This window comes from Anser brachyrhynchus (assembly GCF_964034855.1).
Source record: "Anser brachyrhynchus genome assembly, chromosome: 2".
NCBI lineage: Eukaryota > Metazoa > Chordata > Aves > Anseriformes > Anatidae > Anser > Anser brachyrhynchus.
In genome coordinates, this window is record NC_137695.1 from 98,598,006 (window position 1) to 98,667,964 (window position 69,959).

The 69,959-nt window shown below is 36.9% G+C and overlaps 1 protein-coding gene across 2 annotated transcripts; it reads right to left on the minus strand.

Moving 5' to 3' along the window:
• Window positions 1–30,341: 30,341 nt before the first annotated feature.
• On the minus strand, window positions 30,342–44,342 carry GALR1 (galanin receptor 1). Of its 2 annotated transcripts, XM_080577999.1 has the most exons (4): window positions 43,589–44,342; window positions 36,430–36,495; window positions 32,921–33,043; window positions 30,342–32,843 (listed from the first exon to the last, which is right to left on the minus strand). In XM_080577999.1, the coding sequence occupies exons 1-4, from the start codon at window positions 44,276–44,278 to the stop codon at window positions 32,805–32,807; spliced, it is 918 nt and encodes a 305-aa protein (XP_080434125.1). In that variant the 5' UTR covers window positions 44,279–44,342; the 3' UTR covers window positions 30,342–32,804. The 2 variants fall into 2 exon arrangements, with proteins under 2 accessions (XP_080434125.1, XP_080434124.1); XM_080577998.1 differs by having other exon boundaries at window positions 30,342–33,043; window positions 43,589–44,340.
• Window positions 44,343–69,959: the final 25,617 nt, after the last annotated feature.

Here is a 69,959-nt window from a genome sequence, read left to right on the forward strand (position 1 = left end):
AATCTGTACCAGTATGTGTGGAGTTGCTATTATGCTGATAGTGCTTTGCCTTTATTTCATTACCACATTATATACTATTGTTTCCATCAGGGCAATGTCATACATTTCAGATGTGGTGTTTTCTACAGTCAGTTATCTCATTTAGTTTTCTGAAGGATCTGTCTAGAAACTCACCATCATGTTTTCAAAACTTGAATTCCTTTGGGGATTTTGTTTCTGAAAGAGTAACATTGGTAATCTGCATCAGCATTTCATATTATTTACCTTCATATTCTGCTATTTGCTAGTTCACAGTTAGTTTTATGCAGTAATAATTAAAGTATTAGCAGGGCTTAAAGGCTTCAAATGGAAGCAGAACTTTATTATGGTGGTCACTATGTATACACAGAGGGAGAGACAGCTACAACCATAAATAACTTGCATTTCTTGAGTAATACAACTAAGCATGTAAAAAGTATTTTTATGGAAAGGCAAAAGTCATCCACAATAAGAAAAAAAGTTTATTTTTCAACCAAGATCTGATCTCTTAAATTGGACAATTGGACTATTTTTTTTTTTTCCAAAATATGAGGTCAGACAAAGGGTAACTAAAGAGATCTCCAAGAAACCCAAGAGCTGAGTAAAGTAATATTTGCAGTTCAAAGTAAAAAAAAAAAAAATCAAATTAAAAATTATTGTTTGCTGAGTCATTTGCTGATTACTGGTCTAACATCTTGCTAGTATTTAATTTGGGAGAAAAACAAGATGAAGAAAAAAAGATCCAGTATGAAGTCACCGACCTTGAAGGGTCAACTGTCTGAAGTAGGTTTTACAACCAGTATTTTTTTGTTTCTAAATACTCATCTGATATACAAAAATGCAGCATAACAACACCCAGCATATTGCTCTGCAGTGTTTTTAAGTGAATAACTTTTACTAATTTAACACAAAAGAAAATTCTCATTAGAAGATAATATATTATATTATATATATAATATTATATATTATAATATATAATATAAAATAAATATAATATTAAATAATACATTATAATATATAAGATATATTATTATTATATATAATATAATATAGGTTATAATGTTAAAGAATAAACCTCACAGAATTTGACTGTTTTTCTAATTCATCTAAAACAATTAGGATTGCAGAAAAATCTTAATATACTATCTACTCAATGTTCAAATAATCCATAGTTATACTAAACGACTGACCTCACTAGCCACTTCTAATATCTTTTATTTTTTTGAAAAGAGACTCCCTTTCAACTTTTTTTTTTTTTTTTGTACTTAGTAATATTTTTAATACTTGTCAGGACATTGAATTTTGAGTTTGGTTATTCAGTTTCTTTATAGCACTTTCTAAGGTACATATTCAAGACTTTTCAGAAAAAAAAGCAACAAATATAAATTACTAATCGTAATGCATTAGTTAATCCATTGCACGAGCAGAAGCTAGTTAAGGCACATGTCTTTTACATAGTCAAGCCTTCAAGACTTCACCTGTAAAGGTAACATTTAAGTACTTGTTTAATAGATTAGTATTAAAATTGAGGTTTGTGTTGCAGTTCTCACACCTTGTCCAGCTTCTGCAGTATCTGTTATTTCTTATGTCTGAAACAGACAAAAAAAAAAAAAAGAGAGAGAGAGAGATCATTAAAATCCTGCCTGAAATAACTAATAACTCACAGAATTAGTCTATGTACTCAGATGAAGTCAGCCTAGCAACACCAACTAATATTCAAAAGGAAACACTGCCAGCATATTTTATAACATTGTCACCCATTTTTTTCACTGATATCAATCATCTATCACATAACCACTACATGCTGCAACACCGCTGTTAATTCTATGTGTTAAGGGTTTCCCAAGCACTGTTCCTCAGACACAATTAGATCCTCAAGTCCAACTTGTTGGTGTCCATCCTCACCTGGAGACAAGAAAAGCCTGCTGCACTTTTGGCTTGGGTGTCATCTGTCAGGTCTGAAAAAGCAATTGTGAGCTGCTCTGGGGAACAACATTTCTATGAGATATATTGATTTATTTGACTAAAATTGTACAGCATTCTGTATTAAAAAATAAGTATTATTTAAAATATAACATGTAAGCTAAATCAAATATACCAGCATCAAAACTGCCCAAGTTCAAATTGTCAGTGTTTGCACTAATCCTTGTATAGACAGGAGAAGAAAAACCTTTCACCAGTACATGGTAAGATAAACACTTTGATGAAACCATTAATAAGATTAGCCCATGTAGTCATACACAAGCAGGGAAACTTAAAGGTCTCTGGAGCTACCAAAAAACATAAGATACAATCCACAGTATTCTTTCCACAGTATGAGCAGTTTCCAGGTGTGGATTATTTGTTTGTTCCTTTATTTGCTTCAAGAGATGCTAGAAATAAAGATTTTGAGTAAAGTAACAGAAATGCATCAGCTTGTCTGTGAAGAAAAAAGTTAAAAACTCATTTTTTCCAGCTTGTCCTGGCATACACAGGCGTTTCATTACCAGGCTTATGGTCTAGCTTTCATTAGAAACTCCATTTGCCTATCCAAGCAAACTCAAATAAGTGCACAAGTTTAAACAGAAATTTAAAGAAAACCCAACAGAAAACCAATCTTTAAAGCACAATCCTTTAAAACAAAACAAAACAAACAAACAAAAAAACCCTACACTACAACCACCAACAAAACACTGTTTGGATAAACAAATTTGAAAATAAATGTCACATTTCCAATTACGTTCTTGTGTTCTTGTCATTCAAATACTATTATAAAGGTCACTTTATTGAAATTTCATGCCTGAAAAATCTATATGCATTTATTCTTGCTAGGTTTTAGAGATGGCCTTCCAGCCACCAAAATTGAGTTATGTTAAGGTCCCATGCAATATGAGCAGTGCAACAAATCAAACTAACTGGAAATGTGTTTTGAGCTATGGTAAAATAAAACAAATATATAATAAATACAAACAGCTGATAACAAATTCAAGCTTTTTGAGTGAATATACTAAAACGGGTCCACACTTACTGATAGAACAAATTATTCACATCAAACGTTCTGCTTCAGAAGAAAAATATTTCAATAAAAAGTAGAAGACTACGTAGAAGATTGTGCTTAAAGAAAGGTCTGAAAATCCACAGACTTGGATAAAATGTGTGGTGGGCAGGATCTTACTTCTGTTCCTTTTTCAGGAAGCTTATCTTTAAGGCATATTCTTAGCTGTACAGTAGAAAAGAAGGAACATCATGAATCCTAGAGAGTAAAATGCTCACAGGGATAAAAATACAGTTTCCATCTTTCATAGTGATGCAGCTCAGACAAAAACCAAATGACAAAGCTAATAGAGTCTGAAGAAATCCTTAGCTGAACAGTATTTTTCTCTATGAGAGGAAGAATTAAATGCATGCAACACTACTCATATAGGAAAAGTACATTCAACAGAAGAGTAAACACATCAGGATATTCATTGAATGTATTCATCACTTGTATGATGTTGTAGCCTAGACACTGAACTGCAGATCTATGTTGAAATATGGTACCTGGTGCAGGACATTTGTGCACAGTAGGGCTTTCATAAGCCTAATGAGTCTTGCAGTTTAAAACAGATGCCATGCACACTCTTTGAGGAGCACTGAAGAATGGGGCACTATCTAATGAACGTGATACTAAAGAGGCTGACAAATAACCTGAAGAGAGGCTGAATACTTACTGACAGCAACAGCTGTAATAATGGAGAAGAGGAAATCTCCTCCATGAATACTCTCATACTTTAACTTACTTAGGAGTGAAGGGGCCATTCATATCACTTGTGATGATAGGTGCCTGCATTCTGAAGGACCCCTAAGAGAGCCACAGTTACTTATCTTCAGCAAAACCACCTGTCCAGCTTTTCTATTCCCCCCTCCTACCCATATGCACATACAAAAAAAACAAACAAACAAACAAAAAAACATCCACAGTCTGGAATGTGAGGTATGGGAGAACTCTTAAGTGCTGCCACGATTTTAAAAAATCACTGATGGACTTAGCCCTTTTTCTGTTGCTAAATAGTCTTCTGAGAAAGCCCGAGGATATCTAAAATGGGTATCTGAAATCAGTTAACTTCAGAGTAAAATATGCTTAGAGTACACAACCCTAGGCAGAGAAACTCTCCTATTCAAAGTGTTTTATATCTGTCTATCATGGCTTCAGTATCTTTTGGGATCCTCTGGTGCTTCTATAGCGAAAGTTAAGCATCTGCCAAAGCAGGGCTGTATTCTGTAGGGAGGGAGAAGGCTCTCTAAATATCAGGAGCTAATCATGTCTCTAAGCCCAAGATTTGAGTATCTTCTTGTAGTTATGCAATGATGCAGTAGTATTTTTTGTTATTCTGTCAAAATGTGGCATCATTTACTCTCTCAAGCTTCATGTATTTGCAAGGCTCCTATTTTCACCAGTCTTAGTACGCAGTAAACTCTTATTTTCCTTCATACTGATTTTTATTTTCTGCTTATATGACTGGAACAAAAGGCAGGCACTGAAATACCTTCTGCGTAGCTTCATGTCTTTGATTCAAGGGGTATTTTGACATTATTGCTGGAGCAATAAAGGGCCTCCTAAACTGATTGTTGAAATATATAGGAATAAAGAGGAAATAAAGTTTTAATTAAAGGATATGAATCCCAAAGTCTGTGCTTTTTATTGTTACCAGAAAGTATATCCCAGTGTTTGATACTATAGATCAGACATTACTATATCAATACAAAGATAAAACAAGTAAGTAGGTAGCTATGGATATTATACAGATAAAAAAAAACAACACAGATTATGAAGGTTGTATACATAATATTTCCAGATAGGATGAGGAAAATCTATCTGGTCAACAGCTAAAAAATATAGAGAGGTTTATAACCGATATTGATCTTGATCAATTAAATAATAATAAATTGATAAAAAGTATATATTACCTCATAGTAAGCCAAAAGAGCTAGACAAATGGAATTTTTCCTGAAAACAGAGGTGTCTGTTAGAAGTGTTACTGTAGATTATTGATAGTTGAATTGTTTTTCTCATGCACTGCAGGGAATCCTGCCTGGTTTTACAGAGCAGTAAGGAGCTGTTTAACATGTACTGCAGATTCTCCACTGGTTTTGATAAGGATGCTGAGATGGAAATGTAACAAATTATTCCCCTTAGAACTAATCAAAGCAATTTCATCTCCCCCACCTTTTGTCTTCCTCTCTCCTTGTTACCTTTTTCCCTTAAGACTTTCAGTTCAGCAAGAAGTTGCCAAAAATCCATTACAAACTATGGCAGAAAAAAATGTAATATAATGAAAAAGAAATTTTTTATACAGAAGTGTAGGTAACACAAATTAATTTTTCCAATATATACGTAAAATTCAGTAGTTCCAGTGTAGTAGAAATGTGGTGTCTCAGAGACAACACCAGGAAACAAACGTAAAGTATTCCTGGGAGCTCTTTTATAGCAGAGCTTCCTAGGCTCTCCCCATTGTTACACTATGGCAAATAATCATATTTGTCATAATTGTTGTGTAACTGTTGCCATAAAAATATAATCATTTTATCATTGAGCTCACCAGCTTCTTATCCAAAGGGGAGGAGCTGAGCAAAAATAGGTAGTTGCAATGCATAGCATCTTTCAGATATTATGTTCTGTTCACCATTAATACGTACATTAATATCCACTTCAAATAATCACATAAATCAGCACACAGTGAAATCCATTTCTATATACAAATGCTTACAATTAGGGTTAGTTTCTGAACTGAATGACACTGAGAAAAAAACAAACACAATCTTCCAGACAAGTCCTCTGAGCATAAAAAGATTTTAAATTGCATGTCGCTTAGTTTTGAATATAATTCCACATGTTCTACTAAAAAAAAGAGAGTTCTACGCCAAAAGAGCAGCTCTGAAATTCATTAATGAGTCTTTAGAAACTTCAAAGAGTTTATGGAGGGGAAAAAAAAAATGTAAAGAAAAAAAAGCCACACTTAAAAACTAATAAAACAGAGTGCAAATTAAAAATAAGTGAATAAATAAATAACACCTCTTGTAAAGCAAACTTAGTCATTTTTTTATTTTCAGGCTTTATACAGTCTATGAAATAAAATGTGATGTCAGAATGCCCAGAGATATAGAAACAGACATAATTTCCCTGATGAAATACTTCATTGTCTAGTTTATAAGGAAATACATTTACAGCTGAGGCAATACATCCATAAATACCCAAGGTAATCGTATACTTGATCATTAGCAGTGGCAAAGTTCAGTTTCAGACAAGCAAGCATTCCATTAGATTGAGTTTTCTTTTTCAAAATCTGATTAGAGGAACAAGCAGAAATAAAACTGTGGTTGCCCACCCTTTGAAATACTGCATTTAAACAGATGGTGAATAATGTTCCTATTTCTGGGTGAAAAACAAATACTGATAAATTTGACTTCCTCTACAGTGAAACTTCCCAAAGAGATAAACACAGACACATTGCTGAGAGAAACAATGGGACTGTTCCCAAAGTAGGAGATAGAGGTTGATGTGCACCCGACAGCCTGCCAAGTGGAGAAGACATGACCAGGAGTGTTCTGTTTTGCAATGCTCTGATTTTACTCTCAGCTGCACTAACTGCATCAGTACAAGTCATTTCCCACTGAGTGCTTCTGTGTCAGTCGGATGTAAGCTTCAGGATCCTATCTAGGGTCCTCTTGAGGCAGTCAGCACAAAAGGGCTGGGAAAAGGAAGGCGTGCTCACTGTTACAGAGAAAAATATCTTGTCTTGCCTCCCAACAGCTACAATCTGTTTGTCTCATTGCTGCCCCAAAATGATGACCCCATCCTCTTTTTGTACTGAGGAGGATGAATGCACATGAAGTTTGACAGTCTGATGGCTGATAGATTTGTCACTTGTCATGAGGGTTTCCTCTTTTATATCCATTTCCAGCTTCCTCATTTTATTTCCAGACCTCACAAAGGAAATCCAGCTGGACCACTGGCTTTTCATAACAACTAACTTGCATTAGCTTGCCATGCACCAGACTCGAATGAAACCTCACTATTGTGGCAATATATATCATTTAAATTATTTGTCTCAGTCTGAGTGTATTTTCTTTGTAGTAATGATATACTATTTAACCCTGTGAAGTAGATTCAGCATTGAATATATATTTCATATCGTTAAAAATTAAATGCAAATATATATGTATTACAAAGAACTCCCACCAAGTGATTTTTTTCCAATCAAAAACTTCACATTTCAGCACTAAATAGATTATTTTGGATACACAGTGCAGAAAGATGATGGGGGAGAGAGCAGGCAGTGCTAGCTCTGAGAACTCTGCAGCTGATTGAAACAAACAGCAGCTTTGCATATACCTTGCCAGGAGAGGTAAAATATCTCATATTTAACAGAGGTGTCTTTTTCTATCTGGCACAGGTACCTACGTACACATCAGAGTTTCAGAGAGAAACCCTTTCCAATGGATAACATAAAGATTTCTTCGCAGCCCTTCTGTTATTATTTTTAAGCAAGCACTTTTCTTCCAGATCACACAGATAAGCAGCCTGTTCAGGGGAAAAATCTCGGACAGAGAAATTACTGATGTATCTTCAGCCTCTGTCCTGCATCTTCCTGTCATTCATACAGTCACAATTTCTCTTAGCCCACCTCTGCAGCATGAAGAAGAGTGACAGACTAGCAGCCCCTTATGTCTGGCAGTCCTGCTGTCTGTGTATTTGCCATTTCCAGATTACAAAGGAGCTGATAGCACAAAAGCACTCAGCATAAAACCCACTTATGATCTCTATGGTCTCTCAGTACAAAGATGGCTTGTCAAAACAAGAGAGAAAAAGCCTGAAGTCTTTGGTGCCATGGAAACGGAACAATTAACAAACGTACTTTTTCTTACTTCATCTGGAACTGAGCTTGAGCCAGTCTTTTAGCAGAAAACTGTCAAAAACCTCCCTGTGACTTAGGTGGTGATGGGGTGGAGTGGACAGAAAATACCACAAAGAGCTATTTGGGAAGCACAGAGCAACTGGCAGAAGAAGCAAGGGCAAATGACTCAGGAAAGGAGGGAGCTGGAGGGGGAATTTAAAGGTGAGAAAGAAGAGCAAGCTGACACCTTGAGGTTTTTACATAATGAAGCAACATTTTATACTATTCAGCAGTGTATAGAAAAGGCAGGGACATGGAGGAAGACGCCAGGGACTGTAAATAGCCTTTTCTGCATGGTGTTTTGTAGCAAAGGTCACTCGCTGTCTTTTCCTTTGGCACAGTACAACACCTCCAAGCAGCTCCTGTTCCACAGACCTCTGAAATAACAAGAGAATGGTTTCTTTCCACCAACACTCCTCAGCTCAGGACTCACTGACAGCAGCTTCTGGGATTGCCTCTTTAAGCTAAACTTAACCAGGGGCCTTCTGCTTTATTTTTCCAGCCCCAGCCAAGGCACCATATTACTTAAAGATGAAGAAAGCCTGCAGCAATACACAGGTCTGTGATACAGGACCACACCTGCAGCTTTTGAGCATCTTTTCATTCCAGTTCTGGGCCACGCTGTACAAGAGAGACATGGAAATATTGGAAAAAGTCCAAAGGAGGGCCAGAAAGATGAAGGGATTGGAACATCTCTCCTATGAAGAAAGGCTGACTGGGACTGTTCAGCCTGGAGAAGAGAAGAAGGGGATCTGGTCAAGGTGTATAAAACCCTGAAGGGAGAGTGCAAAGAAGACAGAGCCAGGTTCTTTTCAGCGGTGCCCAATGCCACAAGAGGAACTCAAGAGGAGGGATAGCACAGCAGGGCATAGGCCTGCTTTGTCCCATGGGACAAAGACCTGGAGGGAAGAGGGGCCCAAGAAAGCTGGTTAATATTCAAGGATCACCTCCTTCCAACTCAGGAGCGAGGCATCCTAACAAAGAGAAAGTTGGGCAAAATCACCAGGATGCCTGTGTGGATGCCTGTGTGGATGAGCAATGAGCTCCTGGTCAAACTGAAACAGAAAAAGGAGGCCTATAGAGAGAGGGAGCAAGGACAGATAGCCTGGGAGGTATACAGAGACATTGTCCAAGCAGCCAGGGATTGGGTTAGGGAATCCAAAGCCCTGACAGAATTAAATTGGATCAGGGACACCAAGGGCAACAAGAAAGGCTTCTATAAATATGTCAGTGATAAAAGAAAGTCTAGGGAAACCGTGGGCCCTCTCTGGAAGGAAATGGGAGACCTGGTCACATGGGATATGGAGGAGGCTGAAGTACTCAATGACTTTTTTCCCTCAGTCTTCACCAGCAAAAGTTCTAGGCACATAGCCTGGGCCCCAGAAAGGAATGGCAGGTACTGGAAGAATATTGAACCACTCACTATAGGAGAAGATCAGGTATGAGACCAGCTAAGGAACTTAAAGGTGCACAGGTTGGAATTAGATGATCTTTAAGGTCCCTTCCAACCCAAACCATTCTATGATTCTACTGAGGTTTGTGCTTTCCTTAATGCTTTGGCGAGTAAGAGGACAATGCATCTGTTTGACCATCTCTGTTTCTGGCAGTCTGCAATTTAAACATCTCCAGACGGCCAAGGATTGAATTGAAGATCTGGTAGCTTTTGCTGCAGTTTTGGACAAACACATTTAAGAAAAACTAATTACATATAACAAAGTCACAGAAACCACCTCCAACTCTCAAGTCCCTGAGCTGAAAACTGGGTGAGGATGGGAGCCTGTCTGAAGGAATTACCATATAATCTGCCCTGATATTTATATTATTTATTAAGCATTCACCTTTGGCCACTGTCAAAAATAGGATACTAGATTAAAGTTGGTCTCACTAAGTACAGTCAGTCTTCCAACCTCACATTAGCTGCTGGTTCTGCTGGGCCATCTGTTTGTTAGGCCAGCCCACAAGGCAAAAAGCTCTCCAAACCCAGATCATTTGCACTGGTCAGGACATGTCTAAGCAAAAGTTTCATCTTCAGGCAACAGTTTGACAATTGCTTTGCCTAGTTAGGAAGCTTATAGGTAGTCAGGTAGGACTCATGAAAATTTGTATGCTTCTCCCTAGGTCCCACAGTTACTAGTAATTCAGGTTGTTTTCCACAGTATACCATAGGGAAAAAATCTATAATCAAGAATTTAATTAAGTGTTAGTCTTTAGAATCTCAGATTCTTCACACACAAACTTTATCACTGCCCAGATTTTTGCCTTCTCTAATCACTAGCTAAAATCTAAGTACTTGCCTTTCTAAAACGTATTTTTTTCCCTTAGCTGTGAAATATGAAAGAACTGATATTGTATATTTTTCTTCCTCCTTTTATTTTCTAGGTTTTCTTTATCATGGATGTCAGACAAGCTGATAAACTCAATATCTTTTCTGCCTCCTCTGCTATCATAAGGGCAACATATATCTTGAGATCTGTCTTGTAAAACTGTTTTCTAGGAAAGCAGGATATTGACAAATTCCAATTTATCTCTGCACAATAATACCACTTTGCTGCTATTCAGATACTCTATATCTTTAAACCTATGTGCATGTTCAAACTAACAGGCAATGCTTACTACTTCAGAAGGACCTTTCCCATTTTCAGGAAGCATTGGACTTGCTAACTGCTATTACTAGGTTTTCACTGTGGTCTAGCCCTACCGAATTCACGGAAACATCCATTACTACTAGAAAGTTCAGTGCTCACTGCATTGACAATGAAAAGTACATCTGTATCTATAGATATCTTTCATATCTATACTATACAATAAAGCACTATTTTAGATTTTCGTCTTAGCTAAAACAATTATATGCTTACATAGCATAGCAGTCTTCAGCCTTAGCCAAGCTATTTAAGCGGCACATATGGCTGTGCTGACTCCATTTTCTAGAAGTATCTCATCTGAAATTCATTCTGATCTTATTCTGAGCTTTGCAATAGATAGTGAAGACATGCTCTGACTGTATTTTTATATAGCTCTAAGTCTGTCAGTATGCAACAACATACACACACTTAACTCCTGCTAAATGCTTTATGAGCAGGGACTTAAGTCAGTAAATTTACAAGATTAAACTTCAGGTTTATGTTTGATTGCATTCCACAGGAGCCAGTTAAAATTACTGCCTTTACATATACAGTTATGAGTGCAACTAGGCAAGATTGTGTTGTCCTGTTAGATAAGAAATGCAGTTACTTGCAAGTTAATATCATTTTATTGTCTCATACTAGTGAAATAGCAATGACATCTATATTTTTCACAGCCAAGCTTCTCATAAACACATCTGTCACAATCTCAGAACACACTGAAGATCTCTTTTGCTTCATGTGTGACTTTTCTCAGTTCTTCCTTCCCAAGCTTTGCCTCCCCTAGTGACATTCAAGGGCTCACTTCCCTCCCCCAAATGTATGTCTGAGAAGCAATCGACTCGTCTTCCAGGAGTCAGAAACATGCTGTCTTGTACTAGCTGTTAATTTTAAGGAAGCTGTGGTTTACAATTGCACTGACATTTACTCTAGAGGATTTGTGCTCCTGAATACATTTATGTAATTTATTTATTCTCAGCCCTTTAGAAACCCAAATAAAGGTAAATCTTGATCATTACAAGGTATTGGCCTTGAGTGTTTGTTATCTACTTTGAGGATCCCTATGCTTCTTGCACTTCTTCCACAGCTACTGTGGCACTTCAGCCATCCCTGAATGCTTAATAATCTAATTTAGTATGTCTTCAATTATTTTAGATAAATAGATAGAAATAAATATATTTCTTATGTATCTCTGTGTGTATAAAATGCATCAATTTACATGCCTATTCACTTAGCACATATCTAATATGCTCTAAGACACTTGAAGCATAATATAATGAATTTAAACAAGAGAATTTAAAAGAAACAACAACAACAACAAAATACTACCCAAGCACAATGACAGCTAGAGGAACATATTTCAGACACCAACGTTATATTGGATAACAAAAAAAAAAAAACACCTTCAACATTATGCAAACAGGCAAACAATCAAAAAATCATGAGAGGGAGGTGGGGAAAGGGGAAGAGGGAGATAGATCCAGACAGAAAGAGCAAGTGAAAAACTGAAAAGATTTTAAGCTTGCTCTTGGCAAAGCAGGATGTCAAACCAATGGAGTACACAAAAGATGCACTTCAGGACACAATTATTTAAATCTACACAGAGCCCAACTCAATTTAAATAATTACTCTGATATGATCTTATACTTCTACACATAAATCCCTAAAACGTCTGTACTTGAATAATGTTAAAATACTATTTGAGCAACCTAAAGATGATGTTAAATTTCTGTTAAAGTGTTAGTTGCCTAAATACAGGAAGAGAAAACAAACAAACAAACAAAAAAACTTTAAAGAGTTAAAAATGAAAAAAATGCTTTGATTTACTACCATTTCTCTATATATTTATATGAATGTTCAATTTTCATGAGAATTGGGATCCATTAAAGGGCATATTAATATTTAAAATTTCTTCAGTTGTCATGTAAAACTATTGCTATGGCACAAAACAGAAAAATATAAATTATCAATAGTATGTGTTTTAATCTAGTTAAAATCAGGTTACACTGATGCAATTAATAAACTGCATTAGGAATTTACACTTCTAGTCCTACACTTTAGAACTTCAATGCAGTTTGGTTTCAACAATCTAAACAATGACAGTCCCAATTTCAGCACTTTGACTCTTATTAAAACTTTAGCATTAGTTAATTTATTGCTAAGAAATACCTTAAAAATTAGCAAGAAATTCAGCTTTTTTCAGCTTAATTGTAAGACTCTTAAGGCTTAGTAAACTGACATTTCAATTTTACCTTTTAATGAGCTGTGAAAACACAATTTAAAATAAATTCCAGTATAAATAAAATAAATATTTTTGTATTTCACTGTATAGATATTTCTCAAAATGAAGACTGTGACAGGAAAGAGACAGAGGATTGGAATGTCCTGGTGGTGTTTCTTTGGAAATGTAAAGTCAAATACAGTGGTATTTGTATGTTGTTGGTGGTGGTGTTTGGGTTTTTGTTGTTGTTTCTGTATTGCACTATGTGACTGACATCTCTAGAAATCTTGTGTGAAATTAGGAGACTACTTAGTACATACATTGTGCTTACATTTTTGTTTGGATTTATAATATGGATTGTGACAAAATGTGAGCTGGATTTGGGATTATCAGAAAACTACGTTAGTGAACTTTCCATGCTGAGTGAAAATATGGCTACACACTTCTGGTGCATTCTAAGAAAAGACTTCGCAGAAGATAAGTTAAGTTCTTGTTGGAGTACCTCTTCGCTAGCCATAGCAAGTCTCTTTGTGGCTCGATCCACAAAGTGTACTCCATCTTCACACTTGCACACACTTTTAGTGTATGTTTTTCATGTTTCAAACTTATTCCTTTGAGGACGATAGTAAAAGTATTTTGTGTTTTTGTCCTTGTTTTTCAAAGTTAACGCTTCCAGTAGTCAGTTATTTCAAAAGCTCTGTTACTTTGGTGTTCAAAGCCTAAATAAAGGGCAGACAGAAAGAAGAGGGAAAATAAGGCCTTTTCCAACAGAGTAAAAAATAATGGAAAAATACATTTCCATTATCAGAAAAAATATCTCCATGAAGTATTCCCCCTCAGCTGTGATTAACTTCAAATGCCAATATAAACAACATACTAATTATTGCATATGCAGTATAATTGATGCCAGTACTTTTTCCTCATCTGATCTAGGAGCCACATATGATTATTTACAGTCAGAATAACCTGACAAACCAAACCATAGACTAAGATCACTGGTGTACTGACAGCTTACTCTCATTTAGAAAAAAAAAAAAGATTGTGTTAGACCCTTACATCCTTTTGCAGACAGATACATGCAAAAACAGGCTGGAGATGCTGTTGCTGAATGCTAAGGAACCCTTGCTCTGAGTATAGCAGAAGGCACTGAATTGCCTAGATAGAAATGGATTGGAAATGGATGGAAATTGCTCTTCCTGCAGCACAGAGAACAGAGAAGTGAGGTAGCACAGGACTGATTGTTACTTGAGTTAAATGGGAATGAGATGGGCTGTTTTCTTTCAGAAGTTTTATGGGTTTGGGATAGAAGCAAAGTAATCCCTTAGGATGAATAAAAGAGAGACATTTTATATCTAGTTTAGACAAGGAAGGTAAGAAAAAAAATGTCAGGAGCTAGGAAGATTTAATGTTAATCATTGCCCTTTCTAGTGGACTGTTCTAAGACATCTCTGAAATCTAACGAAAAGCTGTAATTTCACAACCACGTGAGAATGACATAAAGCAGGTTCTGCTGACAAAGGAGCCAGTCCCTATCTGCTCTCTTCAAGCATTCGCTCTGTCTAGTGGCACCCCGCATTTCTACTGGCACAAGTGGCATTCGTGCAGCTACATGCCAAAGCTCATGAAGGTTATACCAGTTTAAGGCACTGTGGTTTAAGCCCAGCAGGCAGCTCAGCGTCACATAGCTGCTCACTCACTCTCCTCAGGTGGGATGGGGGGAGAGAATCAGAAAGGTAAAAGAGCGAGAACTCATGGGCTGAGATAAAGACAGCTTATTATGTAAAGAAAAAGCTGCATGCACAAGCAAGGCAGGAATTCGTTCTCTACTTCCCATCAGCAGGCAGGTGTTCAGCCATTCCAGGAAAGCAGTACTCATCACATGTAATGGTTTCTTGAAGAAAAATGTCATCACCCCTAATATGTCCCCCCTTTTTTCCTTCTTTCTCTCAGCTGTTATTGCTGCCACATGGTGTGGGACATCCCTTTGGCCAGCCTGGGGCAGCTGTCCTGGCTGTGTCCCCTCCCAGCTCCTGATGCACCCCCAGCCTCATTACTGCCTGGGCAACATGGGGAGCAGGAAAGGCCTTGGTTTTGTGTAAGCACTGCTCTTCGGTGACTAAAACAGCGGTGTGTTATCACCACTATTTTCATCAAAAATCTGAAACACAGCATCATAGAAGCCTCTGAGAAGAAAATTAACTCTGTCCCAGCCAAAACCATGACAGGTGGCCATGAAACTCATGTTACAGTTTGAATGAGTGAGAGTAGAGTCTGGCTGACAAATAATAAAATGAAATTCATACATGTCTACAGCAAGATGTGAAAAAAAAATCCTCTTGCTCTGTCATATATTAGTGATCACAAGCACACATCTACCATTTTTTTGGTGTGTCTGTAAATCCATCTGTTCCTCTCTGAAAGGCTCATTTTTTATTCTCTTGTGCTGTTGGTATATCTATGTGTACACTTACCACTCTTTTCTGCAGTTGCCAACACTTGCAATTCAAAAAAGGAAAAGCCCTGAGACAGGGCTTTTGAAAAAAAGGTTTGATTTTTATAGGTAGTACAAGATACTTTCTCTGCAGTATATCTTCTTTCTCTACTTTATATCTTTTCCTGGTAAAAGGTATTTAATTTTTTTTTTTCTTTCCTAGGTTCTCATTGTCTTTGTTCAAACAAGCAATCCCCGGAGAAGATTTACAAGAGGTCTAAGCTGGAGAGATGCTCTCAACATCAGTGATAGGAAGATTTACAGCAGCTGTGAGTCTCATCATCACTACATATATTTGAGGTAGAATCTGATATAGAATATGTTTCTATTTTAAATTTTCTAAACCGATTTTCTAAACAGCAGCAGTCACTTTTACCTACAATCTGTCTGAGATTTCAAGATCACTTGATCACAGCCAAAAGACTTCTTGTGCTTGCTTCAGAGTGGGAATCACTGGTGTTTTCATAGTAGTTCTTCAGCTGGCAGAGAAAGGCAAAAAAGGAGTCAAGAGATGGAAGCAGCAGCTAAAGAGTTAGACTAGAAATACACAGACTGAAAAGGAAGAGTTGGCTGGTATATATTTTTTTTATTTATTCAGACAAAGGTTGGTCTTCTGATTTGATTTCTTCAGATCAGGGTTGGATGCCCTTTCTTGAAGATCGATTTTACTCAAATACAAAGTTATTGACCTCAGCAAAACAATATGTGGATGCAAACCTAGCTTAAACGAGCAGCATACAGCTGCAATCACCTCACATAAGCAACAAGAGTAACTACACCCATCAGGTCTAACATATAAGCTTTCTGCCCTTCTCCTATTCTGACCTTTCTTGAGAAACCTGAACTGAGGTGCTACTGAATGAATGAAAGACTTTATGTCTAGTGCTTATGACTGATGTCATAAATGAAATCTGTCAAAAAAAATAGTTTCCCTCCAAACTTAAAATTTAACCATCTATAATTATCATTAACTTTTCTAACTGTTCAGAGAAGCAAATATTCCATTCAATCAAAACAATACTATGTGCTTCATCTAATATGAAATGCACAACTTTAGTCATGTTTAAAATGCTGGAACACTCCTGCCTATTAATAACTGTAGACTGATATTAACAGTTTAATACTAAACAAAGATGCTCATTTCTTTCCAAAAACCTCCCACTACCACACAATAGAATAATTAAGAATGCTTGGTTCTAATAGCATCCTGGCAAGAAAAATGGGGGAAAAAAAAGAGCTCTATCAAAGCAAACACAGTTTCAAATATCAATGCTACAACAACAGCTTGGGAATGAACCACCTACTCAGACTTTTCAGTAAATAAACTTCAAAACCTGACTTGTCTAATCAGAATTTACTATTGTTTTAAAATTAGTTCTGTAGTGGTATTTTTATTTCTCTTCTTCTGTTGTTTGTCAAGGTAATCTCTCTGTAACAGTTGGATAGAGGCATGAAAACATTCAATGCAAAAAAATCACAGAACACAAGTGGGCTATCTAACTGAGGATCCACCATTTTGTCCTTTCATACATTTACCCACAGAGCATTTGGAGTTACTGGAAAGCAAAGTGTAAAGTTAAGCAAATATAAAGCTTAGGGCAAAAGCAAGCCCTAATTTAGAGATTTGACTCTTGCATTGTTTGCATTCTTGTGTGTGTGTGTGTGTGTGTGTGTGTGTGAATTGTGTTGTCAACCAAGAGGACAAAGTTTCAACACAGATGTTTGGTGTGCAAGACATAGAAGCTTTAGCCAGCGTTTTACATAGCAGAGAGTTTTTTATTAGATCTTGTCTTAATTTGCCAATGCTGTAAGTAGAACTTGTGAAGGTCTTTTCTGATGTGAGCTTTTCTGTTTTGAAGAGGTGAAATTTCTGTCTTATGACTCTTATCACTGTACTCTCTTGTTTCTTGATTGTTAACATTTACCTCTGGGCACCATTCAATCACTTAGCAATACAAGTCTGATCCCTGTTAGATGCGAACATATGACTGCATTTCTGTTGAAATGCTAGAGTACACAATGTGGAGTTTATGTCAGCTTATGTCAGCTTTTACACTATTTGCAGGACTTTATTCAACGTAAAGCTTGATAATAAGAAGTTATCCTGTCAACTTTTTCTGAAACAAAACCAGGAAAATGAATTTTTATCAGCAATTTGTATCATGAGGCTGTAGACTTTCTGATCTTGGATGATGAGCCTAACACCAGATTTTGTCATCAGATGCCACAGCTACTTCATCAGCTGGCCTTGTTTCTATCTATTTTATGTTTACAGTAATGAGCAATGTTCCAAGTCCCCCATTTCAGTTGGAACCAAAATGCATGAGATAAAATGCATATGCAGAGCGATAGAAATTCAAACCAGTGTTGCTACAAAATACCAGCAGAAAAATCTGTTTTCACATCACATGAAAGTCATCATCACAGATAAATTATGACAGACATTATGAAAACCAAATGTTTATTGTTTATTATCTGTGCTATACTAGAAAAATTGGGCACGTAGCTACCCATTGGCTCTCTAGAGAGAAATAAACTCTCTAAATAGAAAAATAAACTTGTGATTTCTCACCCAAGCTGATGAGACTCGAGTAATCCCTAATCTTCTCATATAAACCTTATTTAACTCTTTTGGTTTTTTTTTTCTTTTTTTCCCCTATGCTATTTCTAGGAACAAACAAGAACATTGCAAAGATGATTAGGCAAATACTTTCCTCAGAAACAAGTCTATAAGCTAATCTGATGGATAACGATATATCCTGATACATTTTGAAAAAAAAAAAAAACACAAACAAACAAAAAACCCACAGACATCTTTTTACGGCATCCTCAGATTTATGGGGTACACAGGAAATATTTACTACCTTGTGCAATAAAGCATATTTTATTTGTTCATTATACTCTGTAGTTATGAGAATACAGTATAGTCTTATATGTTCAACTCCCCCAAAATCATCTCTTAGCTCCTAATACACAATGGATATGTGAAAATTTCTTATGGAATAAATATTTGTAATATCTAGTTCTGTAGACACAGGAATCATCTGCTCTGTTACCACTGCACAAGGTTTATATTAAATTCCTCTGGAGTTGTCCAGTCAGCTCTGTATCACTAGTACAAGTTAATTACTGGCTCCATCTTATGCTTAAAGTGTTGATGAGTTTATGAATAAAAATGCAAATTAATTATCTTGGGGCCCAGAGGCACTGTTCCTGCCTGGCCCCTGGGTCTTCTGCATGGCTCAGGCCCCCATGTCAGCCACAGGGCTGTCAGCCCCTGCCCCAGCAAGGTGGCAGTGGGCTCCGTGTCCCCTCAGCCCTGTCCTGCCCGGCTGTAGGCCTGGCTGAGCACGGCACATGGATGGAGACCACCTGGTCCAGCCCCAGGTCCCTGTCTGGCCATCAATGGGTGTTGAAGCCCACCGCCCCTGACAACCCCAGGGAGAGAGAGGACAGGCTGGGCCTGTGTACAGAAGGTGATATGAAGAGATTTCAGATCAAAGCTTACCCCAAATGGATCCAGAGAAGCTCAAACCTGCCCAGACTAAGGTCTAGTAGCAGGAGTAAGAGCAGAAATTTCTGCTGAATCCTTTAAGGATGTGACTCTGGCATTTTAATTAAAATGATGAGCTCACAGATAGCAGCCTGATGAATGTTTTATGTCAACTGTTGATGTCTTTAGCACAGGACATTGCTCAATTCTCTCTCAATTCTCTTTTAAGACTTTCCTGTGTGACAATTTCCTCTACTTGTATCTGAAAAAAAAAATGCAAAAAGCTAAGCAGCAGTTTTTATTCATGCTTGTAATATGGCACTTTTTCATCTTGTAGGTTATTAGTTCTACTCCAGTGCTAGTGAGAGAGCTAGCAGCTCTCTCACATCATCTCCTTAAAGGAAGATGTCTGATCTAGATAAAAATAAAGGCATTTTGAAACATATCTGACCCCAACATTGTTTAGTGGTGTTCCAATATTTGTTTTCCTTGATTACCAGGTTATTTTTTAAACCGTCTTCTCTGACTTTAGAGCCACTTCAGTTAGGGTCACAGGAACTTTTGAGTGTCTCCGTTTGGCAGAGGAAAGGAGGGGTGAGTTATGATTAAATTCACTGTCATCTATCTGGGAAAGCAAAAGGTACATGTCCATTAGATTTAAGAACGAAAGGAGCTGTTTAACTGTTTAAAAGTTTCGTACACAATCTCAGGAAATAATGCTTTGGGGCCTCAGAATTCTTAGAAAACTCTTAATGTTTTTTCCACACTAAGCTGATATTTTCAATGCAAAGATATTTTATTCTTCAAGCATTCTCCTTTCCACCCAGCCCAAATCAATCCAGACCAGGGGATGAAGATAATAATTTGAACAGATTACAAATAAACATGTGCCAGGGAGATCCTACATTTCCTACCTCTACTCACTAAAGAAAAGAACTATAAAGATCAAAATAGAAAATTCTCTGGATCATGGAGAACCTACCGTATTAATTTATATAGATGGAGGAAAGAGGCAGAATATTCCTCCAAGTCATCATTTCATGCTTCAGGTGCATGTGGAGTATTTTGAATATTCCCTGGCTATCTGACTATCAAAGTCACTAATCTCACATTAAAATTTTTTTTTTTTTTTCCAAAGAAGTATTGTGGCATGCTGAGAAACACTGTACGTTTAGTAATTAAACTCTGTGAAAAGAACATACTTTGTTCTAAGTTTACCAGAGTAGTAACACGTTTATTTAAGTATCAGAATTCTAACTTGTATTATTATCTCAATTTGAATCTTCTCTTTACCACTCTTTAAAGTATTTGCCTCCAAAAAACATTTTTAGTCTTCTTCTTGGACTGTCACTTAGCTTCTGAGATCATAAATGCAAACCTTTAACCTAATAAACTAATAAATAACTTTGTATTTGCTGAAAACATACAATGAGTTTCTGAAGTATGAAATAAAATTTGTGCTAATTCTTTCTATTGTTTCTTACTGCAGGTTTCTGACCACTGGCACTGATTCAGGAAGAGTTTTAGAGAACATTTGTTGTTTTTCTTTTATTTTTTTTTCTTTTATTTTTTTTTCCTCTGAAAGTACAGCATCAAGGACTCTGGAAACCCATTTCTGGGTTTCAGGAGTACTACTCCAGTAAAAATAGCAAAGTGTATTAGTCACACTATTTAGGATGCGGTATGGGCTGAGCATATAAAAAAATAAATTCAAAGCTTCCAAAAATTTTTAAGGCCTGCCACACAGGAATGGAGTGAGGATGTACTGGCCTGCACCAGGTAGCTGTGAGAGATCTGTCACTAGCAGAAGTCCTCCATTAGTTACATGTATTAGTTACACCATCATTTTCTTGCACTTTTCTCTTACTGAAAGTAATAGGAATACTATCTTTAACATCAATAAAATTAAATTTTGACGAACAATAAGCAGTTAGGATACAAAACAACAACAAAAGAAGAAACTCTGAAGACAGATTTACCAAAATAAACTTTCAGAATGTAGCAGATAGCTGTTTTCAGTGTATTTAACCAAGGCTCGACTTGGTTGACTGCATTCACATAGCTCTTAGAGGTAAAACCTTATAACACAATTAACTTCACTGAAAACCTTGTTAGAGGTAGTGAGGATTAAGCACAGCAAACAGACACGTGGAGCTACATAATGCTTTAGACACCTACTCCAGCCTGCCTGTTCCTAGTTTAATAGAACAGAATGTCTCAGAGCTCCTAATGAGTTGATAATGCTTGCAAAATAAGATGTTCCGGTGACATCTGTTTGATGTCTCTGTGGAAGATTTATTTGATTTAGGCTGGTCTATTACATTTGGATAAACCAATAGCTTCTCTCGCTTACGCAGGTATATCATAGTATTAGAGCTGGCAACCACTTCAGCAAGATTTAGGGATAGATGCAATTAAATGTGTTTGATTTACTACTAATACTACATGTAAAAGTATACTTCAAATACCATATAAATATGTCAGACATATAAATAACTAGTTTGGTAGAACTGTGATCTGGATTTTTTAACTAAAAATATGATTCATACTAGAAAAGGAAATTAAGTTAATAGTTAAGGAAAAAAAGTTAATTGTTAAAGAAAGTTAATACAAAGAATAAAGTAAAACCTAAAATTATACTAAGATAAAATATAGAAAAGAGAGAAGAGAGAACAAATACTCTCCACTTTTTGCAACTAGCGTAAAAAAGCCTGATTAATATATGTTGACTGCCACTCAGGCAGACTATTGTCTAATTCCTTAACTGAATTACCAATGGCATCATGCAAGGCTTTGTGTTTTTGTTTTAAACAATCACTTTTACCTGATTTTTTAGAATTGACTATGTTACATTAAATTGGCATCAAATGTTGTCACAGAATATTTATGCATCATCTAGATACTTCTGGATATATCATTATTTCATAAATCCATAATCTATAACAAATGAGATCATCTTTCACTTATTATTTTCTCTCTTTTTTCTTTCTTTTCAGCAGTAGGGAGTCAAGGGGTTTCAGGAATTAATTTAAACCTTCAATTTCAAATTGTTCAAAAGAGAACAAATGGGGTCAAGTCACATAGTGATAGACATTGGAGCTTTCTTGATATAAAGGTCAGATTTCATGACATCAAAAGCTTATCGGGAGATTTTCTTCCTCCTTAGAGCATATTTCATTTTCTGTCTTCACAAGAGTGTCATTCTGTAACATGGACAGAGACTGCACACACAGCAATTTGAACATAATTTTGTGGTGGGAGAGGGAGTCAGATCCAATTTCCACTGATATAATTGGAAAGATTCACTAATTCCATGGGAAGCTTAAAGAAAAATAAATAAATAAACTGCTAGTAAAGTTTGCTGACTGTTAAATCATAGAAGATTTATCCTTACCAATCCATCCCAAAACACTGCATGCTAGAGAACGCCGAGTGATAGTTTACAGGCCCAGTATCAGAATTGTTCTGTCCAAACAGAGAAACTGAAATCCCACTTATTTCTTTGAATACCTTTTGCTGTTATATATTCATGATTTTATCTTTTGTTTTCCTTCAGTAAAATCAAGATGATTAATTTAACCATAACTCTTATGTTGCTTAGGTGAAGTATATTAGAAGTTATCAATACAACTGTAATAACTATAACATAATAGAATTTGGTTCACAGGAAGAGTTTTCATTGTTTCTTTTAATGAAAAAAAGGAATGACCTTGACTTAGTCATCTACATAAATATGCAGCAGTAAAAGAGCAGTTTTACCCTAATTACACTTCACTAATTTACTCTCTTGCTTTTTAGAATGATTTAGTATAATACTGTTCTCAGCTTTAGAAATGTAGCATTAAAAGTATTCTCCCTCTTCTTTCTGTCTTATACACAGTTATTGTTGGTAGGATAAAAGTAATTAAAAATGTATTTTACAGTAACTGTTGTGTTTGGTTTTTTTTTTTCACAGATTAGAAAAGGAGGACATTCATAGGCATTCAGTTCTTTGACCTTTAATTTCACTAATAAACATCTTTTAAGAAATCTCTGTCATCAAGTGAATAATACATTCAGTATGCATCTTTCTAGCCAGGCAGAATTAAACACTACAAATATTAATACAAAAAGAAAAGATAACAATTACAAATTGAAGTCAATTTTTAAAAATTAAGTGCAATGTAGCTCCTCCTATAATTATTTCCATCAGCTATGAAACAGACATCTTATTACCATGTTCTTTTATTCTGATTTCACTTAAAATCATATGAAATCAGTATTTCACAATGAAAAGTGGGGGAGGTCTCTGGTTAGCATAGTTGTGTAAATCGTGATCATCTGATTGGTATAGGTGGGTAAATACTGTAAGATTCACATTAGAAGTGGGAAACTCCACTTGCTTCCATTTGTGGAATGTGAACTGTGTAATGATAAAAATGTCTTATAAAAACAGGAACAAAATCTTGTCTTTACATGTTAATAGCAACTATTGAATAAATAATTTAAATACAAGATTCTGTCTCATTTGCCCTTATAGAAAGTTAGTGGATGTGGGAAAATTACAAAAAAAAGAAAAAAAAAAAAAGAGGTTTCTGTGATTAAAAATCTTCCTAAGCATCCTTGTATTCTTGAGCCCTTTATCTGGACATAATTTTCTGTACATATTTGTGGTATAGTTCTGCATTACTTTTAGCTGTAAGTTTTTTCTAGCATGGGATCATAGTATTATTTCCAAACAAATTTCACACATGAACATTAGCTGTAATACTTCATATGAAAATTCTAAGCCCATGCTTAATTCTAAGTCCATACTTGGACCTACTTGCTCTGTCTCATTTTCCTGCTGAGAAGCATTTCAAGTGATGCTGGGTTATTTCCCTGTATGCTTAACAGGGAATTATACATAAACTGTGCCTTGCAGTAAGGTGTCTGCAGACCTGGAGGTAAAATAAGCCTTTTTATTTTGAGATCACCACAGGAGTTAAAGAAAACATTTAAATCTTCATCCACATGAATACAGGAGCAGCTTAGAACACATCTTGGGACAGCTTTTTAGAGCAACAAGGAACAAGGTAATAGAAACATGACTCCACAAGGCTTATTCAAGATATTGAGAGACAACTATATACAAAATAATGACCAAAGACAATAAAGACCTAAGCAGAAGATTCTGCTCATTTGTTACATTAATAAATTAATAAATCATCTGAAAACTTCCCAGAAAGTATTGTCTCTGTAGAGGTATAAAGTTGGAGTCCTAAATATATTCTCTTCAACAACACTGTTCTCTTGAACATTTACTCCCTCTCCTCCTATTCTCTTGTTTCCTGCTCTGATGTTAATAATTAGGTACTACTTTTCATCTACTGAAACAGACCGTATTATCAGGGTACCCTTGATTTATAGAAACATATTTTGTCTTTACACAGAACTGTGGGATTAATTTATTTGAATAGCTAGAGCAAGATGAATTTCACCTAAGACGACAGATGGCAACATATGGGGAGGAGTGAGAAAAGGCATTCCGGTGACTGCTGTGATGCTGAAGAATCACAGATTTCAGGGTTGAAAGTACACAGGTCTTTTCTTTGATGTTCAAGATCCCAGTTAGGCTGTTTACTTACCATGGGACAGAACAGTCTCTTTGCTGCTCTCCTGGAGCACTGAGGGTCTGGGGAGGTGAAAACCAAGGGCCTTCTCTATATATTCTTCAGTAGTACTAGCAGTAGTCTCTTTGCTAGATATCTCTTTTCTAGAGATGCAAGTAGTACATGCAGTACAGTCTAATTGCTGATAGCAGGTTAAGGGGAACTCCTCCAAAGTGACAGGATGCTGTGAACAGAGCATTATACAACTCCTGCAAGTGAGCAGAATTCAGGACAGGAGAGAGTTTGAAGCTCTTATTCCTAACTCACTCAGGACATTAGTCAGGTCTATCTAATCAGCCAACTTGTATAAATCTCCCCAAAATGTTGACTGCTCTATCAGAAATGCAGTGACAGATCATATATACTCAGTATAGCATTAGTATTTACAGTGTTTCATTTAAGCAGAACTGAAATGTAAACACGATTGTGAGAGACCCTCGCCTGTAAATGTTTCCAACACAGCTTCATTACAGGTTGCTAAAAAGTCTCAGCTTTGTTTATGGACCGAAACACAATTACCACCAGGTGCTTTGAATGTGCCAGCAACAGTCAGGTCGTAGTTCTCATAAAAACTGTAAATTACTATGCAAAAGTAATGCAGAGTGATTACATTTTAAGTAATTATGGCAAAAAATAACTAGGTGAAATGAGAAGAGCATATAGTATCATTTTATTTCCTTCTCTAGCAATGGCAATATATATGCCAAAGATTTCAACCATGTTAATTGCTGTACAGTATTTCCAGGATGTAGCCCAATTGTCGAATTACTCTGCATACATCTTCAGATGATCACTTTTAGACTGAATAATAGTTCAGCTCTGTGATGAACTTCTTAATATCTGTATAGATCTTGTACTGTTAATTATAAAAATGAAGGTAAGAATACTAATAGAGTAAGGCCAGAAGGGACCATTTTGATCATCAGATCTAAATACTGTATCACTTAAGCTACTTAAGCTACTTAACTACCGCCTAGTCCACACATTGAGACTTAAATACATAAAATCTTTTGGAGGAATATCCAAACATGATTTGAAGCAAGGGGGATATACTGCATTTGTTGATTAAGCATTCTAGAGTTATTTATACCCATGGTTTCATAAAATGCTTCCACTTTATTTACAGATGTAACTGCTCTAGTTTAATTTCACCATACTGGATCCTACTAACTCATCCACTCATCTAAGAGTGGCATAGAACCAGGTATTTCTTTGTATGGGTACAGAGGTACATAATGTAATTGAACTACTTAGTAACCATACCTCTCTGCTGAAATTTGTGTGTGAAAGCCTCTCTGTTTTCAGTGACACAACCCAAGGTACCTCCATGTTCTGAATTGACAACTCCAGGGCTTTTGCAAGTTCTTTCAGTTACACTGAGTCAATGGTTATGTTTAAATAGCTGATAATTTCAAATTCATCATTTGCCAGTTCAAAAATCAGTTCTTAAAGTTTTCCTCATGTTCTTCTCTCCTAAATGTATGACTTTCAATTTTACTGTATTAAAATTACCAGTTTTCTTGTGCTAAATTTATTGTGAAATTTAATGTAAAGGAATACTGTCTTGTTATCACCTCACCCAAAAATGTGAAATCTACAAAACATAAGCAAAATTTTTGTGTTTTCTTTTGGAATATTAATATTAAACATAACCAGGTTGATAAAAATCTCTATAGCTATTGCTAGAAATCTCTGGATTATCTCTGGAGCTCAGATGATTTATTACTAAAAGAGAGATTTTACAGCAAATTTTACAGATGATTAGAAGTTTTATCAGTGAATTGAATAACCACACAAAGGCAAACTGTTTCAAGAGGAGTATGCTATAGGACTTAAGCAATGTCTCTATAAAATGAGACCTCAGTCTTAGTCCTGTAAATATATATGGCCAGGATGCGCCCATGTATCTGCAAATGTTAAGTACACATGTCCACAAATGACTGTTCAAGAACTGCACAAGACATATGAGTAGGTAAAATTGATAAAGTGCACATCATTTTAAATGCATGCTGATAACATTTAATTTGCTTTTAAAAATATATCTTATTAGGTGTAGAACTCATATTCTGGTTTCATGCTCATCTAGATATTTTTACGGTATTGAAATAGCCATTTCTCTTGGTTAATGCAGATGTATACACAAATGTACATCGATTTGACTGTCTCTTTCCAAAAGTGGAGCCACACACAGGCTTTCATTTAATAAAATAAGTTTGGATTTCATATCACTAGTGTATTTTGTTTCTTTTCATACTCAAATACATGGGTCTGGCTCTGGTTTTATGTCTCTAAAGCAAAATGTGTCACAAAGATTGAAATTGCATTTGAATAAGAAATATCAATGAGTTCAATCAATTTCAATTGACTTTTACCAGACTGAATAGAGGATCATACCTCCTGCATTTAGGTACTTGAAAATGAAATATTTTTTTATCTTAGTTAAGTTTTCATAAGGGTATTTTCAACCCATAACAACATCTAGTCATGAGAGTCTGTTGAGTATCACATACACTATTTTTTTCTGGATTTTTTTTCCTGAGTACACTGCTTGTTTTCAAATATTGTGCTAACATTTTGTAAGAAAACGGGCTTGGTATTTCATATTATGGAGAGAAGAAAAAACAATACAGATCTATGGAAAAAATCACTTGAAAATTCACGCAAGGTACAGTATATCTTAGAACAACTGCATGTTACTTTACATTCATTATACACTGAAACAAACACATAATTTTAATTTCCTGGTCTTCAACATTTGTATGTGTACTGAATATATAACACAAGCACAAGCTCTGTAAGGTAGAATTGGATCTTTTCTCTAATTTTATCTTTACCCAAAATACAACAAATATCATTAAGTACAATGTGACACATCATACTGTGAAGAAGCCATGAAGATAATGATGTTTAAAATAATGCATTTCCAACATTGCTTTATATAAAGATCCCTCACTTTCCCCTACAATGTGGAATGTAAAGTAAGATTTATTTTACTGTAACATTAAATATACAAAGGTTTATATTTATCTCTTGGAGAAAATGACTTTTTTTTTTTCAAATGAGTATATAATATATTATAAAAAGAATAATAATAATATTTTAAGAAAGAGGTGCATGTGTACAGTGAAAGTGAATACATACCTTGAAGCATCTTAACTTAAAATGTCATTAAAATGTCTTATCTTGGGAAAAAAAAAAAATGTTTTTGAAATATATGTTTTTCTCAATGTTTAAATTTAGAAGAGACTTCAGAACAATTGGTAAATAATCAATGATCCAATTAATTTAGTCATACAAAAGGCTGAAAGAACTTTAGCACTAAAGATGGGAACAAAACTGTAAAATTAAAGTTTGCTCCTTATACAGTCATAGTAATTTCTTGCATGTAATTTCTGGCAGTTTTGTCAGGTTTATTGTTTTCATATGCTTTTGTTACCTACCTTAGACACAAGAAAATGCTAGGAACTTCTATATTTTTTGATATAAGAAAGAAATTTTAAGGAATTCTGAATGTTTCCATTATTGCATATCATAAAACTTTAGCATGTACTTCTGACTGAAACCTATATGTAATTTTATGACTCACATAGAAGAGGCCATTAAGTGTTATCTTCACTTTGAACTAAAATTATCACCTCCTTTTGTTAAAATTTGCTAAATGGGTGATACATTTACCTGTCAAGTTAGGACAGCTGGAAATATACGTGAGAAAGTTCCCATCATTTTTTGTCATGTTTGCAGATGATGAATAATATGTTTGTTAAGTGCTGTTATTTATTTATTTATTTTTTCATGTTGGATATGGGTTCCAAATCTTGTTTATGTATAATCATACACAGTGTGCATATGGATCCTTACATCTTGAAGACTGCACTTATATCTTGAGGGATGTAAAATGTATTTTAGGCTGTATGAGCTGAAGAAGAGCATTGCTATAATTTCTTGTTCAGCTTACAACTTTTATCGTACTTTAAACACTTACCCACAAATAGGTAGGCTAACCTTGAATGAAGAACCTCAATGGAATTGTTTTCTGACCTCCTTAAACATAAATCTTTACAATTTCCAAGTTTCACTGATGCAGTGTTTTAATGAAATTTTCACATCTTTTTAAGGCAACAACTGTTAAGAAAAGAAAAGAAAAGAAAAGAAAAGAAAAGAAAAGAAAAGAAAAGAAAAGAAAAGAAAAGAAAAGAAAAGAAAAGAAAAGAAAAGAAAAGAAAAGAAAAGAAAAGAAAAGAAAAGAAAAGAAAAGAAAAGAGAAGAGAAGAGAAGAGAAGAGAAGAGAAGAGAAGAGAAGAGAAGAGAAGAGAAGAGAAGAGAAGAGAAGAGAAGAGAAGAGAAGAGAAGAGAAGAGAAGAGAAGAGAAGAGAAGAGAAAAGAAAAGAAAAGAAAAGAAAAGAAAAGAAAAGAAAAGAAAAGAAAAGAAAAGAAAAGAAAAGAAAAGAAAAGAAAAGAAAAGAAAAGAAAAGAAAAGAAAAGAAAAGAAAAGAAAAGAAAAGAAAAGAAAAGAAAAGAAAAGAAAAGAAAAGAAAAGAAAAGAAAAAAGAAAAAAGAACAACAACAAAAAACACTGAAATTCTAAAACATAAAATGCAAGGTTGGCTAGAAACCTGCTGAAATGTCCTAGTACAACCCCAGAAGACGGACAGAACTAAGCTCCTCTACACCCCCTGCTAAAAGTGTGCAAGAAATGAGACATTCTCACGTAAGCATGAGGTGCTACAGAAGTGCTACCATTCCATGGGTATTGAATACACTCTGCAGAGAAAACTGTGGAAAGAAAAGACTTCTGCCTACTAAAGCACAGTTTTAAGAAGGACTGAACAACTCCTGCTACTTGATTTGACGGGATATACTATTTCTATCATCAGTGTTAAAATGCATAATATATTCTCAACTTTTGGAGATACTTGTGAAACAGCACAAAGAGGTAGTATTTTGACAAAATACATAAAATAAAATTTTAGGGAGTGTATAAATTAATATATGAGTAGCTCTTTCTATTTGAGGTCTCTAATTATCACAATTTTTGAGAAGTATCATTTAAGACATTAGTATAAATTTAAGTATTTTTTTAATTACACATAAGTATCCTGCTTTAGTTTCAGAGGAATTAGAGAAATTATGCCTGTTATTTTATTATTTATTTTAATTTGTATGGAATAGTATTGTCCCATTAATACAAGAATATGGTGAAATTCACTGAGATTATTGATCTGAGTGGAAAATTCAGTCCTAGTTAGAGAAAATATCCTTTTTTATTTTTATTATGATTTTTTTTTGCTTCAGTGTACACGTGATTAGTGTTTTTGGTTACAAACATGTAACAAAGCATATTAGACAAATAAGTGTGGTAAACTTGCTTGCAAGCCCAGAACTTAAAAGCAGGCATTTGGTCATCAAGGATAATTAGTGCCCATTTGCTGATTTTCTGCCCAAATTAGCTATATTTCTGGCACAAACCCCTGCTACTCAAGGGTTAGTTGCAGTTCACAGCATACATTAACACCGTTTTTACATTAACATCCTCTGGGTCACAGCGGAATACATCGAAGCCATGGTAGAGACACTGATTAAAAAGGAGTGTGCTTTAGTCAAGAAACCGAGTTTTGGAGTGGCAGGTGCTTGTTAAGGTTTCTCCGAGAAGAGAGGTGGAAGTTTTACTGGCACTCACCAGGAATCAGGCAAGGTTTCAAAAGTAAGTCTTACTGCTGGCCTTCCCCACTCCCTCATCCTCAGAATTTCAAACAGATGAAGTCCCATTTCTGACTATCAAGCAACTGTGTTTAAGATTATTTACAACTAAGAAAAAAAGACTTCCAGATGAAACCATAAACTCACAATGTTAACTTTATGTGATTTTTATTTTTACATTTCATTTTTTATTCAAAGTAAAAGAAAAAAAAAAGCAAAATTTAAAAAGGAAAAAATATATGATTTTCAAAGCTGTGGAATCACCTAATATGTTGTAAACTCATTTCAAGTCTGATAGTGATTTAATAATCTGATTAGGACATGAAGAATCTGAAAGTTCAAAGGAACTGCAAAATTGTGTTAGACTGTTTCCTAACCTCAAATTTAACCCAGAAAATGGCTTGCTGCACAGACAAGCCCTTCTTCTCCAATTATTTTTTTTCATATATTTTGTGTTCCTAGCAATAACTTCATGCTGTTTCTTCATATGAAGGAATTGACACAACCATGCATGCAGTATTATTCCATCATTTTTAATTCAACATCTTCAATTTTATTTTACTGGTTCCAAGCAGATAATAATTGCATGTAAACATAGGCATTTTCATGTCAGCTAACCCTCCATAACTGATATGGAGAGACTGTCCCATAGTTATCTTTCACCACTCCAAACTTTTTTTTTTTTTTTTTTAAGCAAGTTTGTGGAGAAAAAAAGAATCTGACAGATTATCTTTTTGACAATACTTAACTTCTTCTTCAAAAACCTGAACAGGGGGCAGGAAACACTCAGCAAGTTTGCAGATGACACCAAACCTGGGCAAGTGCTAGATACACTGAAAGGGAAGGCTTCCTTTCAGAGGGGCCTCAATAAGCCAGAGGAACGGGACAATAGTTATCAAATGTATAAAGTTCAACAAAGCCAAATCCAGAGTCCTGAAACTTGGGCTTGGACTGACTGAATGTAATTCTGCAGAAAAACACAGGGTCTAGGGAAGCGATTAGTCCCCTCTACTCAGTGCTGGTGAGACCACACCTGGAATATGCTGTCCCATTTCAAACACCGCAGTACGTGAGAGGGATGGCTGGGCTGGAGCAAGTGCAGTGGAAGGCCAGGGGGCTGGAGCGCAACAGATGAGATACAGAGCGCCTCATTTTTTCAGGTTGGTGACGAGAAGGCTGAGAAGAAATTTAATTGCCATCTTCGATTACATAGTGATTGGTTAGAGAGAAGACTCTTCTGGATTGCACAGAGAAAGGACAGAAGGCAATGGTCACAAGTTACATCATGGGAAATCTCAGCTGCACGTGATGAGGCAGTAGCAGGCTGACCAAAAGTTGTTGAATTGCCATCCTCGGAAATTTACAAAACGTGCCTAGATAAGGAAGTGATCCAGATCTGAAGGCAGCCCTGCCTTGAGAGGATGTCCAGAGGTTCTTTCAGTTTGATTTATCCTATGATTCCGTGGATCATTAATATAAATGGTAAATCACATCATAGTCCAGCTAACAATAATGTTCTCAAAGGACCGAGTACTCTTCCACTATTTCTTTAGAGGTTTACTGCTTAAGGACATATTAAGAACATTTATAAAATTGCCGAAATCGCTCGTGTTATTTAAGAATTTTCAGAATTCTGCCATTTACCTTATACACTTTGTACTGATTTTAATACATCCTTCTGAAATTTTCCATTTTAGAGTTTCATGACATCAAACCCATCTTAGAACTTTTAATGGATTGCTGTTTTAAAACACTTAAACATTGCTTGGAATTTCTTTATGGAACATAGTATTTTAAAATTAATACAGATATTGCACATTTAAAACTGTAGCTCCATCTCAAAGTCTATAAAGTTAACCAAACATGCACACACACACACGCACACACACGCAAAAACTATAGAAAAGCTTCCCTCAGACAAATCTTCATTTTGGTACAACTACATACAGGCCATAAACAAAACCTTATATAGCGTACACAAAAGTTCTGTGTATGCAGTAAGGTAGGCATACAAAGTAGTAAAAAGTTCATCATCACTCAGTGTTTTACATTAAAGACAGCTGAACAGATAAAATCAGCATTGCCTCTCTAAAGCAGTTGCCTCAAGTTGTACATGGGTTATTTCAACTCACCATCATAGCACATCTTTACTTTAAAAAGAGAAAAAGCATTGTCAAAACAATCTGATGGAGATAATGAAAGTTTTCCTCTCTGAAATCATAGTACCACAGTATTTATTACCTCTAAGTCAGAAAATTCAGCCATCTCTTCACTTCTACAGGGTAAGATGTCGAAAAGTTCAGTGACTTGTCCATGTCAGCGTATCCTTGTATATATACATGAATGTTTATAGAACTTATGCTTAGTGAATAAGAATGCAGACATATCACCAACATTTTTACTGAAGTATCTTTTAAAGGTCCAGGAGCTTTATTTGGCAAAGCTAAGATACAAAGGACCAGCTCAGTTTTCTTTCATACCAGTTTCATGAAAGTTTGCTACAAATGTAATTTCAGTACATTAAATAGCTTATTAGCAATTAGCTTTATCAAGAAAAAGCTAGGATAAAGCTCATTGTGCTTTGTTTTCTAGAAGTCTTGTTCACACAGCTGAAGAGCCAACGTACAGGACTTTCTGAAGTTCACATGTGTGTACAGTTGGTAGTTGGTGGTGTATCTATCTGGCTCTTATTTTCTTTAGCATCATTCAAAGGTGATTCATTACCTATCTGGCACTTGAAGACTTGTTTGTAGGCCTTCCTAAAATTTTCAGAGAGAAATGCATATATAATCGGGTTCACAGAAGAATTGCTGTAAGCCAGGCAGTGTGCAATTACCCTGAAGATAAATGAAGCTTGAGTCAGTGGGAAAACTCCAAATTCAGCCCAGAGATGAATCACGTGATGCGGCAGCCAGGAGATGCCAAAAACCACTACCACCGCCAACACAGTCTGTGCTGTCTGAGACAGGGAAAGGAAAACACAAATGTCTTATAAGCACTCATAGAATTAATTTTAAACCTGCTTTAAAAGCATTGTTTATAGAAAAAAAAAAAGTACACAAACATAATACACTCTTAAATATTTATTAACAATAATATTTATTAACAAATGAACCTCATTACCTATATGGACTTTATTTTGAAGTAATGCAAGAAGAATGCTAGCCTTGAAAATTCTGCAGCAAAAGGGAAATGCATCACCTTGCTCAAAAATAAAGAATGATGTACCTCACTCCCTACACAAAATCCTAGCCTCTGCTGATGTGCATACAATCTTGATGTAACAAAATAATAATATAGGTCTTTGGGGACTCTCATTCAGATCTAATAAGTTATATTTTAATCAGGTGCACAAGGATTTCTGACCAGAATTTCAAGAGAGATCTCTTGTACATGAAGGCAGCTAGTGAAAGAGCTTAGAGCAGTCACATTAAACCTTTGCTCATGAATCTAAAGAGGAGCAGAATTATTTTGAAAATTTGAACATAAAATTTCTGTGGGGGGATCATCCAACAACGTTCTGGAATACAACTAGGGAAAAAAAAAAAACACAAATAAGGAAGGAACTTGAAGTTTCTGGTAATTGTACGTTGAACACAAGGAGAAAAATATCCTTGGTGCTGCCTCATCTTTCAGTATTTTCACAAGAAAGAGATATAAATCTCCTTAGATTCCTTCTGACAGCCACAACTGACAGTATCAGTCATTATAGACCCTTCAGGTGCTGCAAGTATTTTTCCAAGGCACAATGGAGTTTGATTGTTAATGTTTTCTTTACCTTTTGCTTACTTCAGAATCAGCTGTTATTGCTTTGCAGTTGCTGAAAAAATTAATACATGTATGGCTCTAACAAGTGCCACTTTCCCGATAAAAGCCTAATAGCAATTCCAAAGCATATTATGTTATTGGTCATTATAATTAATCTATTAACACTTCATAATTCTGCAGGCAACTTCAACTCTTCTTCACAGGCCAAACTAACCCACAATGTGATATATACTGCAGCACAGACAATGCCTCCTGGACTTTTTGCTAATTTATTGACCCTAGTCTATACTTTCTTGAATTGATTAATGCTTGGTACTAATTCTTTGACCTAAACAATCACCAAGTGACTTAACTTAAAGAAACTTTCAGGGAAAATCTCAATTTCTGTGGCAACAGGCTGAAATAATCTATGGGAGATACTGTGGCTGGTTAGCAAAATCTCACAACAGAAACCAAAGGACATACCTGTTGTAAATATAATTTTAGTCTCAAGGGTTCAAATGTCTTCACAACCTTTTTTTTCTATTCAGCCCTATTTAGTTTAAGTCAGCTGATGCTAAAACAGCCACACAAATATTTTCTCTTTCAGCTGTCATCAGGAAAGTAGTCTTCCTTGTGCTAACAAGTATAAATAAAGAACAGTTCATGCTCTGATCCATTTAATGCATTAATATTCTGGCTGAAAACACTCTGTCTGGATATTGCATGCACAGTTACTTCTTAAAAGGTGTATTACTACATATTTTTTTTCAAAATTAAGACAAACAAACAACAACAACAACGAGCCTGGCACCAGGAAAATCACTGACTTTTAATAGACTGTATACACTGAAAGCTGAGGTTGACCATGTGTCTCTTGTAACTATTGTATTTAAGGTATTTCATATTAGCAGCATAAGTAGCTCTGCATAATGGATCCTCACAACTTCTGTTTTTTTCCCATTATTCCTCCTAAGCTGCACTTCAGAGCTTACCTTTCCACTACGACTATAATTTGCAACCAAGGTAACACTAAAGGGCAGCCCTTTTTTACCTAATGGGATCTTGCTTATGGTTCCTCATTAGCAAATAAAAACCGCCTGAAATGAATGATGCTAATATTGCTGCTTTGTGACCAAACAGCACAAAGAACAGCATTTAGGCACATTCATAATTGAAATTAACTTTTTTTTTTTTTCAGACATATGACAAATTAATTTTAAGATTCTACTACTAAAATTTTATATAGCTTTGAATAAAGCTAGAAATGTAGAACTGGGTCTTAAATGCATTATTGTTAACAACATAGCAGCAGAAGAACACACAGTAACCAGATAGATAAAACATACTAATGAAAACAGAGTTGCTTTGAAAACATGAGTTATGGCCTTAGGATCAGAAATTTCTAAGTCAAAAAAAAAAAAAAAGTTTTATGCTTCTTTTTGTTTGCCCTTTGGTTACTGAATCCTGAGGTGCCCAGGCAGTCTCGGACTTAGCTGCAATGCTTCAAACTATTAAAGCAAGTTCATAGCTAGATCTGATTTTTATTTGAAATTTCAAGAGCTAGTCCTTGGAGGAAATGCACAGATATTTCCAGTTTGAGAATAACGTACATGAGAACAGAGATAGCAACATAGAGAATGCCTTTGAAAACTGCACCTTTGGCCTTGATGAGAGCAAGTGCAAAATATTTATGTTAAGTGTTCTACTGATTCAGGGATGTAATATTTTTAATTCTAGAAATTAAAATCTATGACAAGTTTTTTTTTTTTTTTAACATAGAGAGTGCATAAATAATAGATTATTTATTCCCTGTTGAGCCCATGTATATCTCATCTACATTGCAGATAGTCTGCATGCCCATATGGTAATAGTGATCAGATCAAATGAAGAGCTGTAGCCTAAGGGTTTTTTCTGACTCCACATTCATAAACCGAGAAGTTAGTCAAACGATTACTGTGGTCAAATCTGCTCAAAAATCAGGACCATATTATATTATCTGTCAAATTCTCTACATAAACACATCTTTCAAATATTGCTGTAAATTGCAAAGCTAATATTCTGCTTTAAAGACCCTTCACAATTTTACTTTTAGCCAGTATATAACTGAAGTCTTGAACTTCAAAGAAAAAAATGTTTTATGGAAAATCATAAAATCATTAAAGTCTCTTTTTAGCCTCCTATCTGGAAGTACAATTAACGTCAGTTGTAAGTCTCATCATACAAGCTAGGAATTCTTCATTAAAAAAAATCAGCTAGTTTAAGAAAAAATATTTACAAGGTAGAGAAAAAGGCTGGTAAGGCAAAAGAAACATTTACATTAGAGAGAAGTGGTCTCTCCATATCTAAATTTCAGATGTTCCAATATTCAAAATACAAGGATCTCACATAATGGCTTGACCCACTATGGTAGAAAACCCAGATCAGAGAAGATTCCCATCCTGCTGAGTTCAGTGAGAGACTGAATATGTCATTAAATACTTCATTTCAAATCCTCCTCTCAATTATGGCTTTGGCAACAAGCAATAGAATACCAAATTATCTTACCCATAAAACTAAAATATAAACAAATAGGAATTGTTAATGAAAGCAATCTACCTTTTTCTTGGATGCTTCTGACTTCTTTGACATGTTTCTCAACTTTTTATGCAGATGATTAAGGACCTGAAAAGATTAATTTGCATCTTGTATTTCACCATTTTCTAAAATTCAAAAACATTGTTTTTAGAGTATATTCTCCAGTACTGCATGAATTGCTTACAAACATCAATGATACAATTTACACATTTCAGAAGAGCATGGTATAAAATCTAAAGGAATTGTATATCAGTATCTGTGTGAATCAACAAATACAAAGCACATCACAGCTGAATTCTTGTATCAAAATACAGATGTATTATATAACAAATACACATTATGATTGAACAAGGCAATAAATTGAAACCTATCCTGTAACAAGAATTAGCAATCATTCTTCTTTCATAAAAATGTCAATGCTTGTTAATTTAGAATGACCTTTACTGCATGTAACATAAAAAGTGTATGTTTTGAGTCAGAGCTTTTCTGAGTCACCTGCATAATTTGCTTTCTTGGATGGATGTTTGGTTAATATAATCAGGATTTTGGCACTATTTAAACTTCAAAAAAGCCTAAGCTTTTTACAAATAAATTATAATAAGATGAATCTCAGATGAGATATGACCTTTATGAATAATTTGATGACACTTGTCATATACCTTTCACAAGTAATTTTTCACTATGTCTCAAAATGATATATCAACCAAGCATAGGGTCCAAATTTTAACATAAATGTAATGATTTTCACATAAGGTTTTGGATAGTGGATGCATAGTGAAGCATGCCCTTTTTCTGTAGTCATTGTTAACTGAGTTTAATATATCCATATAGCATGATTTATAGGTATGTGGGGAGGCAGGGAATATGCTCTTCAGATGCATATAGTTAACCAGTAGTAAATCATACAGAATCAAGAAAGGGAAATACTTATTAAACTCAAGGGTTTCATTATAATATGGTAAGAGTGTGTGTGTGTGTGTGTGTGCACACTTTTGCAAAACTTCAGACTGAAGAGCTCAGTTAGATGATGACAATGTTAGGGTTAGAGTTTACATAGCTCTAAGATGAACTGAGAACAATTAAACAGATAAGATCATCCAGAGTTAAAGTAAGTATGCATTAAAAAGATCTTTTGAAGGAATATAATACTATACGTTAGGGTTTCTAAGGAGATTTCCTGAGGTGTGGAAAGAGTATAAATTCTCTCTTTTCTCTGATTTCTGGAATGTTTTCTCTGATTTCTTTGGGATGCATGGCTAACCACTACCAGGACAGGACAACCAGAGAAGATGATGCAGAGATTTGATTCCACTGTGGCACTGAAGTCTTACAAACATACAGAATGAGCTAAGGAAAATAGGATGATATTTGTGAATAACCACAGATCACCAGTGGATTCCATTTTTTAAAAGTCTGCTCTTATCTATCAGAAAACCACAAAAATATACGAATAAATAAAATTGTAACATAACATTTGAAGTGCAGTTTTGCTTATCTGTACACGAATGTGTTTGTGTGTCAGCCCTGCACTCACTCCCTACTCTGAAATGCCAGCCTGGCTGCCACCAGGCTAACGTGAGCCCCAGAAAAGCAGGAAAAAAAAAATTAAAAAAATGGCTTTGGCTGGATCCCAGATGTTCTTCCTTCTCCAGGATGAAGAAAACAAACAGAAAAGCATAGAAGAGCCCCTGAGATGCATGAGAGAAGCAGAGATGTGTCCCCCTGGCTCACACATTCTTTATTCGCCTGCTGTCACCATGTACAGCAGAGCTGAGTTGTTTAGTCTGTGGTTGTAAAAACAAAAGAGCATGGGAGAAATACAGTGAAGTTCATTTCCCATCACTTCTGCTTAAATTATTGCCCCCTTCACATAACTTAAATAGATGAGCTTTTTCTATTGGACCTTTGCAAATCCTGTCTCCTGCTACCTTGATACTGTACTAGACTGTGATTTTCACTCAGAGTGTAACACTAAAGTTAGATGTACTCTTCCCAAAACTTAGAACTGCAAAATCTTCTTTTAAGGATATAAACTTTCTTTTTCTTTTGTTCTGAAACTTGTAACACAAGCTTTTGCATTGCATCTTTCTCCGTTCCAAAGACAGATGCAGTAAAAAAAGATATTATTGAATATTTTGGGATGTTGAAGATTTAGGTGATAACCTTCCAATTAATCCTTCTCAAGTTTCCCTATTTCGGGTTATGTATGTATGTCATGAAATAAGGATGTACAGCCTCTGCAGTGAAAACATGCTGGCTCTGTGTGGTAGTGTACCAGATGGTATGCAGACCAGCAGCAAGAGAAATAGGCAGAATTTAATTACCTATCAACAGCCGTGGAACAGTACTCAGAGACCTACATGGAAAGCTGTAGAGGGATATTAAGAGCCATATTTATGCACAAACACTACAAGGCAAATCAAAGACACCACTCCTCACTGCCCTTTTCAAATTCTCTCTTCTTTGGGCCAAGGAATAATCAATTGTTCCTCTTACAGCCACTGTCACTTCACCCGAATGAATAATAATACTTATATTCCTCTTATTTTGTCTCAAGTTATTCTTCTAAAGAAAGTGTTCTACAAAATATCCACTAATGCATTTATACATGCATATTTAACTCACAGAATAAAATATAACCCTTGCTAGAATAAATAAATAAGTCACAACCTGTTCTAATCAGATGTTACATTTCAAATAAAATAAAGTAAAATAAAATAAAATAAAATAAAATCAGCTCTGTGGAAAATTGGCTCTTTACATGAAACTGGTAACTCCTGTTTTCATGTACCTATTGACCAGCAATCATGTTTGGCTCTTGGGGAGGGAATAGCTTTCCTGTATTCTGAAGATGAGGATGCAGTTCTGGGGGATGAGAGATATGCTGTTGCACCAGAGGGTGTAAGGAGTCTTGCAGGTTTATGAAAATAGAAGAAGTTCCAGGCTGGTCTAGACTGTAGTACCAAAACCATCCCAACGGCATTTGGGAGGTCCTTGCTTTTGCCTTCAGACTATATCATTTTGCTCGCAGCTGTTTCAGAGACAACCTTCAGATGGTTTGAGAGTACAGGCTAAGGGATGATGACTAAATGAAGCTGGAAGAAGGATTTTCAAATAGGGAAGGGAAAAAATAGCCAAAACTATCTGTGCTTATTCAAACAGGTCTGCCAAACAATATAAAAGTTTGAAGTCTGCACTGCTTCAAAGCATGTTTCTTGTCTGGCTGTAAGCAATCGTTCCACTGCCTACACCTTCCTTATTTGTTAGTTTATCCATTTAAAATCATGCAGCAGGAAAGCCTGCCCAAGGTCATTATCTAATAAGAGTGAACTGCTTGTTTAACAGAGCCATAATGCGAGCATTACATTCTGAACCATATTTTATAATATGAACCCGATTTAAATTCAAGTGCCTTTGACTGCAATCCACTTTTTGAAGTAATGCTGCTACTTTTATTGTCACAACAGATCCTTCACCCTCTTTCATTTAATAGTATGTCACTAATATGTCATACCCTTTATTTCTCTTTTCAGTGTAGTTTAGCCTTCTCCAATAAAGTTTTACCTCTCTGTTCAGCAAAATTTAAGATATATTATCTTATGCCAAGAATCATGTAAGCTTGCATTTTATCTTGACTCCTATTTTTTATGGCTTATTTTTAACCAACTCTAAATCATACATGACTTTCATGAATTCAGAATGTTCAGAATGATAGATAATAATGGAAACATTCTTCAGGCAAGAAATAAATTAAAAAGTAGCTTTTAACATTATACCTCTATAAAAGGAAAAGTTTGCTAATGATTTTAGGTGTCCAACCTAGAGGCTTGAAAGAGGTCTGATGTTCAAGGACTGAAGCCTCATAATTGGGTACTCAGAAGCAGAGGCACCCAAAATCAGCTGTCACATTGCACTACCATGACAGATGTCAATTGGTAGGAGCTCACTGTGCATCATCTATCACTTTGCCCTTTAAGAGCACATTAGTGAGCAAACATATTCATGTTATGAAACACATACTAAACATCTGTAACAAATAATATGCCAAGTAACACTATAAGCTATAAAAAAGAATACAGGCTGTCTATAAGTATGCAGTGCTGTAACTCAACTAATAACTATATAATCACCACTCCCCTGGCTGAAGTAGTAAGCTCCTTTACAGAGTAGTTCTGTGAGCTGTCTGGAGCCAATTACAGCTGGCTTCCTAAGGATTTGTGATTTCTTGACTGCGTGATCCCAAAAAGCCAATCCTTCTCCATGAGCAGGCACTACGCAAGACCTCTTCCCCATGTGGCTTGTCTGGTGTTCAACAACTGAGTGCAAACTGACTTTCCTTACAGGACAGAGAAGATTGAGCCTCTCCATCTTCTGTGTTGGCTGTTGTTGTCACGAAACTAGGGAAATATCATTCCTTCTCAATCCCTCTCATATTTTCACTTCTGTTCCACGTTTGGTTAAAAGTGACACAAAGGTTTTTTTTTGTTTTTTTCTTTTTTGGGGGGGGGAGAGAGGAAAAGCAGAGCTGTACACACATGACGGAGCGTGGTCTCTGCCTTAAGAATGTATTATATGAGATTGCCATTTCAGGTTTTGTGGCATATACCATCATTTAAGCACTTCTGTAGTTTGCAACAGTATTGCTCTCCACTGGGGACAGCACCCCCCGAAAATGAATGTCTCCTAACATAATTTAAGAAAGACTGGGAGAGGAAAAGAACTCAATCCCCCATTAGAGTGCCTAAAAAATGAGACTTTCAAAACTGAAAGTTCAATTGCAATTTGCTTAGAAAGGAAACAGAACTGCCTTAAAGGAGCCTGGAAAAGGCAATATATTCAAATAGAGAAATGCATCTCCTTTGTCTTAATCTACTGTATTAGAAAATTGCATTATTTAGCTGATCCACAGTTCATGAAAACCAGGGAAGTCCATCAGAAACTAATGTGTTTAGATTTGTAATACTTCTGAGACTATTACACAGCAACTATCCTCTAACCATGCATGCATTAAGAAGCCAAAATATCCGTTGTACTAGTGACATCAGTAAGAGCTCACAGCAATCACGTTGCTGGACACCCGGGAGAGCAGCAGTGACTTCGACAAATGTAAGACTTCAGCTCTGATTTTCAACTTTTATCATTCTTAATTTCTCCCTCGCTCTACCTCATGTGCCCCACTATACTGCAGTTGGAGATGTGTCAGTGGTTCTGAAATGGGGGCAAGAACAAGCCTTTATGCTGCAGGGTGCAAACACCTTCAATATAGCCTCTTATGAATCATGGCATTTTTCAGCTTTATTGACACCAGTGGGAATACAAAACGTCTCCTAGAGTTCATCCTTTCATGTTGGATCCTCCAGCTTGGCGCTGTGGCAAGCAAGATTGTATATTCAGGCTCAAAACACATCAATCCTCAGACCAAGCAAGGGTGAGGTCTCAGCTTGGCAACAATGAGAGCACAAGATTTTAGTTGTAACTTGCAGTGGCCTTGTTTTTATTAACTTGTTCTGGGCATGTATTTCACACAGGGTTGTCGTTTTTTAGTTACACATATTCATATTGATATTGAGGTATCTACTTTAGTATAAGGGCTTTGTAGCATGGTGTGTTCTGCTTAGTATGCTTAAATTTCCTTTAGGTAAATTTCCTTTTTTTTTCCTTTTTTTTTTTCTATGCTGTGCAAGTCTGTCATAATTTTTAAAGACTTGCTTTCAATTTTCAGTCACATAATTATATTTTGAAGGCTGGTAATCTATGCTGAAATTGAAGACACTTTGGCTTTTAAAAATAAAAGAATTCTTAATGGCTGGAAAGCTTCCTCTACACACATTCAGTAATAGTCTCTCTGTAATATTCATTATTTTCTTATGGCTCCAATGATCTTAGGCTACAACAGGTTTCTTCCCTCTCACAGCTCAGTCACATTCACCACTGCAGAAGAGATGCCAGTGTATTTACCGAGGGAAAGCAAAATTCAGTTTATGTATGAAAACATACATTTTCTTCTCCCTTTGCTGCGTTGGACTTGTTTCAGTACAAACAGTAGTTTAGAAGCATTGTCCTTTGAGTACTCATAACTCAAAGTTTTAGCAAAGTTAGATGTCATTCCAGCCTGCACTTACTTCCACAATTAAACTGACATAACGTATATAGTACATACAACTGAATAGAACATAAAATTATTTGTTCACATTAAATACATTAACTAAACCTATTTAATTTGCTAATTAAAGTCACTTCTCAACACCTAAGCAGTCCTTATCTGCAAGAGCAGACCTATCCTCATGAACACAAATTACTGCCCAAGGATAAATCTGGACTGGAGGTTGCTGTCACAGAAACAGGAGGATCTGGGAGGATCTCTGTGCAGCTCAGTAGGTCACAGCCTGTGCTCCGGGTCTTGTCAGAGAGCTGTGGATGCTACACTGAAGGCTGCAAATAACATTTGTAGAAAAACATGACTGTTCCCTGAGCAGAAAACCCTTAAGCACCTCTATTCAGGCAACCTTACTAATAGCTTTTTCCTACCCAGGTCCTCAGTCACTGCTTCCTAGCACATGCCCGTGCTGAATTCAAAGGTAAATCTCCCATTCACTTCAATGGGGGCAAGACCGGGCTCAGAGTGACCAGGCAACACAATGAGTCTTTTGCTCTTATTATGTATTAATTGGATCAGACCGGATTGGCAGGCTTGTGTCATATTTTCTCAGCACGCTGTACTTTAAGGAACTGAAATGCTGTGTTTGAAGCCTGAACAACTTGTTGCTTGGTTGCACATGACTTGAGTTAAACTCCTTATACAGCACTGCAAGGAAAGAGTAGAGTTGCGTTCACAGAGAAAGATTCTGGGGCTTCTCGACACTTTGCAAGGAGGATGTCAGGCAGAGGGGTCCCCATAATTGCAGGAACAACACCCCCCACCTGTCCCCCGCCCCATGCAATCCCTGACCTTTCCATGCCATACCTTGTCCCCCCCTCCCCATCCCTCAACTGTAAAACCTGCCCCATCCTTCCGCAGTGCAAACACCCCTGCCCCATCACCTCCTAACGCTGCTGGCTCCTGCCAGCGCCATATCCTTACATGTGTCCAGAGATGTCCCTGAGGCTCATGGACACCCACCACTGTGGTCACCCCCCCACTCCTTTCACACGCCCTCCACCACTACCCGCCTTGCCCCACCTTGGCGTAGCAGAAGGAGATGAGCAGCAGCGGGAGCAGATAGCCAAAGATGAACGTGCAAACCACGTAGACCTTCTTGTGGCGTGGGTTGGGCCACTGCTCCCAGCAAAAGGTCTGGTTGCTGTTCTCAGGGTGGAAGAGGCGCTGGTGGTGAGCCACAGGTGAGGCCATGGCGAAGGAGAGCACCCAGATGAGCCCAATGCCCAGCAGCGCGTTGCGGGAGACGCGCAAGGTCGAGGAGCGGCGGGAGTGCACGATGGCCACGTAGCGGTCCACCGACATGGCCGAGAGCGTGAAGATGCTCACCAGCATGGAGACGGTGAAGAAGTAGTGGATGAACTTGCAGATGAAGGCGCCCAGCACCCAGACGGGCAGCACGTAGACCGTGGACTGGAAGGGGATGCAGAAGAGCAGGTAGGCCAGGTCGGCGATGCTCAGGTTGAGGATGAAGATGTTGGTGGTGCTGCGCTGCTTGCCCGGCTTGCTCCGAGACAGCACCGTGATCACCAGAGAGTTGCCCAGCACCCCCAGGGTGAAGATCAAGCCAAAGACGATCAAGACGATGAAGTTATCCCTGCCGATGCCGAAGAGGGGCTTCCCCTCCGCCTCCGGCAGCCCGGAGAGGTTCAAGTCCCCGCGGGGCGGCTCTACCCCAGCCCGCGACCGGTTGAAGGGCTCCCCGGCCTCCATCCTCCCCCGTTCCCCCCGGCCAAAGTTTCCTCGGGCTGAAGGCGGAGGCGAAGCCCGCCCCCCCCCCCCCTCCCCGGCCTCTCTCCCCCCTCCCCGCAAGCTCCGGGCAGGGCTGGAGGGGAGGAGGCAGAGGAGGGAGGCAAGGAGGAGGAAGGCGCCGCCGCCTCCTCTCCGCTCCGCTTCGCTCCGCGCCGCTCCGCCGCTGGGGGAGGCGGCTCCGAAGGCTCCCCCCGAGCCCCCCCAGACGCTCCCGGGCCCGCCCCGGGGGGCGGCGGAGCCTCCGCGCCTCGCCGCGATGGGAGGCCGCCGGCTCGGGGACGGAGCGCAGGGCGTGGAGGGGGGAGCGGAGGAAGGGGGGGTTGGCTTTTCTTCCCCGGTTTAGCTTCTTAATCGCAGCCGCAAGCCCCCCGCCGTGGCTGCCGGGGAGCGGAGCCCACCTCGGGAAACTTCTCGTCGCTTTTTGGGTTCGGGTTTGGGAGGCTCGGGAGGCAGCGCGCAGGCAGGTGGCTGCTGCAAAGCCCCTCCAGAGGACGTGTGTGGAGGCGCCTGCATGAACCTCCAGCAGCTGGAGGATAGTAAGAGCTGGTCCGGGCCAAACGCCGCCTGGTCTCGCTGTTTTCACCCCCCTCACAGGCTGCTGTTAAATATCCCGTCATAGGCGCTGGTTCACAGGATGAAAAGTGGCTGTAACTCCATCCAAGAAGGAAAGAAAAGAGTGTTTGGCCACTTTTCACATTCACATCACAAAGAACATGTTTCCAAATTTCACTGCTGCTCTGCTATGTGTCTTGTTAGCAATAAACCTGGAGCTGGGCAGCTGCAGGGAATTCTTCAAGGTGCCAGATTAGAGAATCTAAAAAGTTATTTTCTTCAGAGCTGGACAAAAACTCCTTCATAAGCTGGACGTGAGTTCTTGTAAATATGCATAAACACACATGTACACCTTGTCACTGAGACAGGTTTCCTTGAGAGTTTTTAAAACATTTGTTTTCAATCGGTGTGTTACATCCAATGGTACTGTTGTTTTCTCTCTCTTCGCAAGGGATCATCTTTATTGTTGTTAAAAATCCCCTCCATCGGTGTTAATATTGCACACTGGTGAAGGTAAAAACTGGGCGAGCTGTGGCTTTCTTCAAATAGCCTCCCTTACATATTCTATTTACTCAAGAGCTTGATGCTACTTTGCAGCAGTTTTTATGTGGAAGCAGTAGGGTCAAAGAGAACTGTTCAGATGTGCTTTTTAAAGCAACAAGCTTCTGTTTGCTCCTTTGCAATCCACAATTTTACATTTTTTTTTCTGCCTTTCCTTTTGGTACTTATGTTAAGACTTCTTCTCAGCAGAGGTACATCAGCTGAGTGTAGAGCTATTGACTTTGCAGATCTAGACTAGAATTAAACCTACTTATCATCTGGTTCATTACGTCCAAAGCAAAATGTATTGGGAGAGCACAATTCAGTTTCTATTAGTTCTAGATTTAAGAAACTTTGATTTAGGTTGAACTGCTTCATGACTCAGTTTAGAAGTTACAGATATATTAAGTAAAAATAAACAAGTAAAGATTCCTAAAAGATTTGAGGATTTTTTTTTTCTATGTGCATACCTTATCATTATGTTGACATGTTTGATTATTGTCAAACTAGATTTGAGAACAGGTATTGTTAAACATTTTCAGAGTGTATCAGATACTGTGGACTTTTTGGAAGTACTGCAAGTAGATTGTGAAAATGAATAGATTCCTCCATAGATTTCCTTAGTGTTGCTGATGCCTGTGTTTACCACAATGAATTCCTTTATAAGATGAGATATAGGAAGCTGATGTTTTGCTTTTGAATCATGTCTTGTTGTCAGACATCACTCTTTTCTAGCATGTCAGGAGTGAAAGCCTCACGTTGCTGAAGCCAACGCTAACATTGCATTAATTGCAACTCTCCATTTGAAATATGTTGTTAGTCCTCATTGCTCATGCCTCTATTTTCTTGAGAAATATGTTCACTTGAATAGAACAGTCTGAAAGGTGACCAAAGAATATTAGGTTGTTGTACAGAAAAATAAGCCAGAAAAATGGGTACAGAAACAAAAATGTTTTTAAGTGAAAGCAACTTGAAAAATCACATCAATGGTCTGTATGGAAGTGTTGCCTCTATTAATTCCTCAGCTGTTGTATTGCCAGTGTTGCAGCTCAAGCTTTGCTTGTCTGTTATGCATATAGTGTAACATATATGGTACTTATAAGTCACCTGAGCATTAGGGAAAACAAACAAACAACAGAGAACACAACGATACTGTAGCGTTTCTGTCATAGGGAAGGAAGCTGACAGACCCACAGGCTTAAGCTTTTATACCAATAAAGGAAATGTTGACATAAAGGACATGTTGACAGCACTCATGATTCCTGTTAAAACTGATGTAAACAAACAGGTGTTGACATTTTAATTCACTGTTCTTGTTATCTAGACTGAGTAAACAGCTAAAATTTTCCTAGAACAGAAAGTTCCAAAGGGAAACTTCTTATGAAGTCAATATAAATAATAATATAAATAAATATGTAAATTACGTGGACAAATAGAAGGAAAGAAAAAGTCAGTACAAAACACACATCACATTTCAGGAAAATAAATTCCATCTCTTCACAAAGGAGATCTCTTAAGCATGTGCCTCATGCATAGACTAGCCTACAGACTTCAAAAAGAGCAAAGCTAGAAGTGTTGGGCAGATAACAGGAAATTAAATGCTATTTTCTTCAGGTCCCACAGTCTTCTTTGTCAGGCGTTAATACTCACCTCCAACAAAGTATTTTGACCCCACAACTTTCCATAGCAATTAATGGAAAAAACAGTGCAAGAAATCTATAAAGCAGCTGGGAACCTAAGTACCCTCTTAAGTGCAGACTTAAATGTTTACTCCTTATTGGCATAATCAGGAAGGTATTACTGAGAGAAAACACCACAAAAATGTCTGTCCTTTTGCTCACTTCAGTGGCTGGTTTGGGTACATTGATTTTCATATGGTTCCAATGATAAAAATATTTGAATTACATTGCTAATTTTTAATTTCAGGAAAGAGAACTGATTATTTAACAGTCTGACAAATTGATTTAAAACATTCATTACCACTAGGTCTTGTTACTATGTAACATGTATATAATAAAGCATATAATCACAATAATGTCACAAAAATGCATTTATATTTGAAAATATGAGCCGTCAGCATGCCCTGGCAGCCAAGAGAGCAAACCACATTTTATGGTGCATTAAACACAGCACAGCCAGCCTGTCAAAAGAGGTGATTTTCCCACTGTATTTAGCGCTGGTGCGGCCTCACCTTGAGTACTGTTTGCAGGTCTGGGTTCCCCAATACAAGAAGGATGTTAAGGTCCCTGGAAGCACCCAGAGGAGGGCACCAAAGCCAGTAATGGGGCCAGAAGGCCTGTTCTGTGAGGAGAGGCTGGGGACACCTGGGTTGTCCAGCCTGGAGAAGAGGAGGCCAAGGGGTAACCTCATGGCACTCTGTGACCTCCTGAGGAGGGGACGCGCAGAGGAGGCTCCGGTCTCTGCCCTGGGATCCGAGGGCAGGACGCAGGGGAAGGACACAGAGCTGGGCCAGGGAAGGGTCAGGCTGGGCACTGGGAGCCGTGTCTGTGCCCTGGGGGTGCTCAGGCACTGCAATGGGCTTCCTAGCCAGCTGGTGGGTGCCCCATGCCTGGAAGTGTTCAAGGGGTATTTGGGTAATGTCCTCAGTCATACGCTTTAACTTTTGGTTAGCTCTGAAGCAGTCAGGCAGTTGGCCTCGATGGTCTTTGTAGGTCCCTTCCAATTGAATTATTCCATTCCATTCCATTCCATTCCACTCCATTCTATTTTATTCCACATTTTGATTATAAAACACAAGGCAGAGTAGGACAATTTTCAAGACTTTTTTTTTTTTTTTTAATTTATGAAACTTGCTCAGGCAGAATAGTCACCCCAACTGTACTCCATTATTTCTGTTTGCTAAAGTTCCTCAAGTAGAAATTCACATTTTAAAGACAGATGTGAACTTTAAATATCATTCAAAAGCTAAGCCAAAGTTCATGATTTAAAACTTGCCTTTGATTCACCTGCTATAAAGTTATTAGATGGAATAAGTAGAGTATTTATAGTCATTAACTTGCCTTCTATCTATATTCTTGGGAATAATATAACCCTGAGGTCACAGATGTCAATTCATTCAAATTTCCGTAGTGGAGATGTGTCACTAATAAACTGAAGTTCATTGCTCCTTGCTGACATTTAGAGAGAAGTAAACATCTGCCCCATCTCATCTGAGACATTGCCATTCAATCACGGAGTTTGCACTGAATTGTTTTCTCCCAATTCTCTTTTCCCATTATTAAATATCAGCTCTCAACCAGCCTCTGAAACAGCTGGGCATTGCTGGTAGCACAACCAGCAGTCTGTAGGCTGCTTTGTTCAGGGTCAGCTCTAGGCACAGGCAAAGCAAGCAGTCGCCAAAAGCTGTGAACAGGTCAATGTCAGTAAAAAAGTAAGAGTTGCCAGAGACCTTGGACGCCATGGCTGCTTTTTGGGCAAAGAGAGAAAATGGATGCATTTAGGGCGCAGCAGCCAGGGGGAAGTGGATGGGAGACAATGAGAGAAAAAAAAAAAAAAAAAAAGAGAAAAAGGATTTGGCAAAATTCACTGACTGCAGCACTGACACCTTGCTTCTGTGAGAACTTTAGTTAAGATCTATGTCAACTAAGGACAAGGGCTTTTTTAGACTGTCCCCATCAAGTGGGAGAGGAGCCCTTCCCATCAGCACCCCTTCCCTCCCATCCATCCCACAGCCAGCAGCAGCAGCATCCTTGACTTTCTCAGGCTCTCAGCAGCCTCTCAGAAAGGGCTCGTGTGTCAGCCACATCCTGGCCTTGCCTTGACCCCAGGCTCTTCCTCAAGGGAAGGAAAATCTAATCTGCCCACATTGCTGAGGAGCCTGGAGATAGCTCCAAACAAAACTCTGCCAGAAAAATAATAGGAGGGAATTGCCTTTTTTCATCAGGTACCGTGTCACAAAAAGTGTGTACATTATGTGATTTTGATTGCCCTTGGGATATTGAAAGCTTGTTATATGGATGCCTGTGTAAGCAGAGCTTTATGGTTTCCAGGAAAACACTACAACTATACTTCTACAACTATGCAAGAGTCTTGTGCAGGTGCAGTGGAAAAAAACAGGGTTTTTTTTGTTTGTTTTCTGCTGACAGTCTTCACTATTTCTGTTCATTTTATGTGTCAGACTGTCATCTGTCCTGTGAGGCAGGAAGAGAAAGCCCAAAGGCAGACTCAATGGTCTCCATTAAAATTATGCTTACATTTACCATCAGATCCTGAATGCTTTACAAAACATGTTTCCTGTCTTATAGCCTGACAAAATTAATTTCAGTTACAAAGTGCTGGGAATTACTATAAGTTTGGTTTTTTTTTTAGAGTTGTGTATGCTGCCCATCACCTTACTACTGTTATGACTTTGGCCATGTCAGAATTCAAGGAAAGGACGTTAAAACATAGAGATCATCATGAAAAATTAAATGCAGAAAAAAGCAGTTCACAGTTGCCATAGATCTTAACTAAAGTTCTCACAGAAGCCAGGTGTCAGTGCTGCTGTCAGCGAATTTTGCCAAATCCTTTTTCCAGCTTTCATTGTTTTTCTGATAGAAGAGAAACTGTTTTTATTTTCAGGTAATTAGTGAGAGTTTTTATTGTAGCGAGTGGAGGCAGCTTACAGTTGATTTTGTTGGAGCCAGACTTTTCTTCTTTATTGATTCTGGTAACTACCTGAGTGGGTGCTTATTGATTTAGGCACAGCTGCACAATATTTTAATTTGTTCTGGGATAGGGCTTCATTCAGAGCCCACATTATTAGACTGAAGCTGTTTTTCATTGTTCTAAGAGCTCATTGGGGATGTTATTACTTATAGTTTATTTGAAGTCCTCTGTATATCGTACTGAGATTGTCTTCACCTCTCTCATCTCACAGGGCTCACTGGATACAAGTAGAGCACTGTGAAAGAGAGTTATGCTGGAGGAATTCCTGCAGAATTAGAAGGCAAACAGAAATCAGAAAAAAAAAAGACAAATTATGTACAATTTATCTTCATAAATACCTATTTATTTACTTTTAGAAAACTCCAGTGATGGAAACTCCACTACCTGTGTAGATGTTTTTAGTACTCAGCCATAATTTACAATCAGAAAGCTGTTTGCTATCATTTCACTTACATTTCTAGAGCTGCATTTTAAGCATGCTCCTTAAATTACCATTTAAGCATGGTATGTGAATATGGGAAGCAGTTTAGTCTCTTTCCTTTTGCAGACGCTTTTTAGTATTTGAAGACTTGCAGCCCCTGCTGCAGGCAGTTCAGATGCACCTAGCAGAGATACTCAAGGGAAGGAGGTTGATCCAAAATGCAAAGACAGCCTATGCTCGTCCTTCTGGATGTAAAAGTGCAATGCCTTCACAGCAGCAAGGCACCTTGGTGTAAGAGGATCATTTTTAGCCAGTTCAGAGCATCATATAAGCTGTCCTTTCGTCAATTCAGAGGATCATATGAAGCTTTGAAAGTAGATGCAAGGGTGGAGCATATTGGATATTTTCTGTAGGTGTCTCACTGTTCCTTTCACTCCTGTGTACAGCCCAGTCATGTTTGTCAGCACCCCTGAGCACGAAAAGCTGTGGCTGCTTTTGGTCATAAAAACTCCTCCTGACATTATTTTTAAGATGCTTCACTGTGGGGACTCACCACCTGTGAAAATCGGCATACAACCAAGGTAGTTTCAAACTTAGCGCTGAATGAGGGTATGCATCAGAGAAATCAGAGCCAGAAAATGGTTTGGAAGTATTCCTAGTCTTTTCCTGACGCAAAATAGAAATGTCTGTAAAACAAGTCTAATGCCCCTTCTTGCATGGTGAAAATCTGAAAATCTTTTTAAGTCCTCCTTGCTTCAGATAGTCCTGAAGAAACTTACTTACTTTGATATCAAATAATTACCAAATAATTATTCAAATTGACAACACATATAAATGATGTGATTAATCTATAAAGTGAGAGAGCAGAAGTTTATGACCTCATAACCTTATGAGAAGGCTAAAGAATCAAGAGGTGGCTATGAGAATGTCCCCCTAAAAGTTTCTCTCTTGAATATCTACTGCATTGGAATTAAATATATTTTCCCCAAAAAATTCTTCTAGATGAAATTTTTAGGATATTCATCCAAAAAAATAGGAAATGATACTCAAATATTTTGTATTTTTAGCAAAGAAAAAATAAAATTTAATGATATGGTAGACACTGTCAGAATACAAAAGAACACCAGCATGAAGGCAATATGACAAATATTAAATTTTAAAGTAATGTTTAAGAAAAGTATATTTTATTCAATTTTTATGGATTTTTTCACATATAAAGTAGCTAATTAACAGTGACAAAAGCTGTATCTGTCAGCAGAAAAATGATTCCTTCATTTTCTTTCTCTACTACACTGTTTTTCCAATGAGTTTTATTTTTATTTTTATCATGAAAAGGAAGACAAATTAAATAATTTTAGATTCAATTACCTGGTTTCTTGCTATTCCTTCCCTTCTTACTCCTTTTAAAGGCATTTTCAAAGCCAGCTTGTGAACCTTCTGTTTGGACCCTTGTGTTCCATCATTTTTGAGTGCTGTTTTGCTGAGCTTCCAATCCTATCTCACGCAGCAAGCAGTGCCCAGAAATGTTTAAGTCAGTCACAGCATCAGGCCCATAGATTATAGAATTTGTCTAACTTTGTGAGTCTGGTTTTATTTGTTTAGTAAGATTTGACTCTTAAATTCTGTGGTTGAAATCTGTCGGTGATATAATTTGGCTCAGGTGAAGCTCTGTCGGTTTGTACCAATTTTGTATCTGATTTATGACGTTTATAACTCATATCTTAAAACAAACAAAACAAGAAAAAGCAACAAATCTTTATTTACATATTCAGTTAAAACTTTAATAAAACAATCATTGTTAAAATGCAAGATTTTTAGTTTTGTTGCGGTAACCATAATATTTCTAAAAGAAAAATTAAAACACTGAAAAGAAAGAGAAAAGTTTGGATACAGAAAATAAGCAGTATAAACAGTTTTCAATGATTTCATTCTTATTCCTTATATTGTTTTAGTACATTTGTATTGAATACTTTCAACTGAAAAATAAATGTTTGCATACAGACAGTATCCATAGATCTTTTTGTCTCTATGAGAACATGATGTTCATTAAACTGTTTCAATAGAAAAAGGCTGATTTTATTCATGAAATATGCTCTTTTGCTATTCTTATAAAAAATCACATAGTAATTGAGACTGTAATTGTATTAGTTGCAGTTATTTGAATATTTTGCTAATGTGCATTTTAGGGGGTTGCTTCTATCATTTCCAGTTGATTTCAGGAGGTAGAATTCAGTCTGACTTTTTCAATAGAAAATAAATAAAAAAAAAAAAACACAAACACGTATTTCACATATTTTCTGAGATACAGAGAATCCAGAGTAGTGTTTAAATCCTCAGCAGAGCTTATCCAAATTGATACTAATGAAACCAAAATACTTCAGGGATCTGTTTTTGCAAGATCACTGCATTTTTTCTATTATTTTATATTGTGTTCTTCGCTAAGAGAGATGTTCACAATTATATAAGTTCTTTGCAGTGCTATGGAAAAATGTATCCGTGTTAGGCTCTTGTAATATTAATTTCTGTGCAAAAGTTCTGAAGGAAAATGTCAATGCTTGAAATTGTTGTTATGTTAGGGTATTCGAAAGAAATTAGTAAATTGAGATTTCTCTCTACTGCTTAATGATCACTAATCAAATTTTAAAAAATACAGACAAATTCATATAGACCAACTGATCAACTGACACCAAACAAACTCATGGTTGTTTCCTTTGACTTAGCACCCATATAAATAGTTGGTTTTTATATTTATTAGATCTCTAAATCAGAAGGACTTCAGTTAGAAGTCTATGTAATATATTTCATGTAGTTTTCTTCAGCAGCGTCAGCAGCTTGACCTCAGTCCCAAATAATTTAGTCTTATTTCTGTTCATCTGCAAAGGTGATGCAGATAAAATAGACTTGTTAAGCATGTGACCTGTCATCTGTGGCTGCCTTCTGGAAAATTTCATGTACTTTCTCATATTTCAAATCATTCTGATTTAGTAAAAAGAATTATCATATAAAACTAAATAATGCTGACATTTCAATTTAAAAACATATACCTTCTTGTTCTTGTGCCTTTAGAAGTGACTTTTCATATCATCCATGGACATCCATTTAAAAATCTTTCAAAAATAAATAGCAATATTAAAATTGGCCACTTCACAGGAGCACCATATCTTCCAAGATTCCAGCCAAAAATCCTCCCATGCTAGTTTGCAATACCCCCGGTATCAAGTGAAAAATCTACATCCACACTCCAGGTACATGAGTTTGTCAGCTGAGAGACAGTAGGGCACGACTGGAATACAGGAAAATTTTGCCTGAATACAGCCAGATATAAAAAATTGCTTAACTGAAACTATAGCTTTAGACGTTCTATTTGGATCATTACCGCTGATATTATGTGTTAACCTACTGGTTAATTATATCTTCCATTTCACATTTTCCAAACCCCAAAAGGATTCGAGAAAAACAAAACAAAACAAAAAAACTAGTGGATTTTTCGAATGTTTTTAGTTCATAAAAAGTATTGTAATCTAGATGAATGAACAGTAGGCTACAAACAGACTCATACTTTAATAATTTTATCGTATCTTTATTATTAAGGCAAGAAATTCTAATGAAATCACAGTCTGTAATTTGTCATTTAGTATACGATGTGGCTCTAAGTGATGGTTTTCTTAGGTATCCACCAGAGGGAGCCTGTTGAGTCGGTACAGAGAAAACAACGTAAAAAAGTGACAAAGAAAATTTATTGTGTGTTTCTTTCTTTTTTAAACGAAAACTAATCTTTTCTTTTTTTTTTTTTCCCTGTGCAAGAAGCTTTTGCACAAGCTGATGTTTTCACTGATTTCCATAATTAAATCTGTATGTCTAACCAGCTTCCTGACTGAAAATCTGCAAGAGGACAATGAACATTGAATGATACATCCTCAATTCTTTAAACCACCACCATAGCTTTTTTTTTTTTTTTTTTTTTTTGTAATAAGTAGTTGGTCGTTCTTTATATATACACAGCAACTAAAGTGATTCCTTTCAAAAACTGACAATTTGCCCTAACTTCTCATAGGGGCTATCCTTAATTCAACATAGAGAGCAAAGTAAAGGCTATTGATCTGAAAACTCAGAAATGTGTTTTCTTCTTTTGGTTGCTGATATCAAAATGGTAACTAAAGAAACTAAGGTAGCACAGCCACATAAATGAAATTACAACATATATAGGTGAAAACTTCATTCTGGAAATGGTTTGACAATGATTCAATGTAAAAAGCAACCCAAGTATTGAATGGAATAACAGGAAAAAAATAAAGGGTTTATTCATGTCCTTTTCAGTAATTTCAGCAGTTATCTGGATTGCAGGATGAAGAATGCACTTGGTAAATTTGCAGACAGGTTTATTGTCATTACATTCAAGATCAGGCTTAGAATATAAAAGAATGTGAAAATAACTGAGCACCATAATCACTTCCTTTGTGGTAGAATGGTATGTACAGTAATGCAGTGACGTCAGGTGAGAAAATGATGCTGTACAAAAATGATCTAGGGGTCACAGTGGATTTTAAGCCAGGCCATGAGTAAACAACACAATATTGTTATGAAAAAGGCAAATACATGCTGGAATATGTGAATAGATCTATCTTCTGGACTTGTGCAAAATATTTAACACTGTCCCGCACAACATCCTTGTCTCTGTTTTGGAGAGACATGGATTTGATGGATGTCCATCTCAGTGGGTAAGGAATTGGCTGGATGGTCACACTCAGAGTTGCAGTCAATGGCTTGATGTCCAAGTTCATGATGAGGGTGAAGAGGAACTGAAGCTGTGGATGCCTCATCCCTGGAGGTGTTCAAGGCCAGGCTGGATGGGGCTTTGAGCAACCTGGTCTAACGGAAAGTATCCCTGCCCATGGCAGGGGGGTTAGAATCAGATGATCTTCAAGGTCCCTTGCAACTCAAATCATTCTGTGAATCTATGATTCCAAAATTCTTGGCTAAAACAAAACCGAGTATTATTTGGTGTCATTTTGTATTTTATGAACAGCTGAAAATACATTAATAGAATAATGTCATTACCGAAAGCCTTATACTATTTTTTTTTCCTTGTTTCAATCACGTAGGACTGCTATCGATGTGATATTACATAATCTTTTAACTGCATGTTAGCTCACTGTATAAAATTGGTATTGGGGATAATTGCTTTAAAATTTAAATATAATCCTTTTTAAGTAACTTAATATAATCTTTAACTTAATATAATCTTAATTTAAGTACTATTTTATTGTAGTTGTAGCTAATCCACTGAAAATACCCCACAAGAACAATCACTGATTTATGAGTAGATGTGCTGGCATTTTGGCTACCACACAAAAGTCAAACTTCATAAAACTCATAATGATTGCATGGTAAGAGAAATACGAGCACAATTTATAAGAAGAATTGTACTCGTTCCCTCTCAAACATAAAAACTGTTTTTCCTGTAAAACCATATATTCAGTTCCCAACATCAGACTGAATATTTATGCCTTATCCTCTGAAAAGTACAGTAAAGGTACAATATTCAGTTATGTATGTGATGGTTTCTCTGGCAATTTCTCTGTGACATTAGGTACTGAATGAAGAGTAATGTGCTGAAACAACAAGCCTTCAGAACTTCAGAAAAGAAAGAGTTTCCGTATGCGACACCCAATGTTCCTTGTGTTATGGTGCAGTCTCTCTGATTCACAAGTTGTTTCACAATGTGAGAAGATCTATGAGAACAGAAGGGAATTAAGGTTTCTCCATGGTTAGATTTCCTGCACTGTTGCAAAGAAATAGGGGAAAATAATAGGAATTCCCTTTGTTTGTCACAAACATTTTATGGTGACAAATTATTTGACTCCTTAAACAGGGCAGGATGGATTTTTCAGCTTTGATGAATTGTATTTGTAAGTCAGAAAAAAAAAAAAAACCAAAAAAAAAAACAGCTACCCCTGGGAAATTGCTTAATGCTGGAAGTCTCGGTATGAAAGATATAGACTCAATTCTTCCCATGGCAGCTTTTTATTCAATACTGAGGAAGTAAATCAGAATTTGTGTTTTCCTCCTTTGCCATTAGTAAATTCCCAAGGAGTTCTTCAGATGTTCATATGCATTGCTGGCCAGAGACATATGAATACCTAACATAGATAAACAGTCACAACATAATTTTTTTCTTCTAGACTTGATAGCAACGGGTAAAGTGAACTGTGTCAGTTCACTTGGTCATGCTTGTGAGTTTCTCTGCAAGTACGCAAGTGAAAAGAATTGTTTCCTCATCTGTTCCCACAAAGTGAAAGGGAGATGATTAATATCAAGAATAGAAACCCTGAGCTCCAACTTCAAATTGCAGACTCGTTCAAACATGCAGCTGTTTGATCTTTCTAAGCAATTCCCTTTTTTCAGCAATTCTAAAAACTTTTCTGGGTTCTATTGGTCCTAAAAAGGAGATATCTTTCAACTTTTAATTACTGTTAAATTCTTAACATTTTGACAAGCGCCTGTGATCAAACAATATCTAATTACTTCACATATGCAAATACTTGATGCAGGAAATGCAAATATTCAATTGCTACTCACACAGTCATGTAGAAAAAGCTAGCTATATGACTTCTATATATAGTATATATGTAGAACTTCAACAACTTCTTCTGCAGCTAGCTATATAACTTCTATAGATAGCAGTACCATGGGATATCTTACTGATTTCAGTAGAACCAACAGAATATCTATTTGTGTCCTTAGGTGTTAGTACCACCAAAATCTTGGAAGATATTTTATTAAAACAGTCACAGGTATAAAGCTAAAGAACCATGCCAAAAAGGTTTTAATTTTCTTCTTTTTTTTTTTTCCATTTCATTTACTATAAAAGCATGATATTGCTACACACATACATATACCCAAAAAAAAGGGGGGGGGGGAGGAGAAGAAAAACAGCTTCCTTTCAATCAGGACACTTTTATCACTAACAATAGTCAAACCATGGAAATGGAGTTCTTGCCCTCTTGGGAAGATTTATAAAAGAGCACTTGTTGCCTTTCATGATTGGAAGAGCAAAAGCATTATGGCCCACTTCACAGATGAAGATTGGGCTGAGGTCAGTACTTACAGAAGTGAGCATTAGTTGTCTGCACTGCATTTGACATTACAACCTGTCAGGGATAAGAAAAAGAAAAAGCAAAAAAAAAGAAAAGAAAAGGAAAAGGAAAAGGAAAAGGAAAAGGAAAAGGAAAAGGAAAAGGAAAAGGAAAAGGAAAAGGAAAAGGAAAAGGAAAAGGAAAAGGAAAAGGAAAAGGAAAAGGAAAAGGAAAAGGAAAAGGAAAAGGAAAAGGAAAAGGAAAAGGAAAAGGAAAAGGAAAAGGAAAAGGAAAAGGAAAAGGAAAAGGAAAAGACAAATATAGAAACGTGACTAGAGGCAGGAGAGATCAGGGAACAACTCACTGATTACAACTGTGCACCCATTTCCTTAAAGACTTTCAATGCAGGGAAAATTCAGGGTCAATTTAAAGCTTTACTCCAGTGCAAATCCCTTTAATTAGGCATCCTTACAGCATTCATTAGAATTCTCCAACATGAACATAAATGGTCAGAATAAATTTCAGTTAAATTTTAACACAAGGACCATTACCAGTAAAGAAAGAAATAGCAGCCCAAAAGTCAGTGTTAAGGAAGGCAAACCTGTAGCCATCTTCAATTTATCAGTTGCCCTGAACTTTTTTGTAAGTTCTACATGGGAGATATTGCCTATACAAATAAGCTCTCAGTATGTTGAAAGTGAAAAGTCATTTGATTCTGCAGTATTGAAGTCAAAGGGAATACTTTCCATCAAGTTGCTTGGAAAGAGAATCATATGCCAAGACAATGCCTTTTGTTTAAATGTGGTTTCCATATTTTCTGAAAATAAAACCTAAATAATACTAGACAGGGTTGATTTTTATAGGGCTGATAAAGCTGATATATGTTTGTAGTAAATGGTTTTAACACTGCGATCCTTTATGTTTAGACTTAGGACATGTTACTTAAGAAAGACATGGTGTAACAAGACGTCATTTCCTCAGGAAATTCTAATTTTAGGTTAATATTCCTCTAAATATCTGTCTCTGTATGGATTTCTTTTACTTGTGTAAATTATAAGCAAATAATAATAATAAATGTGCCCTTGCCACTAAGAAGGCTGACAGTATTCTTAGCTGCATTAGGAAAAGTATCTCCATCAGGCCAAGAGAGGTGATCCTTCCCCTCCAGTTAGCATTGGTGAGGCCTCAGCTGGAGGGCTGTGTCCAGATCTGGGCTCCCCGGTACAAGAGAGACACAGGGCTCTGTCCAGTGAAGGGCTACTAAAATGACGAAGGGACTGGAGCATCTCTCCCATGAGGAGAGGCTGAGGGAGCTGGGCCCGTTCAGCCTGGAGAAGAGAAGGCTTAGATGAGATCTGACCCAGGTGTGTAAATTTCTGAAGGGAGGTTGCAAACATGATTGAGCCAGACTCTTCTCAGTGGTGCTCAGTGACAGGAAAAGAGGCAATGGGCACACACTGGAACAGAGAAGGTTCCCTCTGAACACCAGGAAGCATTTCTGTACTGTGTGTGTGACAGCACAGGCACAGGTTGCCCAGAGAGGTTGTGGAATCTCCTCCTTGGAGATCTTCAAATGGTCCTGGACAACCTGCTCTGAGTGGCCCTGCTTGGACCAGGTACCCTCCAGAGGTCCATTCCAACCTCAGCCATTCTGTGATTTTGCAACATTGCTACAATGCTTCTCTGGGATAAAGATTTTCTAATCACTGATTATTCATGGCAGATTATGTTACTGTTGGAAAGGAAACATCATTTACTATGATTTTAAAGGCAACATGAAATTTGAGGAAAAAGCAGCAAAAACTGTAAAAAGGAAAGGGAAGCTGCTTAAAAATATTGAATCTATAATGACATTAAATACTTCGCTGGTATTATTCATTTTGTGCAATGAAGGGATGTATGAACAGACAAGAGTAAGATCTGTAAGAGTAGCGGATGAAATCAGGCTACAAGCTGCAATGCTAAAGGCTTAGTAGCTGAGCTTAACAGGTGCTAGAGTAGGCACTGACCTGCTGGAAAGCAGCTCCAGAGAAGGACTTGGGAGTCCTGGTGGACAGCAAGTTAACCATGAGTCAGCAATGTGTCCTTGTGGTCAAGAAACCATGAGCTAGCAATGTGTCCTTGTGGTCACCCTCTACAAGTTTTTGAATGAAACCAAACTGTGTGATGCAGTCAACACGCTGGAGGGAAGGGATGCCATCCAAAGGGACCTGTGGACGGGCTTGAGATGTAGGCCTGTGTGAACCTCATGAAGTTCAACAAGGTCAAGTGCAAGATCCTGCATCTGGGCTGGGGCAGTCCCAAGCATACACACAGGTTAGATGGAGAATGGATTGAGAGCATCCCTGGTGAGAAGAACCTGGTTGATGAGAAGCTCCACATGAGCTAGCAATGTGTACTCGCAACCCAGAAAGCCAACCGTATCCTGAGCTGCATCAAAAACAGCTTTTCCAGCAGGTCAAGGGAGGTGATTCTCCCCCTCTGCTCTGCTCTTGTGAGACCCCACCTGCAGCTCTGCACTCTGCTCTGGGGCCCCCAGCACAAGAAGGGCATGGAGGTATTAGAACAAGTCCAGAGGAAGGCTATGAGGATGATCAAAGGGCTGGAGCACCTCTCCTATGAAGACAGGCTGAGGGAGTTGGGGTTGTTCAGCCTGGAGAAGAGAAGGCTCTGGGGAGACCTTATGGCAGCCTTCCAGTACCTAAAGGGGGCCTACAGGAAAGCTGGGGAGGGACACTTTGGCAGGCAGTGCAGGAATAGTACCAGGAGTAATGGTTTTAAACTAAAAGAGGGTAGGTTTAGATTAAATATTCAGAAGAAATTCACCAAGAGAGTGATAAGGAACTGGAACAGGTTGCCCAGAGAAACCGTGGATGCCCCATCCCTGCAGGTGTTCAAGGCCAGGCTGGTGGGGCCTTGAGCAACATGATCTAGTGGGAGGTGTCCCTGCCTATGGCAGCGGGTTGGAACTGGGTGGCTTTAAGGTCCCTTCCAACCCAAATCATTCTGTGATTCTATGAAAAAGGTCAATGGTACCTGGGGTGCATTAGGAAGAGTGTTGCCAGCAGGTTGAGAGAGGTTATTCCTCTCTGCTCAGAACTGATGAGGCCACATATGGAGTGCTGTGTCCAGTTCTGGGCTCCCCAGCACAAGAGAGACACAGGGCTCCTGGAGAGAGTCCAGTGGAAGGCCACGAAGTTGATCTGGGGAACAGAGCATCTTTCCTGTGAGGCCCAGAGAGCTGGGCCTGTTCAGCCTGGAGAAGAGAAGGCTGAGAGGGGATCTTACCAGTTTTTATAGGCTAGACATCAGGAAGAGGTTCTTCACCGAAAGGGTGGTTGCACACTGGAACAGGCTCCCCAGTGAAGTAGTCACTGCACCAAGCCTGTCTGAATTTAAGAAGCGATTGGACTGTGCATTTAGTCACATGGTCTAAACTTTTGGGCAGACCTGTGTGGTGCCAGGGGTTGGACTTGATGATCCTTATGGGTCCCTTCCAACTCGGGATATTCTATGATTCAATGATTCTATGATTTATAAATATCTTAAGGGAGGGTGTCAAGACAATGGGACCGGACTCTTTTTAGTGGTGCCCAGCAATGGGACAAGAAGCAATGGGCACGAATTGAAACACAGAAAGATCCATCTAAATATGAGCAAAAATTACTGCAAGAGTGGCAGAACACTGGAACAGGTTGCCCAGAGAGGTTGTGGAGTCTACTTCTCTGGAGATATTCAAAACCCACCTGGACTTGATCTTGTGCAACCAATGCCAATCTGTTCGCCATTGTTAAATGTCAACCATGGCCCTAAAATTTGTGTTAGAAACATTCGTTCTCATCAGAATGAAAGTTTCAAAATCTTTTTTTATTCCCAAACATGATTAGAATTACTATTAATATCTCACATCTGATGAGTGCCATACCTCAGCCATCTCTTAAGTCTGTGCATTTTCATCTGAGAACATGATTCAATTTTTGGATAAAGCAAAGCTAAATGATATTGAGCTCTGTCAGGTTCAGGCCAGTACAAAATTATTTGAAGGACAAAAGGGCATTGCTCAATAAATTATCATTTTTCACTATGGGGGAAGACCTGGTATTTTTCATGTAAATGCAAAGGCAGACAGACAATAAATGGCTTCTCCTATATTTAAATGTATTTTTGAAGCTCTAAACATTTCCTTCTTTACGTGTTAAGCACACTCTAGAACCATATTTTGCTGTGAGCTATACTGATTCAAATTTTTTGAGTAAAATTTCCCTCTCATACACCAAGAAAGAATTAGTTTCAATTGCACTAGACCCTGAAGTCATTAACTTGAGCAGAATTATCAGTACAGGTCATATAGAATTGTCAAAACCCCAGCACAACAAGGGTTTGTCTTTATTTTAAATGCTAGTATTTCCTTGAATAACAACTAGGAGCTAAGCTGTTGGAAGGGCAAACCAGTGAGTTTCATTCAAATGAGAAACTGCGTAAAGAATTATAAGCAGAGAAAAATCCCCATAGCAGGGAAATGTCATGTATCCAAATACCTTTGGATAAGGTTCTTCACCATAAATCTACAGGCCCAGTTAAGACACAGATTTGAGCCTGCATAAATTAGGCTCTGAAGATTTACTCCCAATTATTCTTGCCTAAATTATTTGCTGAAGATAACAGTAAAGGACATAGAAATCCTATAAATTAAGGCTGGATGCAAAGAAACCCCAGGGTTCATTTAGAGTATATCTACATTAGGGCTTTAATTTTGATCATGCTGCTGGTTGGGTTCAACAGACTGGCTCCCATTGTGCCATGCTATGCGGTACCACAACGCAGCCATAATCCAGCTCTTGCCTGAAGAGAGTAGTAATTACTCTGAAACACAGGTGAAATAATTGTTGAATTTGAGCCTAGGTTAGTTCCCTTAGAATAAGCAGAGGTACTTTTTATACTAGATATACTACTTGCAGCAGTTTTTGTTTCTGTGTTTGCTGAGAACAAGTATTAAGACATTCACTTAAACAACAGTTCTTTATGGCTGACATTTCATTAGTCTGCATAACCCTCCTGAACGGGTCTGCTCGGATTAATGAGTATGACACTCGGTAGTGGATCTGCCCTGTATCTCTTTTACCAATAGTAATGTGAACTAGTAGAATGAAGTTTGAAAAATAAAGAAGCCTTTGCACAAATCGTTTTTAACTTGCATCCTTATTCAGTTGATGACACTATTATTTAACATGTAAAAATAATAACAATCAGATAGTTTTCTTCTCTCATTTTAGTCTTTCATAACAAAAACAGTTTCATAAGACTAATCTTAGGGATTGAAAGCGGTGTTTATAAATATATTCATAAGAAAAATGGATTTGAGCAGTGCTTGTCTGTGTAAGCCTATTAATCATCCCTGCTGAAAGTCACTTAAGATTCTGTGTTAAAGAAATAAATCTCAGTGGGAAATGATGATGTTTAGCTACTTGCATTGCTAGAATCACTTAGCGAGTTATTAAAAGTCAGGGCCATTCATACTGAACTTTATTAATCACATAAAATATAGATATAACAATGAACCCAGATGATATTTACTTCAAACTCATAATGACTTACAATAAGCCTTGTTATTCTCTAAAAATTAATAATTAGCTGTAGCAGTGGGTCTTTTTCTTTTAAAAATGCTAAATATCTTCCCTCTTTTCTTCATATGCATTATACAATTGCTGTAAAGATGCAGAGAAACAATGAGCAGAACTGAAAGTGATTCAAATTAATTTGTCAGTTATCTAAAGGAATTCAAGTCTAGAAAATACCTCCTAGCTCAAGTGTATTGTAGGCAATTACTGCATAAAGATAATGTATGCTTCTGTTTTAGTATCATGGAGCAGCAGCAATTTCAACATTATTCCTGAAGTATAGCTTCTTTAAAAACATTCAGTTTTATTTATTTCCCTTCTCCTTAGGCTATATTTCTTCATGACTGCTGATTAAAAACAAACAAACAAACAAAAACTTTAAAGAAGTTAAAAAACTTTAAAGAACACTTAAAGAATCTAAATACAATGTGTCAAATCTGTTCTTTGATTTTCTACCTAAACTTTAAAACTTCAGGTTTTATATAGTTAATTTCTTTATTAGCATTTGGGGGATGAAGAGTTCTGTCTGTGCATGTGTACATGTGTGTGCTTATGTTGCAGCCCAGGAAATAGAAATGTTTCAGATCACATTAAGCACAAAGACAGAAAAGTGTTAATAAGTTTAAGATTCTAGACAGTATAAAACTAAATTTATGTATATAAACCTTTCTAACATAAATCTAAGGAATCAAAAACCACAGAAGTCTAGCTGCTTTGCCAAGACTCACACCAATATTCAGTCTCTGAGTATAAGTTTAAGGCAGAATCCACATTACTAGGCTGATACTCACAAAGCTAGACATCACCTATGTAATTTTCCTATTAATTAATAAAACAACCCTGCATTTTTATGGCTTTAGTTTTAAGAATTCAAGACTCACTGAACCAAAATTTGATCAGTTGAGGCATCCAGTCTGGTATTTGCAAACCTCTATTTCATATTATTAGTCAAATTTATGTTATGGTGTTGGTTTTCATTCTCAAGGAATTGAATTTGAAAATACTGAGCAATGATGGGTTTTCTTTGTATCTCAGGAAAAGCATAATCAGCAGCAAAGAATCCCATTCTTTATACATCACATCATTACTCACAGTAGTAAATCTAACAGGTAGAAAAGCAAACATTTTCAAGACACATATTTGAAAGAGCTTCTCAGTAATTTATATGAATGGGGATATTGTGATAAAATATATTCACCTGTACAAGGCTATGTTCTGTCGCTCGTTCTATTCATTTTATGTAAATCAACCGTTAAAGATATGGTGACCGGGTAAAGCTTTTTAAAAGCTCTTGCTGACTTGCTCACCTCGGCAGAAAAAGATTAAAAGCAAATTCTGACCAGTATCTGCACTTACTTATGAGATCAATACACACTATTGAAATTTTAATGAGGAAGCAACATTTTTTAATGCTGGGAAATGACCTAATTTATGTGCCTGCACTAGGGAATCTAAGCTTCATGTGTAAACAACAAAGATGAGTTTAGATAGTCTAGAAATGGCCTCCAGAGGTCAGTTCTCTCTACTGACTACCACAGAAAACTAGATTACAACAAATGATCGTATGCACCATATGAAAAGTAAAAACATAAAGTTAAAAAAAAAAAAAAGTTCCAATAGATTAAAAGCATTATTCAACCCAATTGCTCTCACCTACATCAAAAATCAGCCAGTTTCTTGCAAACTCATCAACTACAGTAAGGATAACATACAAATAGTAATGACAGTGCATTACATCAACACATTCCAGCCTGCTTTCCTACTCTGTATGCTTGCCTCATGTAATGTGATGTCTAACATAGACATCTCTTTTTGATGGTTTACCAGAAGAATTTATTTCTACAGAGTAACTACCAAATAGCAAAGAGAAATAATGATTAATTTGTGTAACTGTAAGAACTCAGTTATATGCTGTCGATGTTTATATTAAAATAATCATCTTATCAGTTTTTGAGTCAGTCCTAGCAGAGCTATACCAAAATACATGGAAGATATTTTTCAAACTGTCTAGTAAAGTCATTGGAGCACAACAAAAGTAGGTAAAACTTCCTCCAAGAAAATTCATATTTAGCTTTTCTTTTCTTTTTCTTTCTATTCCCCCATTTTATTTTATTTTATTTTATTTTATTTTATTTTATTTTATTTTATTTTATTTTATTTTATTTATTTTATTTTATTTTTATTTCATTTCAGTTTATGCATTTTTTAGACATATCCTTTTGTTTCTATGTTATCCAAATGAATGTTATACTTTTACTGATAAACACTTCTGTTTTATACACAAAACTTTCATTTTCACTCTCTCCAAAAAATAGTGTTCAAGTAATTGCATACTTCCTAATAAATACATGAGTAAATTCACCAATAGACTCTTAGGTTTCAAATACATATATACAAATCCATATATTCCTGGTCTCTTCATTCAGTTTGGCTACATTGGCCCATATCCCCCAGAAGAGCCATGGGTGACCTGTGTTGCCCTTCTCAGAGATACATCTCTTTCCAAAAAGACAGCCCAGGAATGGTTAGCAGAAAGTTTGTTCTGAATGATGCATAATTGTGCAGGACCTGGGAATCTTTCTGGTAGGTAGAGACAGCTCTGTACTCAGCCCCGGCATGGTTCTGTTAGCAATACTGAGCTATGCTGATAAGCTTGTAAGCAACAAAATGTTTCCATGCAAACTGGCTGACCCTGTAAATGGTTTAAACCAATTCCTGAACACCTACTGTCTCCCTTGGCTACAAATTAAACTTTATTGACTTAATTTCAGGCTAAAACTGTTCAGTTCTTTGATAAAATAGGAAAGAACCCACTTAAGAGTCAACATTTCACTGTTCAAAGCCAAGACATTGTTATTTATTCAAATACATATGATAATCAGCAGTAGTGTAATTTTACTTTCTGTATTAGTGATATACTACATATTTTTTTTTGTTCCAAAATATATTATAAACATTGGTAGTCAATTATTTTTGATTTAAACAAACTAAACAAGGTTCTTAAACTCCGTGTTAACTGATTTTATTTTTTTTTCATAGATGTCAACTTGTTAGCAGTGGTCTTCATATATTCAGTAAAGGCACTGGATTATGTGGTAGAGCTAAAATGGTAAAAACGTCTCTGTACTGCTGATTTGAAAGTGCGCAAGAAATGAGCTCTCCTTAGAGCACTGAAAAACTGCTGCTTGCAGAAGGATTTTTGTCAGAAATAAGCAAGTAAAACATTTGTTTCTGAAAATGTGTCTGGAAGGAAGTTACTTAAATTAAAAGGGAGGTAGATCTGACAAGGGAGACTTCCTTTAGTTCAAGGCATTTTCTGCTTTCTGTGCATTCAAACTCAGAGGCTGACTGTACTGCTGGTGATTACTTGATTACCCACAAAAATGAAAATGAATCTTGTTCCAAAGTTTTGAAAATATTGTATTTGAGAGATGTTGAAATTTGAGACCAAGCTTTACAGTCTCAATTTTGTTTTTAACTCTGAACTATTCTGATAAACCCAATAAATCTATTTTTTTTCCCCCTTGGAAAAGATCAGAAGAACTAGTACATAAACCTCTCTCCTACTTGGCTAAGAGAATCACTCATTTGTGCTAAATCAGTAGATTTCCTGTGTACTTTATCCAATCTTATGAAGCATTCCGTAAGATTTTTTGAATATATGGATAATGTATATGGATAAAGTGTTATTGTGGAATGGTAACATAGATGTAATTTAAGAGGCTGCTTCCATGTATCCCCTCTTAAAGCCAGATGAACATTTGTGTGAATTGCCATTCATGAAATTCATTTGCCTGTTAATCCTATACCGCTTCAACTAAATGGTCTTCACTGCTTTTTTAATTTATTTTTTTTTATTTTCAGACGTTCATCTGACCCTAATTGTAAATGCAGATCATCAGACACCCAAAGCCACTCAAAATCGTATTGAAAATTACAATAGAGTCCCCTGTTTGCAGAATCATTTTCTTTCTTTTTTCTTTCTTCCTTTTTTTTTTTTTTCTCATCAAGACAAGTAGGAAAACAGTGAGGAGGTCTATGGAGCTCTTGGAGCTTTCTTGGAACTTGCTTACACAGCAAAAAATAATCTGAGAATTTTATAATCCTACTGCCTTAAAGAGTGAGAGTTTTGTGATTTAATACCTATAAAAGTGTGTTTATCGGGGAGGAAATGATTTTCCATCCATATTAATTAACTCTGTGATAGCATAAAGACTCGAGGAGAAATCAATGTCAATATTACCTGGCGGTACTCCCTTGGCAAGAGAAACTATAGATAGTCTTCAGTTTGTTGTCAGAAGTACAAACTTGCAATTGTAAGGCAGACATAACTTCAAGTGCTATTTTAAACTTGGATTACTTTACAGTATCTCTTTTTTATCAGTTTTAGCCATTTTTATTCTCATTGTATAGCTTAGCTATGCAATGTGTATCTCTTGTGTATGATGTATAATCATACTTTTTTCAGATAAAAGCAATGCCGAAGAAAAAAATAAAGCACAGAAAATCAAGACTTACGATCAATTACAACTACTCATTCTTTAAAGAGTATAAGTTCTTCTGAGATTTCCTCAAGCAGGAAGTAAAATTAAAAGACCACCTCAATCTTCCCAACCTTCACCTTGCAGAGTCAAAAGCTGCTGAAGAAGTGGGCACATCTCCATTGTTCTACAATTGTTGACAGTATTATGAAAATCATTCATGAAGTATTACTATGCATTTTCTATTTTATTTCAGCACAATAATTTTGTGTGTGTAAAGATCATCAAGTGTATGTTAAATACCACTGTTTTCTGTGGTAGCAGCTGATGAGTTGAAGCCCCATGGCCCAACATGTGATTGCTACCCTTGGGCTGAGAGGCTTCAATGGCAATTTGCAGAAGTCACTGACCTTTATTCTTCTTGTTAATGGGGCTGCCTTCTAGCATCAAAGGTCCTGTGGTCTTTCACCTACCTAACTGAGAGGAAAGTTGGATCAAATTTGGTGGTTTGATGGCATTCTTCCTCACCACATGATTCTCTTGGGTTGTACAGAGTTTTTTTGGGACTCTGTTTATAACTAAATTGCCATTGCAATTTCTACTTGAAAGTATTTTTAATGAGCATGAAAAGCATCTGTGGTAGTTATGACTGCAAAATACCAATTTCAGCTTCTTCTCATCTTTATAATTATTTTGCTCACTCTGTCTTGTTTGTTGGGTTATAGTAATTGCATTATTAATATGCTTATGCTGATCCCTCATGCTGCTTAGTGGGCTGCCTTTTCTCCTCAGACAAGATTTATCTTAAAATCAATATATTCCCCTTAGACTGAAAATGAGGAATTTCTCATTTAAAATTCAAGTACAATATTCATGATAACACACCTAGTGTTTTATGTCAACTTCATAAAACTATGGTACTAGAGAGTCAATTCCTCAGAGAAGACGCAGAAGCATGAGCAGTTCTCAGCCTTCTCCCCAAACAGCATGTGTTCAAGGCAACTTTCTTGTTCTGCTGAAAGTTTTGTCATTGTTATTTAAACTTAAATAACAATCAATTAAACTGAGATGAAGGTTGTTTTTTGTTTTTGTTTTTGTTTTTGTTTAATTTTTAGGTGTTTCCTGGTATGAGAGGCCTCAAGGATTTTGCCATCACAGGCTGCATTAAAAAAAAAAAAAAAAAAAAAAAAAAAAAAAAAGGCAGTCCAACATAAAATTTTAGGTTCTGGAAACCAATCCTAAAATCTCTGTTTATTCCAAAGGTAATTCTAAAAGGAGTTGAAAATGCTACATATCTATGATTCTATGAATCTATTGTAACTGAGACACTTGTGGCTGCCTTCCCACCGTACCTAGTCTGTGTGACAGCTCTTGATATGCTTGTATGGTAGTGAGGGATTTGAGGACCAGGCCACTGGAAAGGATGCTTTCTGAAGAAACACTTGACTTTCTTTTACAAGCTTTGAAGTGGGCACTTAAGAAAAAGACATAAGTGTTGGAAAAATATTAATTTCACCTATAAACATCTACATACATTAGAATTTTGGGTTCCTGCTGACCTTGAAGTGAGTGGTCCTGCTGAGCATATTTGGCCTTGGGTCAGAGATATCTAAGGAAGCATCTTCCCCCCAGCCCTCCCTGCCCCATGACATATTATGGAAATCAGTGCAGACACTCACAGAGAGGTGCTTATGCAGAGCTGCTTATTTTGTCAAGTAGCCAGCTATTGGCAATAAATTCCAACTAGAAGTAGCTTGATTTGCTGGAATTATTTTTCACTGAGTTTCACAATCTTTTAATTTGATTTCTCTGGTGACTTGGAGAAAGGAGGGCGTGGGGTGGAACTGGGAGGTATAGGTAAAACAGTTTTATTGGGCCGGTTTTAGAAAGTCTCTTTATGCAGCAGGGAGCAGGAGTCAGGGTAAAGGAAAGGAAGGGCAGAGAGAGAGCTTATAGGGTTCAGTCTACATCTTAAGTTCCCCTTAACTTCCACTCCCAATGGAAAAGACATGCTGTGACTGATCTATGGAAAGACAACCTCTGTAACCACCTGTTAATCTATTACTATTTAAGATTTGCACATTAATATGATATAGCTGATTTCTGATCTGGGTGACACAAGCCAGAAATGGCCACATTGCCTATGCTTCACACGTCATGACACCTTATACAGTGATTCATTTTACTAAATTTCTTTGTGTATTTTGTGTGTTTCTTTTGTGTGGGAGGATGAGAGTTTAAAAAAAAAAAAAGCTAATATACCTTGTTACCATAGATTTTAGAGGT

Excerpts from the sequence above, each read along its gene's own strand:
- GALR1 (XM_080577998.1), bottom strand. The coding sequence starts at position 44,278 with ATGGAGGCCGGGGAGCCCTTCAACCGGTCGCGGGCTGGGGTAGAGCCG. Across the intron at positions 36,496-43,588 it reads TCTCCTTCTGCTACGCCAAG|GTCCTTAATCATCTGCATAA; the intron begins GTGGGGCAAGGC and ends TAATCTTTTCAG. Across the intron at positions 33,044-36,429 it reads CAGAAGCATCCAAGAAAAAG|ACAGCACAGACTGTGTTGGC; the intron begins GTAGATTGCTTT and ends TCCCTGTCTCAG.